The 72,089-nt window shown below is 43.6% G+C and overlaps 3 protein-coding genes and 2 pseudogenes across 3 annotated transcripts in view; 3 read left to right on the forward strand and 2 right to left on the reverse strand.

Moving 5' to 3' along the window:
* The first annotated feature begins 4,531 nt into the window (after nt 1-4,531).
* On the forward strand, nt 4,532-5,348 carry LOC144368040 (olfactory receptor 7A5-like; annotated as a pseudogene).
* Nucleotides 5,349-9,500: 4,152 nt separating this feature from the next.
* On the reverse strand, nt 9,501-10,430 carry LOC101967838 (olfactory receptor 7A10). The gene has a single exon (XM_078037581.1). The coding sequence runs from the start codon at nt 10,428-10,430 to the stop codon at nt 9,501-9,503; it is 930 nt and encodes a 309-aa protein (XP_077893707.1).
* Nucleotides 10,431-28,844: 18,414 nt separating this feature from the next.
* LOC144368046 (olfactory receptor 7A5-like) lies at nt 28,845-29,673 on the forward strand (annotated as a pseudogene).
* Nucleotides 29,674-33,979: 4,306 nt separating this feature from the next.
* On the forward strand, nt 33,980-57,522 carry LOC144368050 (adhesion G protein-coupled receptor E2-like). Its single transcript, XM_078026229.1, has 19 exons — nt 33,980-34,010; nt 35,924-35,977; nt 36,149-36,268; nt 36,513-36,632; nt 37,239-37,394; nt 43,770-43,916; nt 44,011-44,057; nt 44,168-44,245; nt 44,645-44,822; nt 46,914-47,021; nt 47,353-47,588; nt 47,783-47,947; nt 53,342-53,539; nt 54,873-55,108; nt 55,338-55,404; nt 55,978-56,069; nt 56,858-57,026; nt 57,110-57,220; nt 57,451-57,522. Exons 1-19 carry the CDS (start codon nt 33,980-33,982, stop codon nt 57,520-57,522), a joined length of 2,385 nt encoding a protein of 794 aa, XP_077882355.1.
* A 4,906-nt stretch (nt 57,523-62,428) lies between these two features.
* The window catches only part of LOC144368051 (uncharacterized), a 17,598-nt gene continuing 7,937 nt past the window's right edge, over nt 62,429-72,089 (reverse strand). Inside the window, 2 exon segments of the mRNA XM_078026230.1 lie at nt 62,429-63,378; nt 63,381-63,549. Of these exon segments, the coding sequence (XP_077882356.1) occupies nt 62,429-63,378; nt 63,381-63,549 (1,119 nt within the window).

Here is a 72,089-nt window from a genome sequence, read left to right on the forward strand (position 1 = left end):
TGATGATAATAAAATAGATGTTTCATGTTCTCATCACATAAAATGATGCATTGGTGAAGAAATGGAATTGATAATTAACTAGATTGAGATTTTGTATCATGTATATGCATCAAAACTTCACATTGTTCCCCACAAATACACATAATTCTTTCAATTAAAAATGAATAAAAAATTTAAAAGAATGATTAAAAAAATTGACAGAACATTAACATGAACTGAAGCAAGATATGTGTGAAGGTCTGAACATGGAAAAATTCGGTTTTATCAAATACCTCATCTGGTTCTGTCCTGTTTCCAACATTAACTCTCATTCAACAGCATCCTAGAGAGTCTGTCCTATCAAGTAAGTACAAAGTCTAATTATTTAACTGACTGAAAAATATTTTATGCTATGGCTTATTATTTACATGTCTGAAGGTCTATGATATCATTCTTTATTAAACCACTATAATATAATCAATTTACAATGATTTTTACAAAGGTATTTGGGGGTTGGTTATTTAAACCTGTATTTCTGGACTAGGTTTATTTTGATACTCTGGGGGACACTGGGAAATGGCTGGAGATGGCCTTGACTGAGACACCAGGCAGGGTGACCTGCTAACATCCTACCAGGCAGAGGACAGCACAGCAATGAGGCTGGGAAGTCAATGGTCCCTTGACTCAGAAATATGGGTTGGGATCACCTGTACTTTGGTATTGAAAGCTACATTTAGATATTTTTCCCAGGTACCATAATCCTTCCCATTTCCAGAAAAATTAGAGCACCCATTTCCCACCCGTTTAAAACTTCCAACCCCATCAATTTGATAGCTCTTCATGTTTTTGCCATGTAAATGGGTGTGCTTGAGATTTACAGTGGTGTCCTTCCAGCATTACTGGTTTTCAGTAAATATTTATATGTCCAGTCACCATTTCAGTCTATTTTGATTCTAGACTAGTCTTTACAGTAAACATTCCAAATGAGCATTGCAGATTATTATTTCTTAAATGATTTTCAGGTATTTTGGCCATAAAAACTTTAAAATTTTATTCAGATAAATGTGTCTATCTTCATACTTCTAAGTTTCTTGCCTTATTTAAGATAAATCTCCTGCCCATAGATGTTGTATATATATTTTTCCTGAATGTTCATCTAAAATGTATTGGTTACATTTACACCAAGTTCTTTAATTCCTCTGATTTTTTGGTAAGATATGTGAGCTAGAGGGCCATCTTAATTATCTTCTAGATACACAGTGCTATGGTTTAGATAACCCAAAATTTCCTTTGTGGAACAATGCAAGAAAGTATAGAGCTGAAATGATTGGCGTTATGAGATCTCCAAGCTAAATCAGTGAATTAATCCGCTGATAAGGATTAACTGAGTGGTGATTGTAGGCAGGCGGGGTGTGGCAGCAGGAGGTGGGTCCCTTTGGGGTTCATATTTTGTCCTTGTTGAGTGGAGGACTCTCTGCTTCCTGATTGTCACATCCTAGCCTGCTTTCCTCCATCACACTCCTTTGCCTGACATTCTGCCTCACATCAAGTCCCAAACATTGGATGTGTCCATCTTCAGGGTGACACGTGTGAAACCATGAGTTCCTAAATAAACATTTCTTCCTTAAAATTTTTCTTGTCAGTACTTTTGGTCACATAGTAAAAACTAGAAAACTGACTAAAACAGACACTTACACCAGCTTTTATTTAACTTTTTAGGCTTTTCCAACTACATTCAAATGTAATCTTGTCATTTAATAAATTTACATTTATGCTGAAACATAATTCCTGATTCATTCAACCAAATAATTCTAGGAATATATTATTCTAGAATATTTTATATAGATAGATAGACATACTTAAGGATGTACCAATTTAATTAAATTTTGCTATTTTATATTTTTTACTTTGTTTAATAATTCTTTCAATTTTGTTTGTTACACTTATTTTGACACTAAAGTATTCAACCTGGTCCTATTGCCATGCATTTATTTTTATTTCAAAATTTCTTCCTTCAAAATGAACCCTATTATGATGTATAAGTATAATACACTAACAAAAGCATTAAATAACTTCTCCCATTCTATAAACTTTTTAAAATAATGCACATGTATTCACATATAATTGTGAAAGCATAAAGGTGAAAATAGCAGATGAAAGTCCCTGCTCATTTGTCCCTTGCATTACAATCGCACAGAATATAGCCAAATAAATGTGTGTGGCATCGTATCCTCAGGGATGTACCATATGGAGAGTGTTGTGTGTGTGAAAGGTTGTACTCATCACAGCAGGAGCATAACTTTGTAGAGTATGGGGATGGGGCCTTCCATGGTGGACTAAGTCCAGAACCAGGACCTGACGAGCCATCTGGTGTGTCAGAGAGAGGGCATCATAGAAGCAGAGAGCAGAACAGTGGTTACCAGAGGCTGGGAGGACATGGTGGAGAGAGAGGAGGGCCCATGGGTACAGCCTGGAGCAGTAACTTCCCATGTCGTGGTAACCGTGGTGGACAACACTTGTGGGTTTCAAAGCAGCTGGTGGAGAGGCTTTGTGACTGTTCCCACATGAAGAAACCATGGAAGTTCAAGGTGCTGGATACACACACGACCCCGACCTGATGGTTACACAGTGTGGATGTATATTGTCATGCCACATTGTACCCCAAGTATGAACAATCATGATGCATCAGTGGTAAACTTTAGAACAATTAAAAACAAAGACTGAGACCCAAGAAAAGAGCTGTCTGAGGAAAGACGGAGGCCTCCTCACCTGCCATCCAGTCCTGTGAAGACCAGTGGGGAAATCAATGGGGGTGAGCACATGAAAGCCCATTCTGTCTCACAAAATAGGACAAAGTGCATTTGTGGTTCTTGGTGTATTTCCTTTGGTGAGCTGTTGATTTACTCTCTAGGTAACAGTTTCTTCTATTTAGACGTTTGACGTATGTGCTTTGCAACACTCTGATGTTATCCTTACTCTGTTCTCTTGGTTAATGTGGTTTTGATCTCTTGTTTTGCTGGGCATCAAGGGGGTAGAATGGGACTTGGAATGCCACCAGACAAATGGAAAATGTTCCTTCCTTACAGTGTCCTGGGGACCTCCTGAGTTTATTAGCTCTATCTCTTCCAGGTCCACATACCACCACCCTCTGTTTATTCAGCATATTTTTTATTGTTTCTTTTAACACAGGGCAGATAAAGGCCATAGAAAAAGGGAACTACGATGTAACCTGTGATGAAAAATTGACAGCCTGAGTCTCTGATGACCAATTCTACATTCTTTCAGGCAAGTTAATCTGATATCAGTAGCTCAAATCCATTTCTTTCTTATGGTGTGGCTGGGAGTGAGAAGAGCCTTGTTATCACTCATGCTGTGTGTACAGGGCTGTGTGTGTTGGGGGGGGGTGTACCTTTAGTGATGAGAGCAGGTTTCAGAGGAGGGGTATCTGGGCACAGTACACAGACTCTCCCCAAGGTTTGATGGTTCTACCTGTTATTCCTCGACTTTTCAATGGTATAAAGCAATGTGCATTCTGAAGAAACTGTACGTTGAATTTAAAACTTAGGTTCTTTTCCAGGATGGTATTAGGCTGTATCAAACCCTCATGATGCTGAGAACAGACAGCATGTGCCCTGCCAATTCAACATTGCAAGGCCTTGCAAGGGCTTGCAACGGCTCAGAACTGCACTGAGGCTACAGGTACTGTGTTGCCCAGCTGGGATGTTCATGAGGTCACAGGCAGTCAAGGCATTTTCAATTTACAGTATTTCCCACTTGTTCTAGGTTTATTAGGCCATAATATAAATTATGGAATAAAAAACTATGGAATATCTTTTGTATTCCTAACAGGGATTCATCATCCAGAGCCCAGAGCAACTTCTATCATCTAAAGTATTATGCAATTTAAATTTTTTCTTATATCTTTCTACATCATAAGATTTTCAGTTATACTTTATGTTATTCAAATGTAACCAGAAACTAAAATTCTAAACACTGAATGCCACATAAACTCTAGAGTCAAAAAATTCTAAATGTTCAAGATTTTATAAACAGAATCTGAAAAGCATGACATTATTTTTCACTTTTAATTCAATCATATTCTTCACTGGATTCAAAACCAAACGAAATATATACCCCTCCAACCAAAGGAAGGCTGAAAAATATGGCATTTGAAAAACAGAAAGAGAATGTCACCTCCTGCAGAGAAATGAAGGTGTTGAAACAAAAAAAAATATTTTAGGGATGCTTGTCTTTTTTCTGCATTGCTTGCACATTGTCTAGACAGCCCCAGGAACTGGGTTTATACTGAATTTGGTTCTGTAAAGGCATAAAGAAATTTGTTATTGTAGAATACATGATCTCTTGGGAAAAATTGAGAATGGGAAATCATAAATGTTGGGGTGTTTCCTAAAGGGGAGAAGATTCACATAGGAAACATAAAAATAGTTTCTTGGCTGTAACATAAATGAGACTATTTCTGAAAGATTAGTCATGCATGTCTGATTATTGTTGTTGTTGTTGACAACCCTTCCCCTTTGGGCTTTTCCTCTCCATGAACCTGATCACTATGTGTGGAAACCTGCTCATCATCCTGGCCATCACCTTGGACTCCCACCTGCACACACCCATGTACTTCTTCCTCAGCAACCTGTCTTTTTCTGACATCTGTATCACCTCCACCACTGTCCCCAAGATGCTGGTGAACATGCAGACACAGAGCAAGGCCATAAGCTTTGAAGGCTGCATCATGCAGATGCACTTTTTCATAGTCTTTGCCAGTTTGGAAAACTTCCTCCTGGCCGTGATGGCCTATGACCGCTTTGTGGCCATCTGTCACCCCCTGCACTACACAGTCATCATGAACCCCCGGCTCTGCATGTTGATGGTTGTGGTGTGCTGGATCCTGAGTGTCCTGCATGCCCTGTTACAAAGCTTAATGTTGTTGCAACTGTCCTTCTGCACAGACTTGGAAATCCCCCACTTTTTCTGTGAACTTAATCAGGTGGTCCAACTTGCCTGTTCTGACACTTTCCCTAATGACATGGTGATGTACTTTACATCTGTGCTGCTGGGCAGTGGGCCCCTTGATTGCATCCTTTACTCTTATTCTAAGATAGTTTCCTCCATAAGTTCAATCTCTTCAGCTCAGTGCAAGTACAAAACCCTCTCCACCTGTGCGTCTCACCTCTCTGTGGTCTCCTTATTTTATTTCATGAGCTTCGGTGTGTACCTTAATTCTGCTGTGACCATAATTCACACTCAAGTGCAACAGCCTCGGTGATGTACAGCGTGATCACCCCATGCTGAACCCCTACATCTATAGTCTGAGGAATAAGGACATCAAGAGCACTCCAAGAAGATACCCCTGAGGAAAACTGTAATGGTGGTTTTCCAGAACTCTCCCTGCTTGCAGGACTGTCCTCCTCTGAGATAGTGACCACAGTTCCATGGTCAGGTCATGGAAGTACAACTTGTTGCTCCAAGATTTTAGTTTGAGTATCAAATTTCTTTAACTTTGATGACTTTATATAATTTAAACAACTAGCTTCATTAAAATTTCTGTTGTTTCTAATATTCAATGGTAATTTTCCCTATTGTCATTTTTGCTACTTTCTCAAAGTTTTTACCAATTTTTGAAAATATTTTGAGTTTCCCACTGTCCAATACGATTATTATTTGCACTAATGCAGTATGAACTACATTAGGCACCTGAGGTCGTTTGTATAACTTTATAGCAGGAGACAATCTGAAAGTATAGTTTTTGACACCTACATTCCTGACTCCTTGCTCTTCTCTCCTTAACTGCTCTCTCTTTGGCAACACAGACCTTAACATACTAGTATGTTTCCCAGCTGTCACGGGTGTTTATTCTCCCCCATGATGGTCTTGTTCCTCTCCAGCATGGTCCTCAGTGCGTCCTGTTTACCGTGCATAGTGTAGTAAGGCCAAAATTATGAATCTAATACATGTTAGAACTATAATGGACACTGAGAGACCAATTGTAATGTCTTGGTTGACTTAAAGTCAGATATGACCAAGAATCCTGTGGACTAAAATGTTCAACCACACTTGAATTACTCTGGAAGATTTCTTTTTGGCGATGTACATGGTTCTGGAGCAACTGGGCCTGGTGTATGAGAACCATCCCCAACCTACTGGGAGGCTTAAGAAAGCGAGGCAGATGGACCCCGAGTGCAGAGTACTGTTTACTGGGGACTGAATGACAGAAGCCTGGTCCTGGACCACAGCGAGACCTAGTGGATCCCTGCAGTTTGGGTCACAAAGAGGAGCATATATGTGGGTTAGGACAATGACTTCATCTGAGCCAGAATGTACCTGGTTTACCTTAAGCTTATATCAAGTCAGGGGCGTCCCTGGAGCCAGTCCAGCTGTGCAGCTGCACACACCAGGCTGATGGCTTGGTCTGCTAGGGTTTGCTGGAAACTCTGCAGGAAACACCACCATGGATTACTCTGGGGCAACTGTAGTAGCTAAGACTCCAGATGGCTGCAGCTGTGTCACGCTGGGACCATGCACACATCTAGTCACAAAGTATAGACACTCCCTGTCCACACCATGGGGTTCCACTCGACTGAAAGACCTGGTGAATTTTCTGTACTATTTCATCTCATGTTTCTGCTTAAAACTCTCCAGTGCTGCCAACTAATATGACTCCCTTCATTGTCATTAACAAACTATCTCCCCCTTTACATACTTTGCCACACACATTAGTGTGTAAGTGAGTGACAGGAGCATCGCTGTCATCAGTTCCTCTTTAATCTCCTAAATTCTCTTGAAACCTCATGGTCATAGGATGACTCATGCAAGACATTGACTAAGAGGCCCAGTTTTGGTTCTGGGGAAGGAGACTTCTGCTTTGGACCTACAGGGTACTTCTAGGTGGGAAAAAATTCTGCTCTGCAGGGACAGGAAGGTATTGGGGATTGAGATCCATCAAATTTTGCTATGTGCTTGCAAAATTTGATGAACCCCTCTTTTATTTACAATTGTAATGCAACAATAAAAAATAAATGAAATTTTTAAAATATACTTTCAATCACTCCCAAATGCTTAGAAGGTAATATAAATCATATTCTGTTTTTAATACAGTGATCTGAAATGAACATGAATATCCAGGTCATTAGGAATAATGCCATCAAATATTAGAACAGACACCAAAAATAAAAAACAACAGATTATTCTGAATGTCCTCTGAACTGTTTGTATCAATCACTGTATCAGTAAGCCATTGCTGCATTACTATCTATCCCCAAGGCAAATGGTTTAAGATAATGTTTTTCTTATTTCATGGGCACCTAACAGAATGTGCCTGTCATACTTCTCTTATTGAGGTATGCTCCAATGTCACTCACGTTGTTGTAAATTAAGAATGAGAGCTGCATGGTATTCCATCGTGTAATATATACTACATTGTATTTATAAATGTGCCAACAAATGTCAAATGCACTGTGTATAATTGGCTTAATTTCTTGCCATACTTTTGTTTCCTAAGCTTCTTTGCTATATTTTCTCTCATAGTGCACATAGATTTACACAATACCATGAGAATGTGAGGACCAACATAGCAGGTGAAGTCCTTGGATATCTGTGTGGATGATGTGTGGATATCATTCTGGTGAATAGATAAAACAATTAAATATATGTGTGTATGGTTGCTGTCTTCAGGAATAAATCTTATGAAAAATGCCATCCTAAAAGTACACCATCATCATGGTCTGCACAAATTCTTATAGAATATGGTCTGGGAAGGTCTTTGCATTTTGGAAGAAGACTAGAGTCAGAAATTAAGCACACCCATTAGATTTGTCAAAACAGAGATTAATTCCACCTCACCCTCCGCCCAAAAAAATAAACAAAGAAAAAATGACACATTCAGCAGTGATAAAGTCTATTTTAATGTATATACCAATGCACAATGAAGCCCACCATTCTATATAATTAACAAACATGAATAAAAAGATTATATAATAACATTTTCCAACCTCCCTCTGTCTCCTTCCCCCTTCCTTGTCAGCAAATCGGGGTCTCTATGCCACACTCTGCTTCTGTGACAGCAAGGATCTACCCATCCCTGATCTACCCACCAATAGTGAGAAGCTTGCAGTGCTTAGACACAGAGCCTAACAAGGTGTGCATACCTCACCTCCAGGTTGGGCTCTGGACGTCCTCATTTCAAGATCGATCAACACTGTCCATTGGTCAAATTTGTCACTTAAGTGTGTGAGGGTGATAGTACCTGATTATCCAGAGACATTTCCAAACATACGTTCTCCAGGATCTGCTCCCAACCAAGACAAAGAATCTATCTTTCTCCAAACAATCAGGTGGTCTTTTCCCAACACTTTATTATTAAGATTTTCAGAGGTACACTGAGGTGACCTAACTGTGCCCAGAGCAGCCCACCAACTCACCACGCATCTGCAAGAAACTTTCTGATACTTTTGCTTTCTTACATGTCTTCCCCTCTACTCACTCCTCCTCCCCCACGTATCCAAGCATCCATCCATCCACCAACCCATTAGTCCATCATGGGAGTTTATTCCTCCCGATGCTGCTCTGCTGGGACTCCTCCCAGGGCCATCTTGGATAAACAGGAAATATATTTGTAACTCATAAGCTCAGTTCCATGGTGACCTCTCATGGTCACATTCCCTGTCACTCCATGAGAACTGCCTGCCTTACACACTCCCATCGCTTTGTCATAGACAGGACGTAATAATGGTGCACAAAATATCATATTAAACAAAACCGGAATTTTCATATATTTTCTGATGCAACACAAGAAATAACTGCAGGAAAGCAGGAGGGTAGCCAGAGGAAGAAACGTGTGAGAATCAGAGAAAGCAGAATATTAATGAAGATAGAGAAGGAAACTGTGGGATATAAAGGGAAAGATAGGCTCTCCTCCCACCACCTGACAGAGAATCACCATTTCTGGCTTGAAGCTTTGGGCTTAGCCATCAGAATCACTTTTACATCCTGAAAAATACTTTCTTTCCAAAGAATATTTTTGGGCCAGCTTTATGTCTTTATTCCACAGGTTGTGGCTGAGGAAGCTCCTTTAGGGGGTGATGATGGTGAACCCCATTCAAGGCTGCAGCACTTCAAGGCACTTCAAGGTTCTAGAACCAAGAAACCCTTTGACTTGCACAGTGAAACAGGGAGACAACTATGATTTGAGACATAAACAGAAAGCACATTATAATATTTCTGCTTTGTTGTATAAATTCCAGTAACAAAATAAATAGAGTTAGAGTAAGAAAATCTATGATCAACCTGCATATACAATTGACTGCCCTATTTGCAATAGTCAATATGAGAAATCAACCAAGGTGTCCATTGGCTGAAGAGCAGAAAAATACATGTAGTAGAAGCACATGGTCGACTATTATTCAGTCAAAAAAAAAAAAGAATGAAGTTCTGTCATTCAGCATAACTTGGATGGAATTGGAGCACACCATGTTAAGTGGACTCACCAGGCAAAGAAGGAAATGTACTGTCTACAGTTGCCCACCCAAGTGTCTTCTCAGAGCATTCTTAATGTCCTTATTCCTCAGATTATAGATGAAGGGGTTCATCATGGGGGTGACCACAGTGTACATCACCAAGGCTGTTGCAATTGAGCGTGAATTTTGGGTCACAGCAGAACTGAGGTACACACCTAGGCCAGTGCCATAAAATAAAGAGACCACAGAGAGGTGAGATGCACAGGTGGAGAAGGCTTTGTACCTTCCCTGAGCTGATGAGATTGCACGGATGGAGGACACGATCTTACAGTAAGAGTAAAGGATGCCAGTGAAGGAGCAGCAAGCCAGAAGTAAAGATGAAAAATATATCACTATGTCATTGAGAAAAGTGTCAGAACAAGCACAGTGGACCCCCTGGTTAAGTTCACAAAAGAAGTGGGGGATGTCCACATTTGTGCAGAAGGACAGTCGCAACACCATTAAGCTTTGTAACAGAGCATTTGGGAAACTCAAGGTCCAGCACATCAGAAACAGCAACACACAGAGCCCATGGTTCATGATGACTGTGTAGTGCAGGGGCTGACAGATGGCCACATACCGGTCATAGGCCATCACAGTCAGAAGAAAGATGTCCAGCCCTGCAAAGTGTATGAAAAAGTACATCTGTGTGATACAACCTGCGTAGGTAATGGCCTTGCTCTGTGTCTGGATGTTCACCAGCATCTTGGGGATGGTGGTGGAGGTGAAGCAGATGTCCACAAAGGACAGGTTGGAGAGGAAGAAGTACATGGGCATATGCAGGTGGGAGTCTGAAATGGTGGCCAGGATGATGAGCAGGTTCCCCCTCACAGTGACCAGGTACATCGAGAGGAACAGCCCAAAGATGAGGGGCTGCAGTTCTGGGTCCTCTGAAAATCCCAGAAGAATAAATTCTGAAATCTGTGTGTCATTCCTTGATTTCATGTGGTGGCTTGACAATTAGTGGAAAAGAGAAAGAGAGAGAGGGGGAGAGAGAGAGAGAGAGAGAGAGAGAGAGAGAGAGAGAGAGAGAGAGAGAGAGAGATGCATTACTATTTAATTTCTATTTCACTCTCATATGTTTTTGTAGTAAAGACATCATTTTTATATTTTATCTGAATCTGGTCTCCTCTCAAGACATCACCCTAAACTTTATTTTTTAGAAAATTCTTCCCATTTCTCAGCATTTCCTCTAGTTCAGTATTCTACAATTATAGTGAGAGACTCCTAATGCACTTGAAGAACAAAAGCTGAGTATTTACTATGTTCTAGAAATAATCTAGAAAATGTGTGAACCATGCAGAAAAGCAAATGTCCCTACAACATAAAGATGGAGAAAAATTAAAAGCAAACTTGCAAAATTATATAACATGCCAGGTAAGACAGATGCTTGGAAGAAGAGGAAAGAAGATAAGAAACAAGACAGTGGATAAAGATTTTTTTAAATCAACTTCTGGCAAGACCAGCAATGAAAGTGACAAATCAGATTTGAACAAAATCTGAAGAGAGAAAGAGCAAGTGCCACAAAGAGCAAGTCATCAGGGAAGATTGTCTGGTAGGAGGTACAGACTATGCAAAGGCCCCAAGGAAACTGCCCATTTCAGATATCCAGGGCTAACAAGAACTAGGGTGGCAAGAGGAAAGACCAAGAGGGACAAGGGTGGCTCAAAGGCTGAGAGCACAACAGTGGTTACCCGAGGATGGGAAGGTGAGCAAGGAAGGGAGGACATACATGGGTTAATTGATGGGTATAAAAACACAGATAGGAGAATTAAATTCTAGTGTTCCACAGCACAGAAGTGGGCCTTGGGCTACCCATATTTTTTGTTTATTTCAAAGTAGTTAGAAAACAGGAGTTTGAGATATCCTGTCGATAGTAATGATAAATGTTCAAGGACAATGGGTATGATATATACCCCAATTTGGTCATTAAACATTTACACATGTATTTATGAAGAGAGAAAGAGAGATGCATTAGTCTTCACCAAAATATATGCAATTAAATATGTGTGAACTGAACATACAAATAAATTTAAAAAGAAGGTTCTTCTTATAATTTCTTCTGTAGGATAGTTTCCTTGGTAGTATCTATCCCAAGATGTGACTATGCTTGTTAAGAGAAGATCCATGTGTAGCTCTTTGGATCTCAGAGCTTAAAGCAACTTGCTGAGTTCAAAAATATCACCCCAGTAATTGTATTTGTTACGATTGCATGAACATAGTAAAGCACCCAGAAACTCCATTTCTTTAACTGGAAGTGTGACGATAATGGTATCCAATACATAATGACCTTGTGAGAAGCAAATGAGGTAATGTGTAGGTAATTTTAACTTAATTTACAGAAGGTGGGTATTGGAAAGGGATGTGGACAGAGAATGCTGAACAATGTTGCATATAGATGCAAAATAAATGAATCCATGCTGAGATCCCTACACAGCTCTGATTATTGCAGCACTGTTAACAACACCCAAGATGTGGAATCTGCCAGGGCATCCATCAGGGGATCAATAGCGAAAGAAAATGTCCATTGGTAGGAGGATGGATACAAAACACAACAGAATCTTATTCAGCCTAAGAAACAATGAAATCCTGCCATTTGTAGCAACATGGATGGAAATGGAGCTCATTATTATAAGTGAGATAAGCCCGGACAGAGAGACAAATCCCTCCTGTTGTCATTCACGTGTGGAAGCTACAGCTCCTGAAAGAGAGTGGAATCATGGTCGCTGGAGACAAGGAAGTTTAGGAGGGAGGGAAGACAAGGCAGGGAAGACGCTACGCTCCCACACACTGATAGGCAGGAGGAGCAGCTCTGGTGGTCTGTAACAGGGGAGGGGAAAAGTAGCCACAGAAACCTTCCAACATTTCAAAGTAACTAGAAGAGTCTGAAGTTCCTCAATATGTAGAAGTGATTAATGCTTGAGGAGAAGGAAATGCTACTACCCTGATTGGTTCATTTCACATACAATGCATCTTCCAAATTATTCTACGTACCTAATAAATATAGGAATGTTGTGTGTCCATTAAAATATTTTAAAAATCGTATTTAGCCTGTTGAAGAACCAAGTAATCTTGTGCCACTGAAACATCAAGATGAATGACTCTGCCCAACTCTTTGCTTTTGCACTATTAAATTTGCTACAAAATTTTTCCTTTGAATTGTAGTACATTGTCATTTGATTTCTACCTGTCGTCTTGAGACCTGGTCACTGTATCAGGAATCCCCATTAGGAATGTGGAAGCTGGTGGACTTATGATGGGGTTATGTCCTGATAAAGCCACCAGAAGAGTTGTAACATCATAAGTAAAAAAAATGCACTAACATCCCCAACCCAACAGCATCCCAGCTGAGCAGCACGGCAGCTGTGGGGTCTCAGGTGCTCACCCAGGGGATGGTCTGGCTGACCAGGAGTTCAGCTCTGTGCTACCAGAGTGCAGCATCATTAAAGGGTATTGTATTACATATCACCAGCTTGGAAAAGATCAAAATTGAAAATTCAAGGTAGATTTTTTTTATAATGCATATCATCTTTAGATCCTCATAAAGTTCAAAAAGTCATGATTATTTTGAGCCTCATAATTTGGGGGAATGTCTGCATGCCATTCGCTTGTTCACTCGCACATACCCATACACACAACAGCCCAATGTGTTCACATCATGCTCTTCTCACCCCAGCCACACTATCCAACAGGCAACGAGGCAAGTTGTCAAACTCAGTTTCACTTTCCCCTAAGGAATGAAGCAATGGTGCTCAGAAACTTGAGGTCCGCAGTCTCTCATCACAGGTACCTTGGAGATCCATTTTTGTATGGTCATTATCTGCTTTGCATTTAAAGAAACAAGAAATATGCTCAATAAAGAGAAGGGGGTGCAAAAGGAACCTGAGAGAGGAACTGTCTAAGGAGGCAGGGGTCCCTAGGATGCTGCAAGGAAGGAGAAGCTGCCTTGATTCTGGTGGCATTTCCCTCCCATGATTCCCTCGGTGGCCAGCAAAACTATAAGGGATCAAAAAAAAAAAAAGGGCATCTTTTCAGCGTCCAGAAATACCACATCAACATTCAAATAGACAAACTGAATATTGCAAGCCAACAACCCACGAAAGGAAGTTCACCCAAGAACAACAAATGCTCTCCACGCTGTCCCCAGTACAGCAGGGCAATGGCCTCCCTCAGGCTGCTGCTCTCTGGCCATGAGAGGAAGAGAACAGCCACGTCCTGTCAGTCCAAGGTGGAGCATTCTGAGGAACGGCAGCAGAGGAGACATATACAGCTCCTCAGACTGCTCATTAGGTGTGTTCCTCATTATGGCAACACTGGGCACACAACCAATTCCCCTGCTGGACAGTGCTCTGTACACAAGAATGTTTCATTTTCAAGCAGATTCTCTATTCTCAAGAGACAGAATTAAAGTCAGCAGAATTCATCCTATTACTTCATCTCACGCCCTCTTCTTCCTTCCAGAGATTTAACCTCATGACACCCCAAGCTGAAGTTCTCTTCCGAGTCTGACAGGAAGAACCTATCTTACCCATGAAGCTTGGAATGGTTAAGTGATGTGTCCATTGGGCCCATTGGGAGTCAGGTTCTCAACACATGAATATTGGAAGAGGCAGAAATATTAAGTCAATAACTGAATAGAATTGCCCCAGACCAGGAACAACCTGCCGTGAACAGATGCTCAATAGGCATTTGGGAGGGGAAAACATGGCGGTGGGGAGGGAGTGAGCCACCAGGGCCCTGTGCTGCCAGACCTGCAGATCTCACCAAGTCAGAATACTGCTTCTCTGAGGTGTTAGAGCACCCCTATCCAGCTGCTCTCTGCAGAAATCACCAGTGCTGTGACTCCATGTGGGGCTCCAGGCCTCAGGGTTCCAGGAGGGCACCCAGCATTGGAGCAGAACCCAAAGCCTCTGGGAAGGCCTTAGCAGAATCACCTATGAACATATCCACAGATCGCCAAGACGTCACTCTCTGCTCCCTGGCAGGTCACTCAGCTGCTACCTACACATAGCCCAATGCCATCAACCAGCTCTCCCCACCTCACCAGGCTCCTCCACCTCACCAGACACCTGGCGCTGAAAACAGGCCGCCACCATCTTGGCTCAACATTCTCTCCATATTATCTAGAGGCAGTTTCCAGATAGGATCTCTAATGGCCAGGTACCAGATTTCCAACATTCCTCTCTCCCCAACGGCGGTAACCCAACATAGAAGTTGCCCAAACAGGTGTGCAGTGAGACCAGGGAGCTGCCCACAACTCAATTGAGAGTTTCTTCAATTGGGAAGTGCTAGTGGAGAGGGAGAGACCAGTAACCAGGAAATCTCCAGGCAAGAGAGGGAGATAGTACAGGGCACTCATGTCATACGAGCGAGTGGTCCCAAAGAGACCCGTGAGGTGCAGTCTTTTTGCAGGGACTGGTGGTGCCACTCCCTGGATCCAGGCACTCTGCACCAGGACCAATCTTCCCACCCTGGTTACCTCCACCATCCAGAGGACAGAGACACCAGCTTACAACAGAGGACACACCTACTGGATGAGAAGAGAATCAGGAAAGATACGGATCTCTAAAGTTAGACCCTGGCTTCTTCCTTCAAGATTTTTTTTGGTTGGTTGGTTGGTGGTTGGTTGGTTGATTTTTTCTCTTCTACCCCTCCATCCTCCAGCCCTCACATCCCCAACATATGTGAAACCAAGAACTTTGCATGAAATAAGACTTTGAGTACTGAGTCATCTGAATAATATAATATAGAGGTATTATATATGTCTCTTTTTTCTCTCCCTTTTTTATTCTTTCATTTTTCTTTCCCCCTTCCAATTTTTACTGTGTTAACATGCGTATTTTTCTAAATTCCTGTGTGTGTTTGTTTTATGTACTCTACTGTCATTCCACGTACTGGCCTAATCCTCTTGGTGCTAACCCTCTTTCACTAGATTTCTCCTTCCCACTTCCTAAGATATATTACATATATGTCCTCACATCCTACCTCCTTAGCACATCGTCCTAAGCCACACCTTCAGTTTATTGTCCACTGTCAGAAAGTGTAAACCTTTTTACAAAACTACTGATTATATTTTACATAATAATTTAATCCAACATTTCTGTACAACGAGACTAAACTGTAAACGTTTTAAAAACAAGAAATTGTTCATAGGTTGTATATTGTTGATATTGGGATCTGTTCACATTGTCCTTTCCCACAAAGGAGAGGTCTTGGAACCCTCAAGAGCACTACAAAACTATAGGATAAAAAAAATAATAATCTAGACCTGCAGAGCTGAAAGGAAGACATGAGCAACATGAAAAGACAAGGGAAGAAAGTGCCACAAACAAATGAAGACACCACATCATTAGAATCATTGGCAGCCACAGCAGGAGGAATGAGAGAAGGAGTTTAGGATGTACATGGTTACAGTGTTCTGTGAGCTCAAGTAAGATATAAGAGAGAAAATAAAGGCAGCTGAAGATCACTTTGACAAGGAGCAACATAAACAAATACAGGAAGCAAAAGATCACCTCAAAAGGGAGATAGAGGTGCTAAAAAACAAACAAACAGAAATCCTTGAAATGAAAGAAACAATAAACCAAATTAAAATCTCTAAGTTGTCTACCAATGGAGTAGACCACTAAGAAGATAGGACAACTGAAAATGAAGACAAAATATATACTCTTGAAAAGAATATAGAGCACGCAGTGATAATGGTAAGAAACCATGAGCAGAACATTCAACAATTACGGGTTAGTATAAAAAGAACAAATTTAACAGTTATTGGGATAGACAAAGGCATAGAGATCCAAACAAAAGGAATGAACAATATCAGAAAATTTTCCAAACATGAAGAATGAATTGGAAATCCAAATTCAAGAAGCCTACAGGATGCCAAGTGTACAAAATCTCAACAGATCCAGACCAAGGCACATTATAATGAAAATGTCCAACATACAGAATAAGGAGAGAATTTTAAAAGCCACAAGAGAAAGGAATAAGATTACCTATAGTGGAAAATCAATTAGGATAATGGCAGATTTTTCAACACAGACCCCCAAAAGCTAGAAGATCCTGGAACAACATATATCAAGCTCTGAAAGAAAATGGGTGCCAACCAACAATCTTGTATCCAGCAAAATTAAGCTCTAGATTTGAAGATGAAAGAAAAACATTCCATGGTAAACAAAGGTTAAAAGAATTTATAACTAGAAAACTGACACTACAAAACATCATTGGAAAAATATTCCATAAAGATGAAACAAAAAACAAGGAAAATTAGGAGAGGGAGGTAGTTCCCTAAAGGAAAAACTAATCGAAGAAGAAAACCAAGTCAAGTTAAATAACAAAAATAAATAAATATGACCAGAAATACAATGGCTCAATAGAAATCCTGAATGTTAATGGCTTAAACTCACCAATCAAAAGACACAGACTAACAGATTGGATTTTAAAAAAGACCCAACAATATGCTGCCTCCAGGAGACTCATCTGATAGGAAAAGACATCCACAAACTGAAGGTGAAAGGTTGAGACAAATCATACCACTCACATAGATTGCAGAAGCAAGCAGGTGTTTCCATCCTCATACCAAATAAAGTAGACTTCAAGCCAAGTTTAATCAAAAAGGATAAAGATGGACATTACATACTGCTCAAGGGAACCATACACCAACAATACATAACAATCATAAATATATATGCCCCAAACAATGGTGCAGCTATGTTCATCAAACAAATTCTTCTCAAGTTCAAGAGTCAACTTGATCACAACACAATAATCTTGGGTGACTTTAACACACCTCTCTTTGAAATATATCTTTGAATATATCTTTGAAACAAAAGTTGAATAAAGAAACTCTAGGACTCAATAATACAATTCAATAACAGACTTAACTGACATATATAAAATATTTCAATCTGCATCAAGTGAAAACACTTTCTTCTCAGCAGCACATGGATCCTTCTCTAAAATAAACCATATGCTATGACACAAAGCAACTGTTAGCAAATACAAAAGAGTAGAGATTCTACTATGTATTTTATCAGATCATAATGGGATGAAATTGGAAATCAATGACAAAATAAAAATTACTACAACACCTGGAGACTAAAAAATATGCTACTGAATGAACAATTGGTTGCAGAAGACATCAAAGAAGTGATTAAAAAATTCTTAGAGGTAAATGAGAACATAGAAACAACATATCAAAATCTATGAAAGTAAATCTAAGAGGAAAGTTCATTGCATAGAGTTCATTCCTTGAAAGAAAAAAAAGTCAACAAATAAATGACCTCACTTTACATCTGAAGGCCCTAGAAAAAGAAGAACAAGTCAGCATCAAAAGCGGTAGAAGGCAAGAAATAATTAAAATTAGGGCTGAAATCAATGAAATCAAAACAAAAAAACAATTGAAAAAATGGACAAAACAAAATGTTGGTTCTTTGAACAAATAAATAAAATTGACAGACACTTAGCTATGCTAATGAAGAGAAGGAAAGAGAGAACTCAAATTACCAGCATATATGATGAGAAATGTAATATCACAACAGACACTATAGAAATATAGAAGATAATTAGAAATTATTTTGAAAACTTATATTCCAATAAAATAGAAGATAGTGAAGGCATTGACAAATTTCTTAAGTCATATGACTTGCCCAGACTGATTCAGGAAGATATACACAATTTAAACAGTATCAAGTGATGAAATAGAAGATGCCATCAGAAGCCTACCAACCAAGAAAAGCCCAGGACCAGACGGTTACATAGCCGAGTTCTACAAAACCTTTAAAGAAGAACTAATAATAATAATAGAATCATTGGCAGCCATAGCAGAAGAAATGACAGAAAAGGAGTTTAGGGTGTACATGGTTACAGTGTTCTTGGAACTCAAGGAACAGATAAGAAAGAAATTCCACACAGTGAAAGGTCACTTTAACCAGGAGCTACATAAACAAATACAGGAAGCAAAAGATAAACTCAACAGGGAGATAGAGGTGCTGAAAAACAAACAGAAATCCTTGAAATGAAAGAAACACTAAACCAAATTAAAAGCTCAAATGAAAGCACCACCAACAGAGTAGACCACTAAGAAGATAGGTCATCAGACAATGAAGTCAAAATATATACTCTTGAAAAGAATATAGAGCACACAGTGATAATGGTAAAAAACCATGAGCAGAATATTCAAGAATTATGGGTTAGCATAAAAAGACCAAATTTAACAGTTATTGGGATAGAGGAATGCATAGAGGTCCAAACCAAAGGAATGACCAATCTATTCAATGAAACAATATCAGAAAATTTTCCAAAAATGAAGAATGAATTGGAAATCCAAATTCAAGAAGCCTACAGGACCCCAAATATACAAAAATCCCAACAGACCCACATCAAGGCACACTATAATGAAAATGTCCAACATACAGAATAAGGAGAGAATTTTAAAAGCCACAATAGAGAGGAATAAGATTACATATAGGGGGAAAACAATTAGGATAATGGCAGATTTTTCAACCCAGACCCTGAAAGCTAGAAGATCCTGGAACAACATATATCAAGCTCTGAAAGAAAATGGGTGCCAACCAACAATCTTGTATCCAGAAAATTAAGCTCTAGATTTGAAGATGAAAGAAAAACCTTCCATAATAAACAAAAGTTAAAAGAATTTATAGCTAGAAAACTGACACTACAAAACGTCATTGGAAAAATATTCCATGAAGATGAAACAAAAAAAAAAAAAAACAAAGCAAATCAGCAGAGTTAGGTAGTACCCTAAAGGAAAAACTAATCAGAGAAGAAAATCAAGTCAAGTTAAATAACAAAAATAAACAAATATGACTGGAAATACAAACAATGTCTCAAGAGTAACCCTGAATGTTAATGGCTTAAATTCACCAATCAAAGGACATAGACTAGCAGATTGGATTTATCAGAAGACCCAACAATATGCTGCCTCCAGGAAACTCATCTGATAGGAAAAGATATACACAGACTGAAGGTGAAAGGTTGGGACAAATCATACCACTCAAACGGACTACAGAAGCAAGCAGGGGTTTCCATCCTTGTATCAAATAAAGTAGACTTCAAACCAAGATTAATCAAAAGGGATAAAGATGGACATTACATACTGCTCAAGGGAATCAATCACCAACAATACAAAAGAATCATAAATATATGAGCCCCAAACAATGGTTCAGCTATATTCATCAAACAAATTCTTCTCAAGTTCAAGAGTCAAATTGATCACAAACAATAATCCTGGTGATTTTAACACGCCTCTCTCAATATTGGATATATCTTCGAAACAAAATTTGAGTAACGAAACTCTAGAACTTAATAATACAATCAATAACTTAGACTTAACTGATATTTAACTGATATATATATATATATATATGTATATATATATGTATATATATATATATGTATATGTATGGGTGTATATATATATATATATATATACATATATATATATATATATACATATCATATATATATATGTATATATATACACCCAAAGGACTTAAAAATAGGACACAGCCACATTAATGTTTATAGCAGCACAATTCACAGTAGCTAACCTGTGGAGCCAATCTACTCTCTCCCAATCACTCTCTCCCAGGAGCAACTCAATGCTGGACTCAATTCTTGTGCCAGGAAACACTTGTGATGTCACAGTAACCTGAGCCAATGAGGAGCAAGGTGATGGTCACAATGGCTGCTATCTGTGGAGCATCTGCCCTGGGCAGGTCATTTCTTGTAAGCTTTATCCTATGACTTAGTTTACACATACCCTCCATAAAGAAGGGAGAATTTACCCAGTTTATATATAATGTGCAAAGGTCTGTAAGTTTGATATCTTGTTATGAGGAAATATTCAAGAGGTAAATGTCAAATTGTTTAGGCATATAATGAGCTACAAAGTCTCACAACTGACCACGTAAAATCAGAACTGAGTTGGTGGAGGCCTTCATGGTGGAGAAGGCCTTGGAATGCCTGCACTTGAATCTAACTCTAGACCACAGCCTCAATGATGTTAGGAGTCTCCCCAGCTCTAAAGACTAACTTCCTCATCCCCCAAGAAAGCCATCCAATGGTGAATCCTACTGGCTCCCATGATCTTTACCCACAAATCAGAATAGCCCTGCTGGCTCACATGATCCTTACCCACCAATCAGACTAGCCCTGCTGACTCACATGACCTTACCCACCAATAAGAAAGCACCCAATGCCAACTGTCAAACTCTTTAACCATTAAACTGTCATAAGTGTCAAACCACCCCCGGCTCTATAAATATGCAGAGCTGTTCCTCAATAAACAAGCATTTTCTCCAATGAAGAGCCTTGTTCATTCTTTCAAGTGATAAATAATGGAACTACCATGTGAGCCCACAATCCCACCACTGCTATTTTCTTAGTCAGCCTTGTCATTGTTGTGAGAAAAAGACCCAACAAGAGCAACACAGAGCGGGGAAAGTTGATTTAGGGATCATGGTTTCAGGGGTCTCAGTATATAGATAGCTGACTCCATTGCTCTAAATCTGAGATGAGGCTGAACATTATCACAGAAGGGTTTGCAGATGGAAAACAACTCAATAAGGAATCAGAGAGAGCTCTACTCACCATGGACAAAATATAAATCCCAAAGGTATGAAAACACTGTTCCAACTACATCCTACCTGCCTCCAGTTACCACCCAGTAATTCTTTATCAGTGGATGAGTGCACTGATTATCAGGTGAAGGCTCTCATAACCAAACTATTTCACCTCTGAACTTTCTTGTACTGTTTAACACCTGAGCTTTTGGGAAACACCTCATATCTAAACCATAACAGTCAGTATTCATTCAAAAGAACAAAGTATCTCCAACAAATATCTCCACTTCTACATTTGGTACAACATTATTCAAAATAGCCAAGACCCATCAACAGGTGAATGGATAAAGAAAATGCAGCACATATACACATTGGAAGAGTATTCACAAATAAAAATAGATGGAAGTCCTGTCCTAACAAAATGGAAGGAACTAAAGGTCATACTGTTAAGAGAAATTAGCAGACACAGAAAGACAAGTGCCACATGACCTCACTCCAGTGTGAAATGTAAAAATTTTAATTTCATCAAACTGAAGATTCAAATATGAGGAGTGAGTTGGTTTGGGGGAGAGAAAGTTGGGGAAATGTTTGCCAAAGAATATATATTTCCATCAGATAAAGAGGAATAAGTTCATGAGCTCTACTGTACAACATGGTGAATATAGTTAAAAATATATTGAAACATCAAAAGTACCAAGAATAGATATTAAGTTTATTAAGTAGATATTAAGACTGTCATTCTGCACCACAAATGATAAATCTATAATGTATATGATGATGAGCTATATTTAGTCATTCATATGTACCTATGCATACGATATGTATGTAGGAATGTGCGCATATAGACATATATATTTGAAATGTACATACATACTCAGAACATTTGGCTTGTGCTATAAATAAATGCAACTTTGTCAATTTAAAAAGGTAGTCCACCAATCAAGTCTGGGAGCCTCAAGATCAACTGGGCATTAGTTTCAAATGCACAATCTCTGGGCCCCCCTGACCTCCCTGATCATAATCTACATTCAAACAAATCCCCAAGTGATTCATATTTGCATTGACTTTGGAAAACTTCTGGTCTAGAAAGGATGTTTCTCAACTCCCCATGTTGACCTCTGTGTGAAGGCACCTCCTGTGGTGTGGCCTCTTGTGCACTGAGGAATGATGAGTGACATCCCTGGCTTCAGTCCACAGTCAAGACCCAAAGTAGTGGGTAGGGCTGGACAGTCCTTCTGCACAAAATGTGAAAGTGATGACTAACTGTAAAATATAAAACAAGGTCTCCATGGGGCAGAATCAGAGAAGAAAATAGTTTAATTTTCCAGTGGCACCAAAAAAGTTTATGAATTATATTCTGTGAATTAGCACCAGGAAGGTGAGAAGCAAAGTAATTTGATGCACCAAGAAATATCAGTTTTATAGATTTTCCCAAGAGTGAAACATAGTAAAACAACTGAAAAGTGTCAGAAAATCCTTACTGTGCCTAGTTGGAGCCATGAGTGGGTCAGAGATGGTATCTGTGAGTCCAGCACAGCACAGGGAGGTGGACTCAGCTCTGAGCTGCCTGCCTGGGTCCTTGAGGACGTCCCCTTCACCACCACCATCACTGTCTCCCAGGAGCCACTCAATGCTGGATTCACTTCCTGTGCCAGGAAACCCTTGTGATGTCACAGGACCTGAGCCAATGAGGAGCAAGGTAATGGTCACAATGGCAGCTGTCTGTCGAGCATCTGCTCTATGCAGGTCATTTCCTGTGAGCTTTAACCTTAGTGCACACAGAAACTGAAGAAGGAGGAATCTACCAAGTATGTCTATAAGGAGGCTATGTTTATAAGTTTGATTTCTTGTCACAAGGGAAGCTTTCAAGAGGCTAGTGTCAACTTATTTAGACAGAAGCCAAGCGAGAGAGTCCAGCCTCTGACCACCTAAAATCAGAACTGAGGCAATGGAGGCCTTCATGGTTGAGAAGGCCTTGGAATGCCTGTACTTGGCTCTATACTGGACCACAGCCTCAGTGCTAATTAATGGAACCACCATGTGACCCTGTAGTCCCACCACTGGAAATGGTCATCCAAAGAAAATGAAGGTGGCATCTCAGAGACTCCTGCACTTCCATAGCACTATAGCACTGACCAGAGTAGGCAGATATGGAATCCACTTAGGTGTCTATCCATGGATGGATGGATAAAGAAAATGCCATATGAATACTCGGGGAAACAGGTTTAATCATAAAAATGGAAGAAATCCTGTCAATTCTGACAACACAGATGGAAATGGAAGTCGCTAAATAAGTGAAATCAGAGAGACAAAAAGACAAATATCACATATTAAATCTCACATGCTGAATCTAAAAACACTGATTTCATGGAAATAAAAAAAGTGAAATGGTGGTCACCAAGGACTGATGTGGTTTGTAGGGTTGTGGGGAGAGATGTTGGTCAAAGGATCTAAGGTTCATCCAGATAGGAGGAAGAGTTCAGAGTTCTACAACTTGGTGACTCTAGTTATCTACAGAATCTTTAACAATACTGAGTGGATATTGAGTGTCTCACCACAAAATATAACAATTATGTAAAGTGATGCACCTGACAATTATCTGGATTCAGTCATTCCACAATGCATGTGTTCTTGAAAATGTTCTGCCATAGGCCATAAACATAATTTTCCTGTGTATTTAATAAGAGTTATCCACCACCAAATGGCAGCCTCAATGCCAACTGGGAGCTCTTAGACAAACACAATCTCACCTCACTGACATGCCAAATCACAACCTGCATTTCAACCAGATCCCCAAGTGATTCATATTCACACTGAAGTTGGAAAGATTCTTGTCATAAAAGTGTTTCTCAAAGACCCCACCATTGACATTTGTGCTAAACAAACCTTGGTGTGGGGGGTCCTGTACTTTGCTGGACACTGAGGAGCATCCTTGGTCTCAAACTGCTAGGCACAGTAAAAATCCCAAGTTATAACAACACTAAACTTCCTCAACCATTGCCACCAGTCTCCATCATCTTGCCTGGTGGAAGACCAGTGCCCTGGAGCAAGAGAACAGGAACACCAGGAGGAAAGTTCCTTCTTACTCAGTTCATAATTAGAGGCAGATCTCTTAGCTCTGGACCTCATTTATACAGATGTAAAATAATTAATCCCCGTACATCTGTAAAAATGAAATGAAGCAACCCTTATAAGATTTTAACTTCAGTCTATGATGCATACACTCAAGAATATCTCTAAATGTATCTCTAATAATTACCTAATATTTTATAAATGAAGGCATAAGTGACCATTTTATACTTGATATCCAAGCATGAAACTCATAAGTGCCTTTTAAAAAGCATCATGAATCCAAGGGTTCTGGCAAATTCCCATGACTTTAACAAACATTTTCATGTTTTCTCCTTTGATGAAGAGTGAATAGCAATTTCCTAAAGATAATGGGAAATGTGCCCCTCTACAAGACCATGCTTGGGAGATCCACGGAATCTAGCAAAGCCAAGTAGCTCAGACGTTTGAGGGAATTGTAGCTAAGGGTTGGGCACAAATGCTAAGAAGTTTGGACTTCTGGAACATGGAGGATTTTATGGACAAAGAAAAGCAAAGCTTAGTTTCACCTAATTGCTCTGATCTCCTGGGAACATAGAAGGAGCAGGAACATTTTCCTTGCTTCTCACAACAATGTCCCCCAGGGAAGTCAAGTTCTCAGGAGAAGGAGTTAGAAGAGGACTGAACCTAATGAGTAGAGACAAGGAGCTAAGTGTAGATGCCCTGATGTTGTCCCTCAGAGCAGGCAATCGTAAGCTGAGCAGGATGTGGTGGCTTGTTCTGGAGTCCTAAGTCTGGCTCCGGGGCCAGGGCTTCCCTCTTCTGCTGCCTTTTTCTGGGGACAAAGCTTGAGTCTCCACCATCAACTAGGTGAACTCCAGACTTCCACAGGGAGTCCTTCTCAGAGACCCCATTCATGTGAGTCTGAGACCTGGTAGGTCCTGCAGGAATGTTCAGCAAGAACAGAAGCTGACAACATCCACCCACCCAGCCCAGGGCTGAGAGAGCTGAGTGCTGACTCAGTCATCTGCCACTGGTTTAACATGTTAAAAAGAGAAGCGACTCTCAGACTCTGCAATTCTTAGATCATTGCTGACAACATAAAATAGGATCAGAGTCTTATTGGGCAAGACTGGGAAAGTGTATGAAGTATTTTCCATAAAATGAGAACATATCCAGGGAGCTCCCCAGGAGCAGGTTGGGCAAAATGAGTCTCAGGGGTGGGGGATTGTGCAGTGAGGTGAGGGCATTTCTTTCTTTTCTTGAATACACTTTCAACCTGGAGTGTATTCAAGCCACCTCCATATTCATTACAAAGGTGAGACTAATGGGCTGCTTATGAATACTGCCTTGCCACCCTCCTTCAGGGGACACACATCTCACAGCATCCTCTCTAGTGCTGGGTGGTCACTTGAGTGAAATAGTTTTTATTTGATTGGTCAAAAGAGAAAATTAAAGGGCTTTATTTTTCAGTTCTTTCCTTACTGCCCTGGGTAAGTACATTTTTTAGCTTGTTAGCCATTTTCTATTTGCAATTGCAAATACTTTGCTTCTCTGGGAACTGGGCATCTTTATATTCTGCATTCAAATAAAGAATTGGAAGTTATTTTTACAAACATTGCTCTTTATATACATCTCGAAATTTAGAGAGGGAACATGTGAGTTTATGAATTTCCTGTAGCCAAATCTAAGAGTTGGTCATGTTGCTGACGCACCCCACCACTGCTTTGCTTTTTATATTTAATCTTCCTCTGCATGATGTGTAATAATCAAGTTCCTTTTTTGCCATTCTCATCTAATTTCTTATCCATTTTTCCTTGGGGTGGTTCTATTTTTATGAACAGCAACACCCTTTCCCCTCTTGTGGAACATATTCTGTTATATTCAAGTGAAAATAGACTGCGTCTTACTCAGAAGCCCATGTTTCATACACAGGAGTTTCATTACATCTACAGAGATGGCCTCTTTGTAGTTGGAATAGGCACCTGGCCTCACGGGTTTACAGCTGGGAATAGGTGGAAAGATGCAGGTAGCGCTCTTGGCTCACGTGTGTGGTAGAAACTCATGAAGGGAGCATTGGTGATGCTCAAACCAAGGTGATTACTCACTCCATCGCTCCCACTGCTATATCCAGTGTCCTCAGCACATTTGGATCCACATATGTTTTTACAGGCTATAATTAGAAGATGGAATACCACTTCTTTCAATGCTCCTAACAAAAGTATTTTTTATTATTTTATTTACAGGTATTTGTCAATCTTGAACTAGAGACTCATGATAATGGTTATTTTAGTTATTTTTTAAATTTATTTATTCTAATTAGTTATATATGTGACAGCAGAATGCATTTCAATTAATAGTACACATACAGAGCACAATTTTTCATATCTCTAGTTATACACATTCAAGTCTTCATGTATGTACTTAGGGCAATGATGTCCATCTCATTCCACCATCTTTCCTACCCTAATCCCCCTCCCTTCCCTTTCCTTCCCTTTGCCCTATCTAGAGTTTCTCCATTCCTACCATGCTCACTTACCCATCACCATTATGATTCAGCATCCACATATCAGAGAAAATATTTAGCATTGGGGCTTTTTTTTGGATTAGCTAACTAAGCATTATAGTCTCCAATTCCATCCATTTACCTGCAAATACCATGATGTTATTCTCTTTTAATGAAGAGTAATGTCCCATTGTGTATATATACCACAGTTTCTTTATTCATTCATCTACTGAAGGGCATCTAGTTTGGCTCCACAGTTTAGCTATTGTGAATTGTGCTGCTGTAAACATTGATGTGGCTGTGTCCCTGTAGTATGCTGTTTTTAAGTCCTTTGGGTATAGACCAAGGAGTGAGATAGCTGGATCAAATGGTGGTTCCATTCCAAGTTTTCCATATTGGCTGCTCGAATTTGCAGTCCCACCAGCAATGTATGAGTGTGCCTTTTTCCCCACATCCTCACCAACACTTATTGTTGTATGTATTCTTAATAGCTGCCATTCTGACTGGAGTGAGACGAAATCTTTGAGGAGTTTTGATTTGCATTTCTCTAATTACTAAAGATATTAAACGTTTTTCATATATTTGTATATTTGTTGATTGATTGTATATCATCTTCTGAGAAGTGTCAGTTCAGTTCCTAGGCCCATTTATTAATTGGGTTATTTGGTTTTTGTTGTTAAGATTTTTGAGTTCTTTATATATCCTAGAGATTAGTGTTCTATCAGATATGTGTGTGGTAAAAATTTTCTCCCATTCTGTAGGCTCTCTATCCACCTTATTGATTGTTTCTTTTGCTCCACCTTATTGATTGTTTCTTTTGCTGAGAAAAACTTTTTAGTTTGAATCCATCCCATTTATTGATACTTAAATTTAATTCTTGTGCTATCGAAGTCTTATTAAGGAAGTCGGGCCCTAGCCCTAATCCAACATCATGAAGATTTGGACCTACTTTTTCTTCTATTAGACACAGAGTCTCTGGTTTAATCCCTAGGTCCTTGCTCCACTTTGAATGTTGTGCATAGTGAGAGATAGGGCCTTAATATCATTTTGCTGCATATTGATTTCCAGTTTTCCCAGCACCATTTGTTGAAGAGGTTCTCTTTTCTCCAACATATGTTTTGGCACCTTTGTCTAATATGAGATGACTTTATTCATGTGGAATTGTCTCTATGTCCTCTATTCTGTACAAGTCTACAAGTCTATTGGTCTACAAGTTTATTTTGGTGTCAATACCATGCCATTTTTGCTACTATTGCTCTACAGTATAGTTTCAAGTCTGGTATAGTAATGTCACCTGCTTCACTCTTCGTGCTAAGAATTGCTTTAGCTATTCTGGGTCTCTTATTTTTCCAAATGAATTTCATGACTGCTTTTTCTGTTTCTATGATGAATGCCAATGGTATTTTGATGGAATTGTATGAAATCTGTATAGGACTTTCAGTAGTATGGTCATTTTGACAATATTATTTTGCCTAACCAAGAGATAGGTAGATCTTTCCAACTTCTAAGGTCTTCTTTAATTCCTTTCTTTAGCATTATGTAGTTTCATTGTAGAGGTCATTCACTTCTTTCATTAAGTTGATTCCTAAGTATTATTTTTGAGGCTATTGTAAATGGGGTCATTTTTCTCATTTCTCTTTCAGAAGATTTGTCACTGATGTACAGAAATGCCTTTGATTTATGGGTGTTGATTTTATATCCTGCTACTTTTTTTAAAAAGTTCATTCTTTAAAAGAAAACAAGTCAACAAATAAGTGACTAACATTACATCTCAAAGTCCTAGGAAAAGAATAACAAATCAATACCAAAAGCAGTAGAAGACAGGAAATAACTAAAATCAAGGCTAAAATTAATGAAATTGAAACAAAAGAAACAATTGAAACAAATGAAAAAACAAAAAGTAGGTTTTTTCAAAAAATAAATAAAATTGATAACCCACGCTAACAGAGAGAAGGAGAGAGAAAAGTCAAACTACTAACTTCCATGATGAAAAAGGAAATATCAAGATGGACACTACAGAAATACAGAAGATAATTAGAAATTATTTTTAAAATTTCTATTCCAATAAAATAGAAAATATTTAAGGCATCAACAAATTGCTAGAGTCATAGGATTTGCCCAAACTCAATCAGGATGATATACACAATTTAGATGGATCACTTTTAAGCAATGAACTAGAAGATGCCATGAGAAGACTACCAACCAAGAAAAGCTCAGGATCAGATGGATACAGAGCTGAGATCTATATTAGTTCTTTTGATGGAAGTTTTATTTTAGTTCTGTTTTATTTCAATGTACTTCTTCCTCTCCAACCTGTCCTTTGTGGACATCTGCTTCACCTCCACCACTGTGCCAAAGATGCTGCTGAACATTCAGACACAGAGCAAGGCCATAACACATGAAGACTGCTTCATACAGATTTACATTTTTATATTATTTGTAGGGTTGGACAACTTCCTCCTGGGCGTGATGGCCTATGACGAGTATGTGGCCTTCTGCCAACCCCTGCACTGCATTGTCATCGTGAACCACAGGGTCTGTGGAGTGCTGGTGCTGGCATGCTGGGTCACAAATGTCCTGAATTCCTTACTAGAAACTTTAATGGCATTGTGGCTGTCCTTCTGCACAGACCTGGAAATCCCACACTTTGTGAACTGAATCAACTGGTCCTACTTGCTGCTCTGACACTTTTCATAATGACACAGTGATGTATTTTGCACCTTTGGTACTGGATCGAGGCCCCCTCATGTGTATCTGTTACTATTACTCCAGAATAGTGTCTTCCATGAGTGCTATCTTATCAGCTCAGGCAAATTATCATTTACCTGAGCTGATAAGATAGCATTTTCCACATGTGTGTCTCACCTTTCGTGATTCCTTATTTTATAGCACCTTCCTGGGGGTGGACTTTAGTTCTGCTGTGACCCCAAACTCATGCTCTACTGCCACAGCCTCGGTGATGTACACAGTGTTCACCCCCATGATGAACCCCTTCATCTATAGTCTGAGGAATAGAGACATCAAGAGAGCTCTGAAAAAAATTTCAAGATAAAACTTTAAAAGGGTCCATGTTGCTGGGTCGGAAAGTTTTTTTTGGATCACAGAGCTCAAAGCCTCAGGGCAAAAAGTTACAATATTTTCATCTGATTTTAGAAGGACAACTTGTTCCTTCTATTCGTTTTCTGGAGTTTCTCTTCCTTTGATTTCAACATCCCTATGAAAATTATAAAGCACACCCTGATAAGCTTTCTGTTCCCTCTGAGATATGAACAGTGTTCCTCTTAACCACTTGCATACTAATCAAACTTATTTTCAATCCTGGATTAGAGATATTGGAAATTCACTTTCATCTCATGGGATGACATGCATTTATGAAAACCATTTCTTCTCCCATGATGGATCATATGGAGTAATTTTTCTTTTATTGATACTAAAACACACAGTCGTGCATGGTACTCCTGTGGGGGAAATGCATTTGACAGTTAAGATGGCCTGTGTAATAATCCAATACTGTAGGGACTCCCACAGCATGGCTTTGCCCTTGTGGGTCCCTCATGCCTCTGCGTGTCCCCATCTCAGCTGTTCTTCCTGATGAGGCAGATTCCAACAGACCAGTGAGCTTCATGGCTGAGCTTTGGCTTTTCTTCTAACCATTGGGATTCTTTTCTCTTGCCCAGCTTGGTGTCCACAGTCTCTACCATAATCACTGGCAAAGCTTATTTTCAAATACATGTCTCCACTTGAAGTCTACGTGGAAAGAAAAACTTAAAATGAAAGTTTGGTTACTTTGGTCTCAGAAGCAGAGAGGACATAAAATATGATGAGACAAACCTCTACATTACACATTGTATTGCTATGTAAAATATGTCTTTTCATCTGGCAAATACAATCACGAGATGTGGAAGGTTGGTGTTCATGTGTCAGGGGTTTGATCGTTGAGATTGGTCAGCATTTTCTTGTTTGCAATATTGAGTCAGTGATGTGTTTTTGCTTGAAAATGTTCAGTGCTGCCTAGAAATATAATCCTTCCATTGTTCTAAGTGAAATATTCCTCCCCTTTCTGAATTTTACCACAGCAAGAGAAGGTAGTAAATGAGCAATACCCGTATGCTCCATATGTGTGTCTTCAGGCTCAGAATGACTTCAGTCCTCAAGATCAAAGGATGGCTCACAATGGAGCTTATTCCTGCCCTTCATGTGATTCTGGCCACAGGCTCTACTATGAACATGAAAGTTCTTTTATTGAGTCAAATTCAGAAAACCCCAACAGGTAGTCCCATTAGGTAACAAAAAACCTTATTAAACAATTTGCATTGAGAACTGCTTGTTCTGCAGCAATAGCTAGCCCTTGCAATAACTAAAGAGAACAGAGTTGAGGGTAATTGTAATAAACTGCCAGTTTGTTTCTTTGGTATTTGTTCTGATTTTCAAGACAATATTCACAGTTGGATATAAAAGGTGGGGTAATGTAGTCACAGGTTGCAAAGATGAGAGCTTGGATGCCTGTGGGGGACCGTCCTTCTGTCCACTTACCCAGCAGCTCTGACCTAGAGAAGCTCATGTAAACACACACACACACACACACACACACACACACACACACACACACACTCACTCACTAATATGGTTCTCACCTTGCCAACTTGCTTGAATGGGGGGGGGCAGCAAATTTCTGAGAAGGGGCAGATAGTCAACGTCTTGGGCTTCACAGGACACATGGTCTCTCCCAGAGACTCAGCTCTGCCATTAGGGTGGCAGTCACCATATATACCAAAGGAGCGGGTGTGGCTGTCTCCCAACAAAACTTTACTTATGGAGACCAAAATTTGAACTTGATGCAAAACCACAGTGAGATGCACTTCACACCCCAGAATGAACATAGAGAGGCACAGACTGCAGAATACCCCTTGGAGGTGTAACCCGGAACTGCTGGTGTCTGGGGAGACTAATGGTTACCAGTGCTGAACAGGGAAGAAGAAGGGTAGTAGAGGTTGTCAACAGGCACAAAGTCACAGTTAGGAGGAATATGTTCCGGTGTTCTGTTGCTTACTAGAGTGACGAAAGCTAATCAGAATGTAATTTTTTTAAATCTAGAATATTTTGGATAATCTCAGCACAAAGAAATGACATATGTTTAAGGTGATACATGCGTTAATTACCCTAAAATGATCATTACACATTATTGACAACAGGTATCAATAAGTAATATAAAAAGTAACATTTTTTTAAAAAGAAAATTAAAATATTGGTGAGGATGGGGAGAATTTTGAATCCTCATACATTACTGCTGGGAATGGAAAATGGTCGGGCCAGTGTGGAAAACAGTTTGGCAGTTGCTCAGAAAGTTAAACATAGAATTATCATATCACATAGCAACTCCACCCCATCAGTGTGTACCCCAAAGAATGGAAAACTGGGACTCAAGTAGATGTTCATAGTACATATTTAGTGCTGAGTTGCTGAAGCTGGCTTTATACTTGCAATCCTCCTGACTCAGCCTCCTGAGCCACTGGGACAAAGAGAAATTTATGTGTTCTTAACTGAAAAAGAAAAATTAATAGCAAATAAATAAACAGCAATCAAGGAAAATGAAATTAATTTTTTTTAAGGAGCTAAAATGTCAAGCATTAGTTTAGGAAAAATCTACCAAATTGATTATATTCAATAGTTGTTAGACCAGGGTGAAATGGATATTCCTATATGGTAGGCATTAGAGTAAACTTACAGGGGTTTAAGGTGATGAAATGATATGAGTGTAATGGATATTCCTATATGGTAGTAACTAGAGTAAACTTATATAGACATTTTATTCAGCAATTTGGTACCAGTTATGAAAATTTAATCTGGATATACCTAAGGCCCAGTAATCACACCTCTTTTAATCTATGTCACATTAAACAATCCCATGTTCACAGAAAGCTATTTATAAGGTTTATTGCAGTATATTTGCAAGAGTGAAAATTTTCACTACATATAAGCAACCATCAATAAAGAATAGCAAAATTAATAGGGTATATTGGTATAAATTTTAAAAATAGGATACACCTGTGCATGATATAGCTCTTATACAGATATTGAAAAGATCTCCACTATTGCCCTCCCTGCTATAGGGCATAAATGCATTCTACTGTCATGTATAACTAATTAAAACAAATAAAAAATTAATTTAAAAAACCTCTGATGCACGAAGTTGAATGGGAAAGGCAAGTTGAAATATAATCCATATGGTATTATCAAGTTAATACCTACAGTATAATATTGTATCTTTTTATAAGTGCAAGGTGAAGAGCCTGAGTTTAGGAGCAATGATTTTAAACATAACAGCCCCCTTTGGTAACGAGATTTTTTCAATAGTACATATAATTATTAATATTATTTCATTGTTACAAGAGTTGGCTTAGGGCTTATAAGGGAGAGCACACATCATATTCATAATAGGTGAGACTTCTGCCTAGCAAACTCAAATTGGGCCAGGAAGCAATACAGAATTTGGTGTAACCTGGGGATATGGATATTCAAACTTACAATGTATGGATTTGTCAATATATTCCCCATGGCACACTAGTAACTTAACAATAAAGACTGAAAAGAATAAGATGTCTACCAGGAATTTGAAAGAATAGTTTAATTTTTCACAGTAATTACCCATTTTTCTTTCAGTGTGATTATGAAAGATAAATAGAGAAGTATACTGCTAAAATTTATAAGGAACAATAGTAGTGTGGGGACCAGGTGGCTCTGTGGGAACTGCCTTCTCAGACTTTCTAAGTGTGAGTGTTGGGAATGCCAAGTCTTGTCTCAGGCTGGGGACACAGTGCTTTGGTGGAAGGGAAATGGTAAGACATGAGCTTACATAGACTCTCTCTCTCCCTGCTCTGGAGGAGAGTCACGTTTGGGCTGTTTGACTTCTCCTGTCCCCATCTACTGAAGCCCTGAGTTCTACATATAATCATGATCCTTGTTTTTATGTAAGTTACACAAGTAAGTCTAGGGATAGGTGATAAATAGATAAGTCTATTCATTCTGAACCAAGGTCCTTATGGGGCAAGAAGACCAGGAAAATGATCCTTCATGCCTGAGCTTCTAACACACAGTGTCCCACCTTCCTGTCTCAGAAGATGTCAGTCACCCCCAAGGAGATCTTCAGCACAATTATTACCCAAACTAAGCAAATATTTGGCAACAAACCTCCGAGTTCTGAGAAATTCACCAGGGAACTGATAGAAGGAAGAAAGCATCCAGACCGTGATTTCCTCACTGTGGTCAACTTCGTCACGAGTCATATTTAAACTGGAAGCATTCTTAACTCCAACCAGAACTGAAAATCCTCCATCACTGGGCTGGCTGGTCTTGGCACCATGAGGAGCCGATGTCTAAGACTGCTCCATGGTAAGTCGAATCGTGACCATGTGACAGGCAAGAAAGGGAGCTAGGAATCACCCAATAAGTCCTTTGCTTCATATTTGACTGGTTTTCTCACTGTCCCTGTAGAGGATATCAGCTCTTTTTTAAAAAATTAAGTTCTCAAAGGAGAAATTTATTCCTACAAAGTTACTCTTAGTGAAAACTTTGGGACTTACCAGGGATTTGACATTATATTCCCCATGTGCAGCAGGGTTCTCCAGATAAATAAGACCAATAGGGCACTATACAGAAAGAAGGAAGCATGATTGTTATAAGGATACGCTCATGCAGTTGTAGAGGCTGAGAAGTCCAGACTATACTGGGTATGTGGCAGGAGGAGACCAGGGAAGAGGTCGAGGAATGGAGATTAGGAAAGAGATACAGAATCCAGACTAGGAAGAGGTGGCAAAATGGAGACCAAGAAAAGGGGTCGAATGATGGAGACCCAGAAAAGAGGTGGCAGGATGGATACCAGGGAGGAGGGGGCAGGATGGAATCCAGGGAGGAGGGGGCAGAATGGAGACCAGGGAGGAGGGGGCAGGATGGAGACCAGGGAGGAGGTGGCAGGAAGGATACCAGGGAGGAGGGGGCAGGATGGAGACCAGGGAGGAGGGGGCAGGATGGAGACCAGGGAGGAGGTGGCAGGATGGAGACCAGGGAGGAGGGGGCAGGATGGAGACCAGGGAGGAGGTGGCAGGATGGAGACCAGGGAGGAGGGGGCAGGATGGAGACCAGGGAGGAGGGGGCAGGATGGAGACCAGGGAGGAGGGGGCAGGATGGAGACCAGGGAGGAGGGTGCAGGATGGAGACCAGGGAGGAGGGGGCAGGATGGAGACCAGGGAGGAGCTGATGTCCCATCTCAGGTCCAGAAACAGTCTGGGCCAGAACTCCGTCCTCCTCCGGGGGCCAGTCTTGGTCTCTTAGGGCCTCCATGGGTTAGATGAGCCCCACAGGAGAGGGGATTCTCTTTCCTTGCATCTTCACATTCAATGGGGCCTCCTCTGATGAAGGCCTCAGGGCAATGTTTAGAGCCTGACCAGCTGTCCAGGCAGCGCATTAGATAAACTGACCAGGAAGGAACCACCAATACCCCTAGACTTTATTTTAGGGATTGAGAACCAGACTCTCTTTGACTCCTCCCTGTCTCTCTGTTGAACAGCAAGAGGCTCATGTACCTAAGGCCCCGTTGACTTGAGGAGGGTCCCCAGGATGTGCCCTGGGAGGGGACAGCTGCTGAGAGGCAGGAACAGCAGGAGGAGGCCCCCAGCCTGGGCCCAGCACCTGCCCACAGCACCTTCCTGTTGGGGGTGATAGGGCACCACGGGGTCCCAGGACAGGCCGTGGGGCTGACAGTGGTGGTGGCAGATGTGGCTCTCAGGTGCTCCAGCCACAGCTGCAGGCCAGGTGGCTGGTGTGGTGTGTGTCCCTGAAGAAGGGGACAGGACCAGATCACCAGAGATACCAGGCAGGGGACCTGAGAGACCAGCTGGCCCTGACCCTCCCTTCCCACCTAAAGGTCAGGGATGGTGGTAAACACCCTGACACACTGGGGTTTGTTCCCATGTGACCCTAGGACGAGGGTGTCATCTTGTCCCTACTCCACAGAAAGGGAAACTGAGGCAGGGCAGTGAGGCAGCCTGCCTGTGCTCCAGGGTCTGAACCAGGGCCACAGGCTCCAGTCCCCCACCCACAGGCCAGGAGAGCCACGGCTGAAGCCCAGAGCTTGCCAGGCTCAGCCCCTTCCCACCCCCAAACCCTCTGGGAGGCGCCACCTGGGCTCCCTCTGAGGAGTGGACCAGGTCCAAGCCCAGGAGGATCCACAGCCCCTGTCCTCCAGTGCATCACCTCCGGCCTCCTCTTCCTGCTGGGCCTGCTGACCCGCCCTCTCTGTGTCACAGGGCTGCTGTGTGTCCTGCTGAGTCTCTCCAGAGCCGGAGCCCAGGGCTCTCAGGGTGAGTGTGGGGAGCAGCGTGTCCACAGCCAGAGCCTGGGAGGGGCCCTGCACCCCAGCCCAGGGAGGAGAGGCCTGGGCAGGGAGGCTCAGGGCATCTCCCCACCTCCTGGGACCTCCTCTGGGACCACATTGCCCCCTCCCAGCCTCTGACCAGCCTGTGCCCCCACAGCCTGTGCCCCCTGGTGCCCTCCTAACTCGGAATGTGTCAGCGCCACCACCTGTCGCTGCAAGCCAGGGTTTGCCTCTTCATCTACAGAGATCTTCGCCGACACCCTGGTCACCTGTCATGGTAAAGAGGCTTGGGGGGGGGGGCAGAGGCACATCAGAGACAGTCTAGCAGGTGTGAGTCCCTGGGCTAGTCTCCAACTCCAGGGGAACATAGTAGGGGAGGGGAGAGTCATAAGACCCTGCACCCCAGCCCAGGGGGGAGAGGCCTGAGCAGGGAGGCTCACAGCACCTCCTCACCTCCTGGGATCCTCCTCTGGGAACCACATTGCCCCCTTCCAACCTCTGACCAGCCTGTGCCCCCACAGCCTGTGCCCCCTGGTGCCCTCTCAACTCGGAATGTGTCAACGCCACCGCCTGTCGCTGCAAGCCGGGGTTTGCCTCTTCGTCTGAAGAGGTCTTCACCAACTTCGTGGTCACCTGTCACGGTAAAGAGGCTTGGGGGAGGGGCAGAGGCACATCACAGACTGTGTAGCAGGGGTGAGTATCTGGGTTAGTCTCGAGCTCCAGGGGAACAAAGTAGGGGAGGGGAGAGTCATAAGGAGGGAAATGAGATCCAAAATGTCATTTCCCAGTGTCAGTGGGGGACATGGGTAAGGGTCAAGGGCTGAGCCTTTGACCTCAAGGCCATCATCAAAGACAGAAAAGAGAAAGGAAAGAGTAAGATGGAAGAGAGACCAGGGAATTGCACAGAGAGGACCTGGGCCTCAGGAGTTGGTCTCAGCCTGCCCTTAGGTCTGGGAGGGTGACACTGAGCTTGTAGCCCACACACTACCTTAGCATTGTCCCCTGGAGACAATGTCCAATTGTCCAATTGTCCCCTGGGGGAGTTCGTCAGAGGACTCTGTTGAGCAGATCAGACTGTGTGGACTTCTTGCTCCAGCATAGCCTCAGCAGTGCATCCCAGGATTCTGTGCAAAAGATAGTAACTTAACATAAGACCCCAAGCTGGGGGGTCAGGTAGGGGACAGGAGTCTCTTCCCTAAGAGACCACACGCATTTGGGAGGTTACCCTTGGTCCTATTATGTTGCAGACATCAACGAATGTTTGTTGCCCCTGAAAGTGTCCTGTGGATATTTTGCTGACTGCCACAATGTGCAGGGGAGCTACTACTGCACGTGCTCCCCAGGATTTGAGCTCCGTTCTGGGGCAAGAAACTTCAGTAACGCCAGTGAGAACACATGTCAAGGTAAGGCCCACAACTCACCTCCCCCTGCCACATGCAGTTCAGGGCACCAGAGCTGATCTGGGGACAGCGCCCAGTTATAGCCTCAGCACCTGGACTGTGAGATGGGGCAGCTGTGCGTACACCTGTCACCAGCACGAGAGGCAAGGGAGGGTCAGGGCACTCTGGGACCAGCTGCTTGGCCCCATCCTGACAGCTCTGCTTCTGACGATGGCCAGGGTGCTTATCAGGAAACCCTGTGGACATGTGAGATGTCACAACATCATTATTGTTTTCTGTTTTAAAAAAATTCCAGGCACCAGTGGCCTGTGCCTGTGGTCTCTGTTAGTTGGGAGGCTGAGGCAGGAGGATCACTAGAGCCCAGGAGTCCAACCCATCCTGGGAAATAGAGAGACCCCATCCCTAGGGGGGAAAGTGGGGGAGAGAGAGAAAAGAAAAAGAAAAACACCGGAAGGATCCCCTATCTCCTAAAGCTACAAACAAAGGTAGAGGCGGGGGTGTGGCTCTGGGTAACAGCCCTTGCCTGGCATGAGCAGGGCCCTATGTTCCCTCCACAGCACTGCAGAAAATCAAATCCAAAACCAGAGGTAGCTTTGCTCTTGGTTCACTGTGTGACTTCAGACAAGTCACCTCACCTCTCTGTGATGCAGTGTGTCCATCTGCAGAAGGGGAGTCCTGCGTCTGGGCCCTAGCTCAGTGATAGAACACTTGTCTAGAAGGTGCGAGTCCCTGAGTCAGTCCTCAGATCCAGGGGAAGAAAGCGGGAGGGGGGAGAGTCATAAGGTGGGAAATGAGATCCAAAGTGTCATTTCCCAGTGTCAGTGGGGGGCATGGGTAAGGGTCAAGGGCTGAGCCTTTGACCTCAAGGCCATCATCAAAGACAGAAAAGAGAAAGGAAAGAGTAAGATGGAAGAGAGACCAGGGAATTGCACAGAGAGGACCTGGGCCTCAGAAGTTGGTCTCAGTCTGCCCTTAGGTCTGGGAGGGTGACATTGAGCTTGTAGCCCACACACTACCTTGGCATTGTCCCCTAGAGACAATGTCCAATTGTCCAATTGTCCCTTGTGGGTGTTAGTCAGAGGACTGTGTTGAGCAGATCAGACTGTGTGGACTTCAGCAATGGCTTGCCCCAGCATAGCCTCAGCAGTGCATCCCAGGATTCTGTTCAAAAGATACTAACTCAACATCAGACCCCAAGATGAGGGGTCAGGTAGGGGACAGGAGTCTCTTCCCTAAGAGACCAAACACCTTTGGGAGGTGACCCTTGGTCCTATTATGTTGCAGACATCAACGAATGTTTGTTGCCCCGGAAAGTGTCCTGTGGATATTTTGCTGACTGCCACAATGTGCAGGGGAGCTACTACTGCACGTGCTTCCCAGGATTTGAGCTCCGTTCTGGGGCAAAAAAATTCACTAATGCGAGTGAGAACACATGTCAAGGTAAGGCCCACCCCTCACCTCCCCCTGCCACATGCAGTTCAGGGCACCAGAGCTGATCTGGGGACAGTGCCCAGTTATAGCCTCAGCACCTGGACTGTGAGATGGGGCAGCTGTGCGTACACCTGTCACCAGCACGAGAGGCAAGGGAGGGCCAGGGCACTCTGGGACCAGCTGCTTGGCCCCATTCTGATAGCTCTTCCCGTGATAATGACCAGGGTGCTTATCAGGAAATCCTGTGGACATGTGAGATGTGACAACATCATTGTTGTTTTCTGTTTTAAAAAAAATGCCAGGTTCCAGTGGCCTGTGCCTGTGGTCTCAATTAGTTGGGAGACTAAGGCAGGAGGATCACTAGAGCCCAGGAGTCCAACCCATCCTGGGAAATAGAGAGACCCCATCCCTAGGGGGGAAAATTGGGGAAGAGAGAGAAAAGAAAAAGAAAAACACAGGAAGGATCCTCTATATTCTAAAGCTACAAACAAAGGTAGAGGCTGGGGTGTGGCTCTGGAGCATAGCCCTTGCCTGGCATGAGCAGGAAAATCAAAAACCAAACCAGAGGTAGCTTTGCTCTTGGTTCACTGTGTGACTTCAGACAAGTCACCTCACCTCTCTGAGCTTCAGTGTGTCCATCTGCAGAAGGGGACTCCTGGACTTGGGCATAGCTCAGTGGTAGAGCACTTGTCTAGCAGGTGTGAGTCCCTGGGTGAGTCCCCAGAACCAGGGGAACAAAGTAGGGGAGGGAAATGAGATTCAAAGGCACTGAGAAGGTCCTGGCTCCCAGAACATGCTGTTAGCAATGGCTTCTGAGCTGAACAGGGCCTGGGCCAGGAGTTGTGCTCACCTGCCCTTAGGTCTGGGGGGATGAGGAACTTCCAGCCCACGCCCACCTCAGCATTGTCCCCAGGGTCCAGATCCAGGGGTGTCAGCCAGAGGACTGGGACAGAGCTATCCTGTGGCACCCAGGGGCCAAGGCCCTGGCTGACACAGGTGGTGCCCACTCCAGGCCACTGACCCACCAGCACATAGAGGGAGGGTGGTGTGGAGTCCAAGGTCAGAGGCAGGGGTCAGCTTCCTGGGTCCAAAGCCTGGACTGGCCACCCGAGAGCAGCATGGGATCAGCAAAACCACTTCCTCTCTGGAGCCCTCCTTGTACCTGCCCCCAGGAGCCTGGAGCCCCAGAGATCCATGAGGTGGGGGCTCTCAGTGGCTCATTACTGGGGAACCCAGGGAGCTGGGGGGAGGCTGAGCCCAGGATGTGGGGAAATGTGGGATTTGGTGGAGGGTCCCCTGGGGGTGCTGCTGCACCTCATTCCCAGGAATGTCCCCACGTGACCCCACCCCACCTCGTCCCCTCCACCTATGGCACACCTCTGAAGCCATTGCTACCAGCTGGGAACAGGGGAGGGGACTGTGATCACCCTGTGGGGGCTGGACAGGGGCCCTTAGGGAGCATCAGCCCTGTCCTGGCCCGTCCTGCTGTTGATCCACACAGCCCGGATGAGGGGTCCCTGCAGGACATCCTCAGGTGCAAAAATGGGTCCAGGAGACCAGAAGCCCTCCCTGCCTCATCCTGACCCCAGGAATCCCCTGGGCTCCGGGAACCTTTGGCCCCTTTCTGGGACACCCAGGGCCGTCTGCCATGAGCTGTCACTCACTCCTGTCTGGGGTTCTCTGAGGCTGCTGTGTTGGCCATTCACCTCAGGCCTCTGTCCTGTGGGTCCCTGTGGCACTCAAAGGGGTCCTGCTTCCTGAGCATGTTCCCCTCACATTTAGAGACCAGGAGAGATAAGACGCCAGGAAACACCCCGGGCCTCAGCTGGGAGCTGCTTCCAGAAGCTTCCTCATTTCGTTTCTGTGGCCCTCTCTGATAAGGGGGAACTTCCTCCAGGGGTGGGGACAGCAAGACTCCCCGGAGACAAGCTGGGCACCTTGGAAAGGCTGTCAGTGTCCACCCACAGTTCTGAGTGCCACACTAGGAGCTGGGGATTCCTGGGGACAGTGGAGGGTGCATTTGTGCTGCTGTGAGGAAAGGCAGGTGGGACCTGCTGGGGCCTGGGCACCTGGGGCTTCTGGTTTTCTAGTTGTTTGTTTGTTTTGGTCCTGGGGATCTAACCCTGGGGCCTTATCACTAACCACATCCCCGGCCTCCTGAGTCACTGGGATTACAGCCACCACACCTGCTTGAGCAACTTGCTTTAGTTCTTCTGCTGCTCAGTGGCAGGGTTTTTAAATTGTGTTAAAATCTGCATCCATATAACTTATCATTTTAACCATCCATATAACTTTATCATTTTAGATCTGTGGCACTGAGGACACTCTGTTACACAACCATCTCAGTCATCCCTCTCCAGGAATATAATCCTGTTTTCTTTCTGTATTATTTAATTGACAAATAAAAATATTGTATATATTGATCAGGTACATAAGGATGTTTTGAAACATGCATGCCCACTGGGATGGCTAAATGGAGCTGATTAGCATATGCAATGCCTCAGGTGCTGATTATTGTGGTAAGAACACTTCAAATCTAATCCCTTAGTGATTTTCAAGAATACACACCATTGGCCAGACCCAGTGGTGCATACCAGTGATCCAGAAGGTCAGGAGGCTGAGGCAGGAGGATCTTAAGTTCAAAGCCAGCTTCAGCAACTTAGCAAGGCCCTAAGCAATTTAGTGAGACCCTGCCTCAAAATAAAGAATAAAAAGGGCTCGGGATGCGGCTCAGTAGTAGAGTACACTGGGTTCAATCCGTGGTACCAAAAATAAATAAATATGAACAATAGATCTCTTGAACTTAGCTCCTCCTACCTGAAGTTTTGTGCCTTGGATGCACATCTCTCCAACCCTCTCCTGTTACCCTGATCCCTGGGAAACACCATGCTACCCTCCCCTTCCAGGAGTTTGACTCTTCAGGTCCCACGTGGAGGTGACACCATGTGGTATTTGTCCTTCTGTGTCGGGCTTATTTCACTTAACATATGTCCTCCAGGTTCACCTGTGTTGTTGTGATTGACAGAGTTTCCTTCCTTTTTAAGGCTGAATAGCACGCCTCTGTGGGTGGGTGTTCTTATTCACTGTTCCGTGGCTGTGTCTGTCCCCATACAGAACCACACTGTGTTGTCACTACGGCTTCCCAGTAGATTCTGAGGTCAAGTCATGGGATGTGCCCAGCTTTGCTCTGTTTCTGAGCACCTGGCTTCATCCTCAGGTGTTAATGATGGGTGTCACTCTGGGAAGCCCTTGGCCATGGTCTCCCACACCCACTGCTTAGGCATCAAGGGTGGCCATCACTGTCACCTTCTCCCTGAGCATAGACCACCTGTAGGACCCCAGTGGTGCAAGGATTCCCACAGGGGAGGGTCCAGGGAATGGCGGGGCCTCCCTCTGCCACTGCAGGATGGAGAGGAGATGTAGATCCCTTGCCAGGCCCCACCGTGGCACAGAATCTGAACCCACATGTCCTTGGGCTCTGCTCCAGAGAGCAGAGTGGTCCTGGGACTTCCAGAGCAGCCAGGCTCAGGAGGTCCACCTGGGGTCTTAGGTCTGTCTGCGTCTCACAGCAGGGTCAGGCTGAGCACCTGGGTCTCTTCCCTGAGAGAAAGCACAACTTTGGGAGGTGAGCCTCTGACCTGTCATGTTGCAGACATCACCAAATGGGGGCCATGAGAGTGCCCTGTGGAAAATCTGCAGACGGCCAGGTCATACAGGGCACAATGGCTGCCTGTGCAGCCCAGGCTGTGTGCCCATTTCTGGAGCCAAGAATCCTTTATTAATGAGAGGAGAACAGCTGCAAGGTAGGCCCTTCCCCCACCTCCCCATCATCAGGGTTGAGGTTGCCAGACCCTTTCCTGTGACATCTAGATGGCAGAACCCTGGTTACAGGAGTGGTGCCCTGGTCTGAGACAGGCAGGTGTGCATGTACCTGTCGCCCAGCACAGAAGCAGGGTGGCATGAATGTCAGGGGCAGCTCTGCGTCTGGCTGCCTGTGCCTGTGCCACCTGTTAGCTGCATGTTATTAGTCAAGTCACTACCTCTCTTTGAACTTGGTCTACCCATCTGTATCATGAAGGTGATCATAACAGTGCCTACCTCCTGTGTCTACCAGGAGGATTATGAAAATTACAGGTGCCTGTAAGAGAGCCTGGCCCATGGTGGGTGCTGGACTCATCTTATGTGTTTAAAAGATGAGCACATCTGCACCCATTTAAGGAGTTGCCCAGAGTTTGGGTCTTCCTGGGGGCATGTCCCGGCCACTCAGAAGAAAGCTAGTTCCACACAACTTGCTCTGGTCCTTGCCATGGTCTGGCCTGACACCGTGATTCCCAGGAGGAGTAACTTCCACGCATGAGCAGGATTTGCCTCCTTCCAGGGCAAGGTGGTTAGGCAAAGAAAGCTGTTTCCAGCATCCATGGGGCCAGGTGGAATCCTGCAGTGGGTGGACAGGAGCCAGGACCCATCCTGGGAGATGCTAGTGCGAAGTACACAGAAGGAAAAGGGAAGGTGCATGAATGTAGGAGGTACACAAGGCTAATCTGGGGATCCAGGAGACTCTGAGGACACAAGGTCCCTATGGGTGCACATTGTGCCATGTGTACATGCCTTGGCCAGAGGATCCAGAGGGCTATATGGAAAGACCAGGGACCTGGGAAAGGAACAGGGGTTCTGATGGGAGGCTCCCGAGGGACCTGAGCAGCAGCAAAAAAAAACTACCTGGGAGGACGTATTTCTGCAGCCTCACAACCTGCATCAGTACAGGGCAACCCTGGGGCACACCCGGGCTTGCACACTCCTCGACACATACACAAGGGTGTGGGTCACTGGGTGGCAGCACCAAAGCCCAGGCAGGGCACTAATGGGAGGAAAGGGGGTGGAGATCAGATGGTGGAGAGCACTGGTCCTGGCTTCAGCAGGAACCAACCCCTCTCTCTATGTCCCCAGATATGGACGAGTGCAGCTCCGGGCAGCATAAGTGCCACCGCTCCACCACCTGCACCAACACCTGGGGGAGTTACTCATGCCAATGCCGCCCAGGCTGGGAGCCAATTCCTGGGAGTGTCAATGTCTTCTACAACAAGATCTGCAAAGGTACCCGGCCCTCCCTGACCCCAGAACCTCCCCCACCCCACACACACATGCACACACATGCTCCTCTTAATGAACCACTGTCCTGTCCCCGCAGTCATGCCCTTCTTCACCTGGCCTCTGCCCCCTGGAGTCCACAGCCAGGTGAGCGCCCCAGCCAGGACAGGGAGGTGGGGATCCCTGAGGCAGCACCCTGTCCACCCCTTGGCCCTGAGCTTCCCACCCACCTGTGACCCCTCATCTCACCTCCCCAGAGTCTCTCCCATTTCTTTGACAAAGTCAACAATCTGCACAAGGATTTAAAGTCAGCCATGGCCAAGGACACCATCCAGGTAAGGGCAGAACAGGGGAAGCAGGGGGAGACCTCCCATACTTGGAGGAGGGCAGCTTTGGTCTGAAGGAAGGGGGACAGGCCCAAGCACAGTGGGGTTCTGCTCTGAGCTGGCCACTCTCCCAGGGCAGGTGGAAGAGGACACTGGGAGCCACACACACTGTTGGACGCCCACGTTTACTGTCTGTCCTCTTGCTCTGATCCTTGTCTTTGTCATCCTTGACAGTCATGAACCAGGGCTGACCTCTGAGGAGCAAGGGCCACCCAGGATGTCCCAAACCATGCTCTCTCTATCCCCAACTGGACAGTGTCTGGGTCTGCTCGCTGGGGCTGAGTGGTCAAGCTCTTTGTGTGGTCCTTCTGGCCAAGTTCCACCTGCTCTGTGCCCCCATCCCTCCAGGGGATCATGCAGGAGGTGGATGAGCTGCTGGAGACCCCTGGGGACCTGGAGACCCTGCCCCCCTCACAGAAGCACTGCGTGGCCACTCACCTGCTGACAGGCCTGGAGAGTGCCCTGAGAAACCTGAGCAGGGGTCTGCCTGAGGGGACAGCAACCTTCAATCATTCTGCAGGCACACGTAAGTCCCTGGGTCTGCGCCAGCCCCTGTTCCTAGCCTCATCCTCTTCTGATCCCACTAGAGCTGAGTGGCCACACTGTACCTCAGCGTGACTCACATAAATAATCACAACAGTGAAAAAGGCATAAAACCACAAATAGTACACATGTAGGTAGCAAATATAAACAGCTTCAAAAAACTAATGTGGACGAATACAAATGAATCTTTTTTAAGTGTGCTTTGTTTCATTGTGGTAAAATTCACATAACATAAAATTCATCATTTAAGTTCATCACTTATCATTCACCAAAAAATAAAATATGTAAATAAAATCCACCAGTTCTACATATCAGTGAAATCAAGAACATTCACAAACTGATGCAGCCATCACCTTCATTTCTAAGACATTTTTCTCCAAAATTAAACACAGTGCCTACTCGGCTATCATTCCTCATTCCCATCCCCCAACCCTGGCATCCACTCACCTGCTTGCTGTCTTAATGGAGCTGCCTATTCTATCATTTATTGTAAAGCAAAGTGTGACCTGTCCATCTAGCTTCTTCCACCTAGAATAATGCTGTTGAGCATGGCATAGCATCACTCCATCCCTTTTCTGGCTGAATATTATTCCATCCTATGGGTGTTGAGTTGACCCACTCAGCCACTGATGAACATTTGGGTTCGTTTCACCATTTGGCTATTGTGAATAGTGCTGCTAAGATATTGATGTATAAATGTTTGTTGGAATAACTATTAGCAGTTCTTGGGTATCTACTGAGAAGTAGACTTGCTAGGTACCATGGTAGTACTGTGTTCAATTTTGGGGGAAACCACCAGACGGTTTGCAAAGTCGCTGCACTATTGTATATTACACCAGAGGGGTGCAAGGGTCCCCTTTCCAAGGCCTTGACAAAAAGTGTTACTTCCATCATGTTTGGTTTTATCAAGGCCTTTCTATTGTATGTGAGGCGATGTTTTGTTGCCGGTTTGAGTTGCCTCTCCCTGTTGATGGGTAATGGTTGGCATCTTTTCATGAGCCTCTGGGCCATTTGTATATCTTTTTGAAGAAATATCTATCCTTTGTGCATCTGTGATTGGGTTGGTCCTTTGGTTGTTGAGTTGTAAGAGCTTTTCATCTATTTTGACAGGAGACCATTATGAGATGTGCAACTTGGAAATGCTTTCTCCATCCTATGGATTATCTTTTCACATCTGTGATAATTGTTTCACTTTAATGTCAGATGTTTTCAGTTTTGAGGAAGTCTACTTTATCTACTTTCTCCTTCATTGCTGTACATTCAACATCATATCTAACAATCCATTGCCAAATCCAAGGTCCTATTATGGGCTTCAGTTCTTATATTGAGGCCTTTGTTCTATTTTGAGTTAACCTATGTGTGTGGTGTGAGGTAGGGGTCCACTTCCTTCTTTTTCCTTGGATATCCAGTAATCCCCCATCAATCATTTAAGAGACTGTTCTTATGCCCATTGAATACTCTTGGTCCCTGGTTGAAAGGCACTTGACAGTAGGGTTAGTTCTGGGCTCACCTTTCCCTCTGTCTTCATGCCAGTACCATGCTGCTTTGCTCTCTACTCATTTGCCATCTGTTCTGAAATCAGGAGTGTGCGTCCTCCACCTTTGTTGCTCTTTTCAGCTATTCATTAACTACTTGGATCTCTTGCAATGCTGTGTTAATTTTAAGGTGAGTTTTCCATTTAAGCAAATTATAATGTTAATGGGCTGTTGGGACATTTATAGGATGACATTGACCCTGTAGATCTCTTTGGAGAGTGTCTTCATCTTACCAATATAATGTTTCCCAATCCAAGAACATGAGGTGTCTTTCCCTTCATTTAGGGTCTCCTTTCAAAATCTTTAATAGTTCTCTATGTACAAGTCCTGAGTTTCTTAGTTAAATTGATTCCTAATATTTGGTTACAGATTATTGTATCTGTGTTCATAAGCAATAAAGTCTCTTCTTGTGATGTCTTTATCTGGTTTGGGCATCAGAGTAATATTGGCCTTTGGGAATTACCAGGTGGTGTCCCTCTTCTGTTATTTGAAAGATTTTAAAACTATAACATAACTCTTCTTATTCCCACAATTCATAGAACTGTCCCTAGAGGTACAGAAGCGACAAGATGGTAATGTCACCTTGAGTCTGAATCAGGCAAAGATGCAGCTGAACTGGAATCTGGCACAGGAATCTGCTCACAGAGGTAACATCTGAGATGGGGAGAAGGTGGGGATGTCTACCTTACAACAGTACCATCCTGTTTGGAAGAGGCCTCAGGTTGGAAAAAGATGCCCAAAATACAGAATTCAAGATTAAAGGGTGATGTGGGTGGGAAGAGGTCACTAGAAGAGCGTCCAAAGGGGAGGTTCTGGGGAGTGATGGGGCCACATTCTGTTGTGTGCACCTGTGAATGTGGAGCAGCAAGTCCCACTATTGTGTATCATTATAATACAACAATTCAAAAGGAGGAGAGGCTATCTAAGGAGGAGGCCCTGGAGGAGACCCTGAGACTCACCCGTGGCCTCGTCCTGCAGGCCCTTCGATGGTGGGCTTGGTCTCCACCCCAGGGATGGGCAAGCTGCTGGTGGAGGCTCCCCTGGTCCTGGAGCCTGAGAAGCAGGTGGCTCCCCATGGTACACACGAGGACTCACTGCTGACAGCCTCACCTGTCCTGCTCTCGGATGTCATCTCAGTCTTTTTGAGCAGAAAGGACACCCGGAACCTCAGCTCGCCAGTTACCTTCACCTTCTCCCACAATGTGAGTGTGGGGGTGTGGGAAGAACCCCAGGCCCAGGCACACCTTTGTTGTCTGTCTTAACCTTGAGGTTCGGTGGGACTCCCTACAGGTGCCCCCCATCTAGGAAATTCAACCCTTCCCAAGCCAGCCCTAAGGGGTCAGTATCTACAAGCACAAAAAGACCAGCTCACACCTCCGTTCTGTTCCTACAGCTGGTGACCTCTGAGACAAAGCGTGAAGTGCTCTGTGTCTTTTGGGACCATGGCCAGAATGGATGTGGTCACTGGACCACTGCAGGCTGCAAAACATTGGGCACCAAAGATGGCAGCACCACCTGCCACTGTACCCGCCTCAGCAGCCATGCAGTCCTCATGGCCAGCTACAACGTGCAGGTGAGAGGCTGCCTTCATCATCGACTGCTGCAAAAGTTTTATGCAAATGTTGCTGCTTAAGTAAAAACAAATTTGTTATCTCACATTTCTGTGGGTCAGCAACCCAGCACAGGGGGGATAGGTTCCTTTCACATGGTCTTACAAGGCTGAAGTGATCACATTGGCCAGGGCTGCAGTCTCACCTGGGACTCACAGCCCTCCTCCAGCTCCCTGGTTTCAGGAAGTATGCAGTTCCCTTCCCTTAGCAGCTTTCAGCAGGGGACCACACTCCCTTCCTAAGAGCTACCCACATTTCCTTCTCTTATGGACCTCTTGTAGGCCTTCTTCACCAGGCCTCTGCCCCCTGAAGTCAACAGCAAGGTGAGCCACCCCAGCCAGGACAGGGAGGTGGGAATCCTGGCATGGCTGAGCGTCCACCCCTTGGCCCTGAGATTCCCATCCACCATGACCCCTCATCTCACCTCCCCAGAGTCTCTCCCGCTTCTTTGACAAAGTCAACAATCTGCACAGGGATTTCAAGCCAGTTGTGGCCAACGACACCATCCAGGTAAGGGCAGGATCCAGGGGAAGCAGGGGGAGGCCTCCCACAGAGGGAGGGGGACAGCTTTGGACTTGAGGGAGAGGGACATGCCCAAGCACAGTGGGGTACTGCTCTGAGCTGGCCACTCCCCCAGGGCAGGTAGAAGAGGACACTGGGAGCCACACACACTGTTGGATGCCCACGTTTACTGTCTGTCCTCTTGCTCTAATCCTGGTTTTTGTCATCCTTGACAGTCACAAACCAGGGCTGACCTCTGAGGAGCAAGGGCCACCCAGGGAGTCCCAAACCATGCTCTCTCTATCCCCAACTGGACAGTGTCTGGGTCTGTTTTCTGGGGCTGAGTGGTCAAGCTCTTTGTGTGGTCTTTCTGGCCCAGTTCCATCTGCTGTGTGCCCCCATCCTTCCAGGGGATCATGCAGGAGGTGGATGTGCTGCTGGAGACCCCTGGGGACCTGGAGACCCTGCCCCCCTCACAGAAGCACTGCGTGGCCACTCACCTGCTGACAGGCCTGGAGAGTGCCCTGAGACACCTGAGCAGGGCTCTGCCTGAGGGGACAGCAACCTTCAATTATTCTGCAGGCACACGTAAGTCCCTGGCTCTGCCCCACCCCCTGTTCCTAGCCTCATCCTCTTCTGATCCCACTAGAGCTGAGTGGCCACACTGTACCTCAGCGTGACTCACATAAATAATCACAACAGTGAAAAAGGCATAAAACCAAAACTAGTACACATTTAGGTAGCAAAATAGAAACAGATTCAGAAAACTAATGTGGAAGAATACAAATGAATCTTTTTTAAGTATGCTTTGTTTCATTGTGGTAAAATTCACATCACATAAAATTCACCATTTTAGTTCACCATTCATCATTCACCAAAAAATAAAATATATAAATAAAATCCACCAGTTCAACATTTTAGTGGAATCAAGAACATTCACAAACTAATGCAGCCATCACCTTCATTTCTAAGACATTTTTTCTCCAAAATTAAACACAGTTCCTCCTCGGCTTTCAACCCTCATTTGTCCCCTATCCCAAACTTGGCATCCACTCACCTGCTTGTTGTCTTAAAGTAGCTTCCTATTCTACCACTTAGTAAAAAGCAATCATACAAAGTGTGAACTGTCCGTCTATCTTCTTTCATCTAGAATAATGCTTTTGTAACCAGAGTATAGAAAGAATTTATGTTTGTTCTTCCCTATATTATTAGTGAAATTCAGCCAAATGGAATTGGTGAAAATCTGATCTCTCATGTTTATTTAGAAGGTTTCTCATTATTGATTCAATCTCTTTACCCATTATTGGTCTCTTCAAATTTTCCACTTCTTCTTGAGTCAGTTTTGGTAGTTTCTATGTCCCTCAGAGTTTCTCCATTTCATCTCAGTTATCTAATATGTTGATGCACAATTGCACTTACTGTTACAATTCTTCATAACTTCAGATTTCATATACATGTATGTATGTATGCACACATATGTATACACAACACATATATACATTACATATAAAATCTGGAATTACAAAGGATTATATACATATATGTATGTGTACACATATGTGTCTATATAACACATATATGTGTGTGGTTATAGTAAACTGGAAGTTACACATAGGTCCTTGATATATGTGAGATATATATATATATATAAAATACAATTGTATACATTGTACATATACAATATCCACACACACACACACACACACACACATATATTCCTAACATAACTCTTCTTCTTCCTGTGACTCATAGAACTGTCCCTAGAGGTACAGAAGCAAGGAGTTTGCAATGTCACCTTGAGTCTTAATCAGGCAAAGATGCAGCTGAACTGGAATCTGACACAGGAATCTTGTTACACAGGTAACATCTGAGATGGGGAGAAGGTGGATGTCCACCTTACACCAGTACCATCCTGTTTGGAAGAGGCCTCAGGGTGGGAAAAGATGTACAAGGATGTGGAAAAATACAGAATTAAAGACTAAAGGGTGATGTGGGTGGGAAGAGGTCACTAGAAGAGCATCCAAAGGGGAGGTTCTGGGGAGTGATGAGGCCACATTCTGTTGTGTGCACTTGTGAATGTGGAGCAGCAAGTCCCACTATTGTGTATCATTATAATACAACAATTCAAAAGGAGCAGAAGCCATTAAGGAAGAGGCCCTGGAGGAGACCCTGAGACTCACCCGTGGCTTCATCCTGCAGGCCCTTCTGTGGTGGGCTTGGTCTCCACCCCAGGGATGGACAAGCTGCTGGCTGAGGCTCCCCTGGTCCTGGAGCCTGAGAAGCAGGTGACTCCCCATGGGACACACAAGGACTCACTGCTGAGGGTCTCACATATCCTGCTCTCGGATGTCGTCTCAGCCTTTCTGAGCAGCAACGACACCCAGAACCTCAGCTCGCCAGTTACCTTCACCTTCTCCCATTCTGTGAGTGGGGGGTGGGGGACCATGGTGTGGGAAGAGCCCCAGGCCCAGAACACCCTTGTTGTCTATCTTTACCTTGAGGTTCAGGGGAACTCCCCACAGGTGCACCCCACACAGGAAAGCCAGCCCTTCCTCGGTCAGCATCTCTGAGCACAGGAAGAGCAGCTCACACCCCTGTCCCCTGTAACTACAGTTGGTGACACCTGCACCAAGGCACAAGGTGCTCTGTGTCTTCTGGGACCACAGCCAGAATGGAAGTCACTGGACCACTGCAGGCTGCAGGACAGTGAGCACTGGAGGTGGCAGCACCACCTGCCACTGTACCCACCTCAGCAGCTTTGCCGTCCTTATGGTCCACTACCATGTACAGGTGAGAGGCTGCCTTCAGCACTGATTGCTGCAAAAGACACTTATGCAAATGTCGCTGCTGAAGTAAAACAAATTTGTTCCCTCACGGTTTCTGTGGGTCAGCAACTCAGCACAGAGGGATGAGTTCCTTGTTCAGGTTCTAAAAGACTGACATGATCACATCAGCCAGGGCTGCAGTCTCTCCGGGTCTTGCAGCCCTCCTCCAGCTCCCTGGTTGCAGGCAGAGTCCAGTTCCCTTCTCTTAGCAGCTGTCAGGGGGGACCACACTCAGTTCCTAAGAGCCACCCACATTTCCTCTCCTTGGTTGGTCTTCTCACAAAACACCAGTGTTCCCATCTGAAAACCAACATGAAAATGTATAGAATCCCTCTCAAGTTTTGAACCTGTTTTCCCAGAAAGAGTCCAGATCTTTGAAGCAATCACCTGATCACACCAAACCCAGAACAAACTCCCTAATCTAAAAGTCAACAGATCGAGTCCTAAATTTCACCTGCAAAATCCCTCTACAGCAGCACCTAGTTTATCAGAGAATTGAAGAATTAGAAGAAGGTTAGTGTAACAGCAGGGGGTGGACATATAAAGACCAAGTTAGAATTCTACTTACCACCAGGGTCTGTAAGACAACCATGGTCAGGTTTCAGGTTTACAAAAAAGGAAGGTCTGGTGAAGGTGGAGGCCAGAGGGGGTCAGAGGAGTCAGGGAGGATGGCTGGACTGGGGGCTGTTTACCTCCTCCTCTAGCCAGGGGAATGGACACTTCTGCTTCCCCAGGTTCAGACACTCAGGTGAACCCACTTATGGGCATTTACTGTGAGCACCTGTGACCATGAGCATGACAAGGATCTCAGCCAAGAGCTTTTCATATGTTATGGAAATTAGATTTTTTGTCTTTACATCACAAGTTCTCAGAATGCAGCACATGTTAACATCACTTGGAGGACTGTTTATTTTTAAGTGCTTTCTTAGGAAATAATTTCTATTTTTTAGATATGTTTCAAGAACAAAAAAAAATCAGATACTTGGTTAAAGGAAGAAAGTTAATGATGGTGGTAACTTAAAATTTACTTTCCCATCTGTTTCTCCAAGTCCTCTTAAAGCCATGAGGAAATGAAAAGAAAACCCACCACCCCATTACTCTTTACCCAGAGGCATCTATTTTGAAAGTTTGCCTCAGTTTCATTTATCAGGTGTCATTCTTTCCCTCTGCTCCTCCCCTGCCTGCCTCCTAATTTCCCAATTTTGTCTTTACAGCAGGGACTCAAATGCAGCATGCACAAATGTCACCTGCATAGTTTGAACTTTCTTTTCAAACATTTTCTTGTGAAACCATTTCAAATTTGACAGATATGTTGCAAAAACAAAATCCACACAAACAACATCTGTGTGCACTTCATCCAGATGCACCTGCTTTGAAATTTTACCTTCATTATTTACCATTTGAACATTTCCCCTCCCTCTTTCCTCTTCTCTCCTCTTTCCCTCAATTGCATTGAAATAGAATTGATGGTGGGCTTTTAAATGTCCTTATGGCTTTAAGATGACTTTCAGAAAGAAGTGGAGAAAAGGTGAATTTTAAGCTACTGTTATCATTCATTTTATTTTTTTAACCAAGTATCTAATTCTAACTTCACAGGGACTTGTGGTCAGTAAGGAACAGGCAGAGCTGGACTGAGGCCAGTGGTGTCTAGGATGGGAGGTTAACGCCTGGACACTGAGGTGCAGGTCCTACCCTGTGGCCTCATGGAACAGGGACAGAGGGACCCTCAGCATGGGCTTCACACACACTCACTCACATATCAACATAAGCCTTACTGTGCCCCAAAGTCAGGAATCCTGGGTCTCCTCCTTCACTAAGGACTCTACACATCCGGGGCCTTCTAGCCCTTACCTGCTCAGTTCAGAAAACCTTAGAGTCCGACCCTCTGAACCTGGAGCCCCTCCCCCATCAGCTTCACACATGAACCAGGTCCCTCCATTCCTGAATCTGCTGCACCAAATGACAGATAGCGGAGGGGTTCCTACCCCAGAGCAGGACACGTGGCTGTGAAGGCTCCTCCCTCTGCCCCAGGACGACGACCCCGTGCTGAGCCTCATCACCTGCGTGGGGCTGGGCGTGCCCCTGCTGTGCCTGGTCCTGGCGGCCCTCACCTTCCTCCTGTGCAGAGCCATCCAGAACACCAGCACCTCCCTGCGCCTGCAGCTCTCGCTCTGCCTCCTGCTGGCCCACCTGCTCTTCCTCACGGCCATCGACAGAACCCAGCCCAAGGTACCCAGGTGTCCCTGCCCCGCCTGCCCAGGGGTGCTGAACTCAGGAGCCAGGCTGCCCAGCTCCTCAGCAAACAGCCTGGGTCCCAGGAAAGTCCAGAGGAGGTCGATGCCCATTTCACGTTGATGGATTCAATGAGAAAACGAACCCTCTTGACACCTCCATCACCTACATCTCATGTTGCTTGGCAACAGGGAAGTTCCTGGGGAAGTTCCTTCATTAGGGGGCCCTTAGGATGAACTGACACAAACTCTAGATGGCATCCATCAATCACTGGACGTGGCTCCTGATGCAATCAGGAGACATGAAGGAGGCGACTGGGCTGGCGTCACGTGGCACCCCGTTTTACAGCAGACATTTTTTACCAAGAGAAAAAGGAGGTTAATTTGGTTTATCGAGTTTTCAGAATTTCTATTTGATTTTAGAATTTCTATTTGGTTCATTTTTAGATTCTGGCTTTACTGAAATGATCCTCCACTTTCTGAATCTTCTCCAAATTCATTCCTTACATATTCTTTTAGCTCGTTCAACATTTTAACTAGGAGCTTTCTGAATTCTTCTCCAACATTTCCTCTGCTGTCGTGCCTACAGAGTCGGTTGTTGGAGTGCTGGGGGCTGTGTGGTTTGCTCCCTTGCTCTTTCCTGCTGCTTCTACCTCTGCCCAACTTCTGGGTTGATTATCTTTTCTGCTTTGATTCAAGGAATTACTTAATGAGCTACTGTCTCTTAAGAGCCCAGGGATGGGTGAATATCCAGCTACTGACACTGTCATTCAATGTGTACCCTGAGCTGTTCCCAGGATCAGCACCATTTGGAGAGAAGATACTAAACCCTATAAACTACAGTCACTTCTAAAATAATGGGAAAAGCATAGTGTAATAAATGCATAAGCCGCCACATGATCATTTGGTGCCATTTGTAAGTAGTAGGTCCTGCTGGCCTTATGTGGCCCTGCTGTTCGGTCACCAGCAGTGCAGGGAGTTTGTGCACAAGACCATCGCCACTACTGCATGAGGAACTCCGCAGGGCAGCACTGGGACATTATGATGTCATTATTAAGGCCTGAGGAATGACTTAGGGAAGCCCTGGGAGGTTGTGATGTCACCACTACTGCATGAGGAACTCCACTGGGCAGCCCTGGGAAGCTGTGAAGTCACTGGGCAGCAGGCCCTTTCCAGGTCTGCTGTGATCTATGGGAGCACACACGCAGCCCATGGCTAAGCGCCACAGTGCAGCGCCTGGTGCACAGCAGAATCCCCCACCACAGGGCTCGGGCAGCATCCCAGGCCATGCACAGACACTGATTGTGCCCCTGGGTCTCTCTCCTCCCCAGGTGCTGTGCGCAGTCACTGCGGGTGCCCTGCACTACCTCTACCTGGCCTCCTTCACCTGGATGCTGCTGGAGGGGCTGTTCCTCTTCCTCACCGCGCGGAACCTCACTGTGCTCAGTTCCTCCAGCAGAAACAGGCTCATGAAGAGGCTCATGTTCCCTGTGGGCTACGGGGTCCCAGCGGCCATCGTGGCCGTGTCTGCAGTAGCCAGACCTCACCTGTATGGCACCCCTGCTCGGTAAATACGCACCCCACTTGTCCTTCTCCTCTCTAGCATGTCCACGGCCTTCACTTGAACCAAAGGAGCCTTTTCAGTATTTCAGAGCTTAAGCAGTAGAGTGCCCCTTGACATCACACATACAGGGGTCTAGCTTCCCGTCCTTGTGGTTGTCCATGGTGTGGACTGACTCTGGTCGTGGATTCCTACATGAACACAGCAAAGTGATGTTGTTCTCTCTCTTGCTCAGCTGCTGGCTCCGTCCAGAACAGGGGTTTATGTGGGGCTTCCTTGGACCCGTCTGTGCCATCTCTTCGGTGAGTAATGTCATCAGAGTTCCTTCCTGTCCATCTGAGGGTCAGTAGAAGCACAGGATATTAAGGATGGTGACAGGACAGGACTATCCCTGAATTGTTATGGGTTGCATTGGGTTTTCCAAGATTTCTACATCTACAAATTCTAACCCTATTGTCAAATACTAAAACCCACTCTGGTGTAAAATTGATGCTGCAAGGATTAGAATGCACAGATAACAGATTTAAAATTTTATTCAGTAAAACTTTGCCGTGGGGGATGGGGGTGTAGCTCAAGGGCAGAGAGCTTGCCTGGCATGCACTAGGGTCTGGGTTCCCTCCCCAGGACTGCAAAAGAGAAGAAAATATTAAGAAACCTCCTGCAGTCTCTTTTGGGGGTTCTTTTTAGTTATACCAGATGGTGGAATCCATTCTGATACAATTACACAAGCATGGAATATACCTTATCTAGTTAGGAGCCCATTCTCGTGAATGTACATGATGGTAGGATTCACTGTGATGCTGTCATATATGTACACAGGAAAAATATGTCAGGTTCATGCTGCTGTCTTTCCTTTGCTTCTTGGTTTCTTGAAGATCAATATGGTTTTCTTCCTGATGACCCTCTGTATTGTGAAGAGCAAGCTGTCCTCCATCAACAGAGATGTGTCCACCCTCCAGAACACGAGGTGAGATGGACCAGGGGACATAGATGACAATGATGCCCAAGAGCAGAGCCATGTGCCTGAACAGCCCCTCATGTCCCTCCTCTGGGGATTCTGAGTGGCCCACAATTAACAAATGCAGCTGCACTTCTATGGCTGTCATCTCAGACTCAGGGCTCTGCTGCTTACTCCAGTTAATCCTCCACGGGGCAGGGTTGTTCCTTCACTCAGCATCTTGTGGAAAATTCATGCTCTTTCTTCTGGGTTCCTCTGATTAACCTTTCAGATTTTTGCATATCATCATTTAGTTGCATTAGACACTTGAACAGAGCATACGATTAGTGAAAACAGAAATTTTGTCCTGTGTTTGTTTTCTGAGATACGATCTCACTATGTTTCCCAGGCTGGCCTCCAATTCCTAGGTTCAACCATATCCTCTTGCCACAGCCTCTTCAGGAGCTGGGGCTACAGCTGTGCACCCCTGCCCGCAGCTTCTCTTTGTAATTTTTTATGTCCAAACCCTAGCACAGGGCATCCTCAGTAATGCTGGATTAATGAAATTAGGGATCTGCATGGAACATCGTAAAACTCTTTGAAGTAAGCTTATGAATTATCACTGTCCTGGGTCCAAGTCAAAAAGCTATCCTGGACCCAAAATGGCATTTCTACTGTGGGGTATCATTGAGAGTAAAGATCAGAGTTCAGTCCAATAAATCACTTACAGGGGAGAGTAGGGGCATCCATGGGTGGAGAGGTTAATAGCCTGATTTTGTTGTGGGTGAATTATAAGCCTCCATTCTCCCCCAACCTAGGGTGCTGACATTTAAAGCAATTGCTCATCTCTTTATCTTGGGATGCACCTGGTGTCTGGGTGTCCTGCAGGTGGGCTCCCTGGCCCCCGTCATGGCCTACCTCTTCACCATCGTCAACAGCCTGCAGGGCGTCTTCATCTTCCTGGTGTACTGCCTCCTCAGCCAACAGGTACCCCTACCCAGCTCCCACCCATGCCTCCCCACCCGCACCCCTCTCTGTGAGCTGACCCAGAGTGTGGGTTGCCTCTGCAGGTCCAGGAGCAGTACAGGACATGGCTCAAGAAGATATGGAAATGGACAGCTGAACCTGAGTCCTACAGTCTGTCTAGCAAGGTTGTGTCCGACACTTCCAGACCCAGCACGGTAGGGTCATTCCCTGCTCCCAGAGTGCATGTTCCTGGTATTGGCAGGATTTCTCTCCTCCTGTCCACAAACCATGCTTCCCCTGCCTCATGGACTCCACCATCATGCCTGCCTGTGTGCTGACCTTACATGATTCTCTCTCCCTCCCTCCCACCCACCTCCTTCCCACTTATTATCTTTGTGTCTCTACCCTTATCTGAGTCTCCTAAAGACCCTGGTGATGACCTTAGGCTCACCTGGACAATCCAGGACGATTTTCTCATCTCAAGATGTTTAACATGCATGATCCCACTGATATGTGAAATGCAACATTGATCTCATAGAAATGAAGAGCAGAACAGTGGTTCCCAGAGGCTGGGGAGGAGGGGGTGGGAAAAGCTTGATGAGGTGTACTAAGTTACAGTCGGGAGAAAGAAGCTCTGTGGTGTGTCGCACAGTAGGTCACTAGACCACAAAGTGTGCTGTGCCTTTCCAACAGCTCTGAGGGGCTGGGGGCTGCTCAGTGGGAGGCCCTTGCCTGGCATGTGCACGGCCCTGGACACCATCCCAGGACCACATCTCCTTAAAAGCCAGAAGAAAGGATTTTGAGATTTTACCACAAATAACTAATGCATGTTGGAGGAGAAAGTTATGTTTCACCTGATGTAAACACTCACACTGTAGACAGGCAGGAAAACATCACCTTATACATTAATATGTGCCATCTAAATAGATTTAATGTAAAATTAGATTTTTTAATCTTTAACATACTCCTTCTTGAGAAGTTCCTTTTCCAGGCATGGTGACACTCACAGGCTGTGGGATTAGGCTGTGGACATCTGTGGCTCACTTAATAAATACAAAACATTTGTCTTGTAATCAGCTCTGAATAATTTTCTGAAGCACTGCATTCATAAGGCTCGAGTGAGGTTGCCCATGGAAAACAGTAGAAGTATGCTGAGCTTCCACAGACGCAGGAATAAATAACTCCCTGGGGACAGGGAAGATATGGAAAGAAAATTTGTCACTCCTTCCTTTAATAGTAGGTGATGGGCAATAGATAACAATGGCAGCCTTTCCTTAATGTTCTTCCTGCTCTCAGACAGAAGCCAACACAAACGCTGAAGTGGGGAGATCAAATCCAATCAGATCCATCTTTTTTTTTTTGGCAGAGAGGTACCAGGGATTGAACTAAGGGGCACTCCACCACTGACCCACATCCCACCCCACACTGTATTTTATTTAGAGACAGGGTCTCACTGAGTTCCTTAGCGCCTCACAGTTACTGAGAATGGCTTTGAGCTCATGATCCTCCTGCCTCAGCCTCTCAAGCTGCTGGGAATACAGGCAGGGACCACCATACCTGGTTCAGATCCATCTTTTGAAAGATACATTTTTTGTGCGTTTTTGCAGCACATTTACCTGCTCTTGTCTTCTGTAACTTAAGGGTTAGGAGATAAGGAAGATGAGACTTCTGAGAAAGACCAAAATCAACAAAAATAAATCCAATGTAGCCTGTTGGTCAAGCCCTAAGAAATCCATCAGGCAAGACAATTTTGGGATTGAAATCTTCCTTTGAAATGTGTGTGTGTGTGTGTGTGTGTGTGTGTGTATTTTTGTGTTTGTACGAGAGAGAGAGAGAGAGAGAGAGAGAGAGAGAGAGAGAGAGAGAGAGAGAGAGAGATATTAAACCCCATAAACATATATGGTTATTATTTGCTGACTAAACATTTCAAAAACTAGGAAGCAGGATGGTGGATAAGATCTGCCAGTGGTCATCCCCCAGGCACAACAGATTTTAAAAATATAATTTAAAAATTCCCTGTGTATATTTGAGGTGTTCCACGTGAATACAGGATACATACAGAAAATAAAATGGTTACTGTAATAAGGCAAATTAACTTATCCACCATCTCATATTCATTTTTTTAAACCAAGCAACTAAAATCTATTTATATAACAAATTTCTTCTTTCCTTTTTTAAATGGAAATTGTAAGTTACTTTTTTACAATCTTATATGTCATTTTTAAATAATTATCATTCCAGACTGATTAGAAAGACCATGAGCTACAGCCTCCTTCCCCATGGACAATCTGAACCGCCACTGGGTCACTTTTTAGCCATCAGGACAAAGACTCTGTGCTGTGTGTTTCAAGAAATCCATGGTGTTGGCCATCTGAAGGGATTCATGGAGGACATGATTGACATTCAACTCATGCAGAACCTGAAGTCTGTCCATGCCCGACATGGTGCTGAGCAAACTCAACATCCAGATGCCATCTGTGGCCCAGTTCTTCAGTTTCTCTGTTAAAGGTTCTTCTTACTGCCCCCCTTCCTATGAGGCCTCTTCCATGCAAAAATTCTAGAAGCAAGAAAACCACCCTCCCAGGATGCTCACATCAACAACATTTAAAAGGACTTGAATGTGCTTTAAACTTTTTAACAAAAAAAAGAAGAAGAAAACAAAACATAAAAGGTTTGTATGGAAATATTTTGGTGTCTGCAAGGAAGATGGCATGCCCTATGTGGGATTTGGACTTTTCAGGATGTGGAAGGCTCCCAAGAATGCCATATCCCACTTAAATCTTTCATAACGGTGAAGTCATGGCCAAATTGCCAAGAAAATAGATCCCTGGATAATGTCATGACAGATGTGTTAGTGAAATCAGGAGGAGGAGACAAGACTGGGAAGACAGGGAGATGGGCCTGGGTCACTTCCTGGGTACTGAGTACAAACAGCACCTGCAGATATTTGCTAAGAAACTTATAAAAAGGTTATTTTTAAGCCAGGACCTATGTGATTCTGGTCTTTGCCTCTCCAAGGACGAAAAAATGCCTGATGGACATTTTGACTGGACTGAAGGCTGCATGGACACTGCGTGCCATGCCCAGGAGTGGGCAGGGGTTGACTTCCTTAAACCTCTAGATCTATATAAACCCCTAGACAATAGCACACTTCAGTGTCCCTCTTGGGTCCCCTCCCTCTTGGGGAGCTCTGCTTTCTATTTCTCTAATAAATCCTGTTACTTTGCTCTCACTCTTGTGTCCATGGATGTTTCTTTTTTAAATATATGAGAGAAAGAACCCAACTCCACGCTCTGTGGTACATTAGTAATAATATTGTTTTCATTCCAAAAATAATTTAAATCAGAATTTTTTGCCTTCAATAAAATCCATTAAATATGTTAATCCTTCCAATTTTCTAAATAAAATGCAAATACATATTTTTCCAAATGCAAAATGTTTATCTCTGGGTCATGAGTTTTTGAATGAATTTTTGCTTTTGACATTTTTTAAGCCTTTAGGCAATGGGATAGATCACTTTTGCAATAGGAAATATCCAAAGTGTCTCAAGGATCATCATGCCTCTGTTCACCACAACATCACAAAGCAGTGGGTAAGAAAGAGGTTAGGAAATCGGAGGCAGGTTAGGCATAAATACAATGATAGAGTTGTTTCTTTGGAACTCTTTAATTATACTGCTACAGTAATCAGTGAAAAGGACATAAAGCATGGAAATCTTACATCTCCTGCCAAACCCAAGTCTGTTTACTCCCCTGCTTGAAAAGGGCCCAATGAATCAAGGGCAGTTGTTGAGGTGAGGGAAAATCATTTATTTGCTAAGTCAACAAAACTGAGCTGATGGTGGGCTAGCAGCCTGAAAGACTGCCTCAACTCAGCAGATGCTTGAGCTCCTTTCAATCTTCAGGCAAGGGGGAAAGAAGGGGAGTTAGGTTAGGAAATGACAAGTGACCAGACTTGTAGACATCTCTCCAATGGCCCCACACTGGCCACCTGATGATCATGGAGCTCCTGTAAATCCTGAGAATGTTTTAGTTATGCTTATCTTGGTATCATCAGCCTTGAAGGGGGAAGAGAGAGATTAGGGAGGGTTCACATAAATCAAATTTGTGCTGCTAGTTTGGGGGAGACATTCCTCAAAAGATGGACTCACCTACATGCAGAGAGGAGCAGAAACAGTCTCATCAGTGGTCGGGGCAGCAAAGGGGGTGGATGCGATGTGGAGGCAGAGACGCTGAGGCAGATCACAGCTGCACAGGCCCAGGAGAAGCGCTGTTGACAGAAGAGCTCAAGCCCCTAAAAGGCAGCACCAGCCACTGTTACCAGGCAACGTGGACCAACCTCAGTGACATGGTATTGAGGGGTGCCACGTGAATACAGGACACACACAGTGGAACAAACAACTGAAGAGGGCTCTGTGTAGGAAGTGAAAACTTATGGTGGTAGAAGTCAGAGCAGTGGTGACCTCTGGGGACAGGGTTTACAGACCGCAGTGTCTATGCAGTGCAAGGGAGACTTCTGCAGTGATGAAGTATTTACGTTTTGATGGGGTAGTAGTCAGTGTAGACACACATGAAACTCATCAAGGTTCACACTAAGACTTATGAACTTTGGTGTAAATCATCCCTCAAATAACAGTATTATAAAACATAAAAGAACACAGTACAAATGAAAGCCAGGCTTGTCAGAGCTCCATGAGAAAATCACTCCCTGTCCCTTACCCAGTGGCCTCGAGTACTCCCTCAACTTGCTGAGCCCCAGCTTCCATGTTTGATGGGGGTGAACACAGGACCCACCTCAAGGCATCGCTGAGGAGAACAAGAGCTGCAGCACCTCAGGCAGAGGCTGCAGTCTATTAACAGCAAGCTCTATGGACAAGTGGCTATCGCAGGGTGCAGGGCTGAATGGCCACCCTTAGGGGAAAATGGCCAATTTATAAAAGTAATGGTTCACTGGAAATGCACAAAATGTGAAAAGCTTTCTTTAATTCCATTGCTTCAAAATATACACATACACTTAAAAACTGATGGAATTATTCAGTTCTCCATCACCATCGTGGGGAGTATGACATACCTCTCTCAGTAATTGTCTGATTAGAAATCAATATTTATAAGTGTGTGTTTACGCAAATAATATGCTTGATCCAGTGGGCTAATGTAGAACTTAATACATTGATTTCAACCACCCATAAAGTGTTTATATAAATGGACAAGCTGTTTGTGTCAGTTAGAGATTTGTACTCGAGTTAAATAAATAAAAGCACCCACATTCTCTCCTGTTCTTTCCTCATAAACAATGTCTTATGTCAGTAATAAATGCATTCTTTTCATGTAACAAGAAATAAACAGGCCAAAGTTAGTTTCATCTGCTGGATGTGAAAACATGAGACACATACTACCCAAGTATTCTGAGAACAACCCAAATGTCTACACTTCTCCAAACCCACAGCTAACTGACGAGGGGCCACTGTAGGAGTGAGACGCTGACAAAGGCAAGCCACCTTTCCTGATGTTCTCTCTGCCACTGTGGGTCCTTTTGTGCACAGCAAGTGAGGAGCTGTGCCTGAAGGCTTTCTCACACTGATTGCATTGGTAGAGTCTCCCTGAGATGTGGGTTCTCACGTGCACAATGAGGTGTGAAGACTGGCCGAAGGCTCGCCCACACTCCTGGCACGCATAGGGCTTCTTACTGCTGGGAGTCCTCACGTGTTTCCTGAGGGACGAGGGCTCACCAAAGGCTTGTCCACATTCCTGGCACTGGTAGGGCTTCTATCCCATGTGAGTACACATGTGACTCTTGAGGGTGCGCAGACGACCCGAGACCTGACCGCAGGTCACACACTCATACAGCGTCTCACCCATGTGGAATCTCTTGTGCACATCCAGGTGTGTGCTGGTCCTGAAGGGCTTCCCACACTGAGTGCACTCATAGGGTTTCTCTCTGGTGTGAGTCCACAGGTGCGTCTTCAAGGACGAGTGTTCCCTGAAGGCTTTCCCACACTGGCTGCATGCGAAGGGCTTCTCTCCAGTGTGAGTTCTCACGTGGCTCCGGAGAGATGAGGGCTGGTTTAAGGCTTTCCCACAGTCCTTACATGCACAGGGCTTCTCTCCTGAGTGGTTTCTCTGGTGCAGAATCAGGTTGAAGTTCCTGGTGAAGGTTTTCCCACACTGACTGCATTCAAAGGGCTTCTCTCCAGTGTGAGTTCTCAGGTGTCTTCGCAGATTCGAGGAATACTTGAAGGCCTGTCCACATTCTTGGCACTGGAAGAATTTCTCTGCAGTATGAGTCTTCTCATGCCTGAGAAGGTCAGAGCTGTAGCGGAAGGACTTTTCACACTGGTCAAAAGCATAAGTCTTATCCATGCTGTGGAGTTTTCAGGTGTGATTAGGTGAGTGTTCTGGAAGAAGGACTTCCTGCTTTCTTGACATTCATGGGGGGAGGGTCTCTCCAGAAGGAATTGTCTGGTACTGAAAAAGTGGTCTATAGTATTAAAGGGTTTCCCTGGCTCAGTATATTCATAGAGATCTTCTCCAGGCTGTGGTTGCTCCTGTCGGTTAAGGAAAACGTGAAGACAAAGCTTTATCACACTCAGAGATCGTGTTCCCCATGGAAGCTGAATTCAGGAGAAACTCAGTCCTACATCTACTCAGAGTTCCCTTGAGAGGCACAGGGTGGACACTCTCCACCAGAGCTCTTTTCATTACTTTCCTGGGGCTTCTTAGATCAGAGGTTTTCTGAATTGTTTAAGCAAAATTAAGTTTTGAACAAACAACACCTGCATGCAATCTGTGAAAATGATTACTGAAGGACACTCTGAGGATTCAAGGGTTTCTTTCCAGTGCTGGGGATGGAACCCAGGGTCTTTCAAATGCTATGTCCATGTTCTATCATTTTCACCCTGGCACCAAGACACAAGTCTTAATCTACATTTAAAGTTTTCTCCAACTTATGACATTCACTGACTTAAAAATAAAACTGCTTCCTCCTGGGAAAGCACCCTTTGCCACCAATCTCTCTCTCAGCTCTTAGGCAGCTTGTCTACCCTATGGCAACCACAGACTTGTCCTACTATAGAGATCCAAGAGTAACCCCTTGAGAATCTTATCTGTTTTGTGTCAATGGAAAAAATCCCCACAGAAATATCTTGGCTAGGAATTGATTCTTGGGGTTGAAGTGGAGGTTCTGAAATGAATTAGGGAGTAAAAGAATTAAAAATAGAAAAAGAAACACTGGGATCAAGATGACCAAAAAGCATAACTAGGCTAGTGTGGATTTTTTCAATAGTTATCCCAAACATAGGAAGTCTATTGCAAAGAGGAAGAATGTATCAGAGAGCCAAGAAAAATTACTGAAGTCATTTGACTATGTGCAGAGTTATGTAATCACAGAGCAAGAGATAAGAATCATAGACAATTTGCTGAGAAAAGATTCCAAGAAGACTGGGACTGACATTGAAGGGAAATATTAGCAAGAATGTACAGTGGGGAGGTACAGAAAAAATACATGCATAAAAACAGTAAATATGAAGAGGAGGAGGGACAAATATTTCTATCAAATCAGAGGAAAGTATTAAAGTTAAAAAGGAAAGGTTGATTTTCTAAAGGAGCTCAACCTAACATCCCTCTCATTCAAGGCACTGAGAATGTCCCCTGTTAACAATTTCCAACTCTCATGCCCCTTTTGCCTCCTAGAGCTGGTGCTCACCAGGTCTGCCTGAACTCACCTAAACTTGGGAAGACTCCTCTCTTAGGGTTCCACAGCTCCTCTCTTTGCTCCCAGGGGTACAAAGTACTGGGTTTGCCTAGTTCATCTCCTGCTTGTGGGAGAGAAGATGCCTAGTGTGGGAAGACCATGCCCTACCATGACCCAGATGTAAAATGACATCCCAAAGTCCTTGAGGTTCTAGAAATTCATGCCTGAATCCTCAGGGACACAGCTAAGGTCTTTCACTAATGAACAGAATCTCAGCCTCCTCACTGGGACATAAAGGACAGGGGCATCCCTGGTCCCAAAACAAGGGCCAGGCTCAGAGACATATTTGAGAATCCTGGAAGCTTTTAATCATGGAGAGACAAAGCAGAGGACAAATATTCTCCTCCACATGGAGGCCACAGGAGCATCATGAGGACGTCCTGGCTGGTCTGTCTGCCTCTGGATCTCCCAGACCTCTGTTCAATTTGTTGAACCCCATTGCTTGGAAGCAATTCTATGGACTGTGGATGCATTCTCCTTGCATTTTTTGAGTTTCCTAACTTATCACTTTCTCATATTTTTTCTACTAATTGCAGATAGACTTCTTTACCTTTGGGAAAATACAAAAGTGAACAGAGCAGATGAAGTCTCTGCTCACCTGTATCTGGTTTTATCAGGTCATAGACTGAGAACAGAGAGAAAAATGTGTTATAACACAATGCCCCCAGCCATGGGAAGGGAGCAAAGGGACAGGAGGGTCATGACATGTGCATGGGTTTGTGGAGAACAGCTGGGGAGACCTCTGCTGGTTGGCTGAAGGCCAGAACCAGGGCCAGAGGGCACCTGTGGGCTTTGTTAAAAATAAATTAACATCCAAACCTGAAGAATAACAAAGAAAAGATGCCACATGAGAGAAGTGAGGAAGAGGACCCCTCAGCCACCAGGTCAAAACCAACTGGTCAAGGAGACCTGGAAGAGGCACAGGAAAAACAAGAGGTCCTCTACCATATAAAACCATGACAAGATTCTGTTGTACTTTTACAGAACCTTTTGTGTTAGTTAATTCCCCTTTGTCCTCTTATCTTTGTATCTTTTCTATATCACTTTGAAACTATAAAAACATCTCTATTTTTGACTTTGGATGTGTTTATTTCTGCTCCTTTCTTATTTTGCTGGGCACCCAGGAGACAGACCGGGCTAGAATGCTGCTGGAACCAAGGGAGCGGTTTCCTCCTGTTGGTCTCTCAGGGACCTCACCCCTCCACCCCGTGTCCATTTTCCTGTCTATTGACATCTTTCTCCATATGTGTGTTTCTTTGAATGCAGGGTGTAATCTAGCAATATGTAACAGTATTTTCCCTGTGTTTATTTGTCCAGGGGAGGCTTACAAAATGAACATTCTGGCTGCCATTTCTACATTAGGAGAAAGATAATTTGATCTGGCCAGCTTGTATTGTATACACTAGGAGTCTAACAGTGAGGTGTGAAAGTCAGAGGCCACAGGGATGACAGTGTGATGTGTGTGCATGTGTGCCGACCTCAAGGCAGGGCACTGGGACTCAGATAGGCCAGGGTGATGGTCATAGAACATAGATCAAATCAACACTGGCTGAGAAGCTCTTGTTTGAATTTAACAATAGCAACGTATTCTTGCAACATTGATATGATAGTGAATTAATGGGAACAAATATGAAAGGCATAGAAAGTACGAGTAGCACAATACCATTATGAAATACTGTGTATCCTATAAAATACTTAAACTGCATGGTGTTAGTTGTCTGCAGGAAGTCCACAGGAATTATGGAGTGAGAAGGTAAGGGGGGATAAACTAGAAAAGAATACTGCACCACTGCAGAGAGCATTTATGATGTGCATAGAATTGTACTCATGTGTTTGCATAAAATTGTAAGAGCATGTGTGTACGCACAATATAGAAAGAAAAGCTTTAAAATAGCCTGAGAATTTATAGAACAGAGAATGGCAGCATAGATTGAATTAGTACAAGTATATGCTTTTTTTCTTTTGTCATGAGATTATGGGTTTTATATCTATCTTAAAAGTTTATTTAATACCCAGACATCAATTTATTCATTATGTTTTGGTTTTTGTTTTCTTTTGCAGGGCTGGGTCTCAAGCCCAAGGCCTTGTGTATGCTAGGCAAGCTCTCTACAATTGAACTACAACTTTAGCCCGAATTGATAAACAATATCTGGACAGGGTACAGTGTGAGAAATCAGTATATGTATTCAAAAATGAAATGTTCAAATCAGAATAATCAGCATTTTTTTCTCCTTCAATATTTATCAATTTTCAGTGTTGGAAAACTTCTAATTTCTCTCTTCTAATTCTTTACAAGAATATATAATTCAAAGATGGTCTACTGTTTTGAAGAAATTTTGTTTTTCCCATTATCCTGTGAACATCAGGACTTATGGCTCTTATATAAGTGTGTGTTGGTGCCCACCAACAACCTCCTCCTGACTCTCCTCCACACTTTCTCCCCTCTAATGAGCACAAATTCTATTTTTCATTAGTTAATTTGTTGATTTTATCATTTTTATTTGTATATATTCATTGTGCATATTAATGGGACTCATGTCACTTTTCGGTACAAGCATACAGCTCACACTGATTGAAACAAAATTGAATGAAAATCAAATAGAAAAATTAAGAAATATTAATGATTTAATAATGTCAACCCGGGTTCCTAACTCAAGAATAAACTACCAAAAACTCATAAATATTAGAATATGAAGGAAATCCTCTACAATGCACAGTGGTAAAAATACTGAAATTCTGAATTGGCTTTATATAAAGGTAAGTGTAACCTAATACACATGATATAGATAGGACAAGCTTTAATCAAATGGGAAGGAAGCTCGATGCCTTCCCAGGAAGGCTGAAGCCAACACCTCTCTGAGAAATGTACCTAGTCACAAAAAGCTAAGGGACACAATAAGCAACAACAGAAATGTGAAAACAAGTTGGAAATACACAAAAAAACACGATTGACCAGCACCACAGATGCACAAGAACTGTGAAGCAAGAACTCACAAGTAAAGAATACCAATTCATGAATTCTTTCAGAAATAAAGTGGGAACATAATCTAACTGACATATTGGACTACACAAAGTTCATAAATTTTCACACATTCCCCACAAATATCTCCATACACACATGAAACAAACTAAAAGGCAAACAGGGAGTTTGGGGTGGAGGCACTCCAATACTTTATAAGAATGCATAAGAAAATTGGAAAAATGTACCTGCATCTCCAGGGAGTCATTTGCAATACAGAGGTGATGGGCTACCAACCCCCACAAATGTGCCGCCTCACAGATATTGCAAAGTAAGGCTCTTAGGCACATCTATACTCTGCTTTGACATAATGCTTTTCCATGTGAATATCAAAGGGAGAGACAATACTATCAGAAGTGTGTCCATGAACTTCTGTTGCAAGATAATGCTTGCAAGATCCTTCATATAGATCCTTGTCAACAATACACAAATATAATCAAATATTTCTCATTGGAAGCAAACACATTTTCAAAAAGCCCTAATCTTACTTCTTGTACCTCCACAGTTGAAGTCTGTTCCTCTACTCCCTTCACTGCAAAGATTCTTGGGTCTCTGTTCTTTCTCTGGAAGCTCTGGACACCTCCCTCCCACCTTCTCTTCAGCCTCTGTTAGCTCCATTTAATGGTCAACAGTGAACCCTGTGTTAACTAGTGCTAATGTTTACTTCTCTGCTAAGTGTTATGAATCAATGCAGCCTGTGAATAAATCATCCATAAGGACAGCAAGTGGCCACAGCAGCGCTGCTCTGGGCTAGCTCAGCCTAGCTCCACTGACCTCAGCTATATAGTCGTGGGTTCCATTCTCTCTGCTGCTCTCCTGCAGTGTCCACTGAGCTCTCAGACTCACCTGGAGACCAGCTCTGGGAGGAAGGTCTCCATGTGGAAGTGCAAGGTCCTTCCTGGGTGGGCTTGATGGTGACTGAAGCTCTGTCCCCAGAAAACACAGCAGGAAGGAATTGAGAGCTAGGCTCCTGGGCAGACTGAAGACCTCAAAGGACACCACCACATCCTGTCCAGCACAGGGCTGTGCACTGAGGGACCACATTAGAGCAGAGAGCCACAGCTCCCTGTATCTGCTCATTAGGCATTTCCCTCTTGTTCTCCTGAGGGACACTGGCCTGGAAAGAAATTCTTCCTGAGAATTGTCTTTTCCCAGGAGACCCATTTATAACACAGAGAACCTAGTTTTTATTGCTCCTCCATGGATTCTTCTGCTGCCTTCCAGAGGTCCAGCCTCCTGGAATACCCCCAGAAAATAGTCATGCCCTCTTTACCAAGGGTGAGCATTATGTTCCCATGGTATAAAGCCTTGGACATAAAACTTCTTGCCTTCATGGTCCTTTCCCAAAGAATCAGAAAATTTATAGATTTTTTAAATTTTTATTTTATTTGTTCTTCTTAGCTATACATGACAGTAGAATGTATTTTGGCAAGTTATACACACATGCAGTATAACTTATTCTAATTAGGATCCTATTTTGTGGTTGGTGATGGGGAGGGGAAGAATGGAAGTCCACTGAATTAGACAAAGGGAAGGAAAGGAAAGGAGGGAGAGGGGAATAGGAAGGACAGTAGAATTAATTGGAAATAAATTTCCTGTCCTTGTATTTGAATACACAACCAGGGTAACACCACCTCATGTACAACCACAAGAAAATAAAATTTATAGTTTTAACTCACATTGAGAGTTCCTATTCAGTCCCATTTCTTGAAATATTTATTAAGAACAGTTGAAGTCTGGTATCGCTATACCGCCTGATTCACACTTCCTGCTTAGCATTGTTTTTGCTATTCTGGGTCTTTTATTTTTCCATATGAATTTCATGATTGTTTTATCTATTTCTACAAGAAATGCTGTTGGGATTTTGATTGGCATTGCATTGAACTTATAGAGAACTTTTGGTAATATCGCCATTTTGATGATGTTAGTTCTGCCTATCCATGAACAGGGTATATTTTTCCATCTTCTAAGGTCTTTTTCTATATCTCTCTTTAGGTTTCTGTAGTTTTCATTGAATAAGTCTTTCACCTCTTTTGTTAGGTTAATTCCCAAGTATTTTATATTTTGAGGATATTGTGAATGGAGTGGTTGTCCTCATTTCCATTTCAGAGGATTTATCGCTGATATACAGGAATGCCTTTGATTTATGCATGTTGATTTTATATCCTGCCACTTTGCTGAATTCATTTATTAGCTCTAATAGTTTCTTAGTAGACCCTTTTGGGTCTGCTAGGTATAGAATCATGTCATCTGCAAATAGTGATAATTTAAGTTCTTCTTTTCCTATTTTTATGTCTTTAATTTCTTTCATCTGTCTAATTGCTCTGGCCAGTGGTTCGAGAACTATGTTGAACAGAAGTGGTGAGAGAGGGCATCCCTGTCTTGTTCCAGATTTTAGAGGGAATGCCTTCAATTTTTCTCCATTCAGAATGATGCTAGCCTGAGGCTTAGCATAGATTGCTTTTACAATGTTGAGGTATGTTCCTGTTATCCCTAGTTTTTCGAGAGTTTTGAGCATAAAGGGAGCTGTATAGTAACAAAAACAGCATGGTACTGGGTACCAAAACAGGCGGGTGGACCGATGGTACAGAATAGAGGACACAGAAACCAATCCACAAAATTACAACTATCTTATATTTGATAAAGAGGCTAAAAACATGCAATGGAGGAAGGATAGCATCTTCAACAAATGGTGCTGGGAAAACTGGAAATCCATATGCAACAAAATGAAACTGAATCCCTTTCTCTCACCATGCACAAAAGTTAACTCAAAATGGATCAAGGAGCTTGATATTAAATCAGAGACACAGCATCTAATAGAAAAAAAAGTTGGCTATGATCTACATTCTGTGGGGTCGGGCTCCAAATTCCTCAATAGGACACCCATAGCACAAGAGTTAACAACTAGAATCAACAAATGGGACTTAAACTAAAAAGTTTTTTCTCAGCAAAAGAAACAATAAGAGAGGTAAACAGGGAGCCTACATCCTGGGAACAAATCTTTACTCCTCACACTTCAGATAGAGCCCTAATATCCAGAGTATACAAAGAACTCAAAAAATTAGACAATAAGATAACAAATAACCCAATCAACAAATGGGCCAAGGACCTGAACAGACACTTCTCAGAGGAGGACATACAATCAATAAGTACATGAAAAAATGCTCACCATAGCTAGCAGTCAGAGAAATGCAAATCAAAACCAACCTAAGATACCATCTCACTCCAGTAAGATTGGCAGCCATTAGGAAGTCCAACAACAACAAGTGCTGGAGAGGATGCGGGGAAAAGGGTACACTTGTTCATTGTTGGTGGGACTGCAAATTGGTGCAGCAAATTTGGAAAGCAGTATGGAGATTTCTTGGAAAGTTGGGAATGGAACCATTTGACCCAGTTATTCCCCTTCTCGTTCTATTCCCTAAAGACCTAATAAGAGCATGTTACAGGAACACTGCTACATCGATGTTCATAGCAGCACAATTCACGATAGCAAGATTGTGGAACCAACCTAGATGCCCTTCAATAGATGAATGGATAAAAAAATGTGGCATTTATACACAATGGAGTATTACTCTGCATTAAGAAACGACAAAATCATAGAATTTGGAGGGAAATGGATGGCATTAGAGCAGATTATGCTAAGTGAAGCTAGCCAATCCTTAAAAAACAAATGCCAAATGATTTCATTGATATAAGGGAAGTAACTAAGGACAGAGTAGGGACGAAGAGCTAGAGAAGAAGATTAACATTAAACAGGGATGAGAGGTGGGAGGGAAAGAGAGAGAGAAGGGAAATTGCATGAAAATGGAAGTTGATCCCCAGGGTTATACAAAATTACATATAAGAGGAAAGGAGGGGTAAGAGAAGAATAATACAAGTGGAAGAAATGATTTACAGTAGAGGGGGTAGAGAGAGAAGAGGGGAGGGGAGGGGAGGGGAGGGGAGGGGGGATAGTAGAGAATAGGATATACAGCAGAATACATCAGACACTAGAATGGCAATATGTAAATCAATGGAAGTGTAACTGATGTGATACAGCAATCTGTATACGGGGTAAAAATGGGAGTTCATAACCCACTTGAATCAAACTGTGAAATATGATATATTAAGAACTGTGTAATGTTTTGAACTACCAACAATAAAAATAAAAATTTTAAAAAAGAACAGTTGAACTTAGTTCTTTACTCTGCACCATAACCCGAGATTAGCACCTGATAAAAATTGTGCAATTTCATATTTCCTAAACTCTATTTCATGAAGTCTATTTTGTGTAGTGACACTATTGTGAACTCCATCTCCACTGCAGAAACTGGGCT

This window comes from Ictidomys tridecemlineatus, chromosome 2 (genome assembly GCF_052094955.1).
Source record: "Ictidomys tridecemlineatus isolate mIctTri1 chromosome 2, mIctTri1.hap1, whole genome shotgun sequence".
Lineage (NCBI taxonomy): Eukaryota > Metazoa > Chordata > Mammalia > Rodentia > Sciuridae > Ictidomys > Ictidomys tridecemlineatus.

What these genes read in the sequence shown, in the direction of transcription:
- LOC101967838 (XM_078037581.1), bottom strand. Translation starts at nt 10,430, where the DNA reads ATGAAATCAAGGAATGACACACAGATTTCAGAATTTATTCTTCTGGGA.
- LOC144368050 (XM_078026229.1), top strand. Translation starts at nt 33,980, where the DNA reads ATGAGGAGCCGATGTCTAAGACTGCTCCATG. An exon ending in TGGCCAAGGACACCATCCAG is followed by an intron (nt 44,246 to 44,644) that starts GTAAGGGCAGAA and finishes CCATCCCTCCAG; the next exon opens with GGGATCATGCAGGAGGTGGA. An exon ending in CCGTCTGTGCCATCTCTTCG is followed by an intron (nt 55,405 to 55,977) that starts GTGAGTAATGTC and finishes GGTTTCTTGAAG; the next exon opens with ATCAATATGGTTTTCTTCCT.